At 52.0% G+C, this 60948-nt stretch overlaps 4 protein-coding genes across 6 annotated transcripts; 2 read left to right on the top strand and 2 right to left on the bottom strand.

The window, feature by feature from the left end:
* Positions 1-263: 263 nt before the first annotated feature.
* Mov10 (Mov10 RISC complex RNA helicase) lies at positions 264-22430 on the top strand. Of its 2 annotated transcripts, none has more exons than XM_028889929.2 (21): positions 264-349; positions 451-677; positions 10953-11156; positions 11520-11755; positions 11863-12124; positions 13794-13928; positions 14135-14303; positions 15719-15873; positions 16136-16312; positions 16427-16574; positions 16860-17018; positions 17235-17338; positions 17505-17602; positions 17691-17907; positions 19727-19844; positions 19959-20150; positions 20277-20351; positions 21334-21459; positions 21537-21625; positions 21825-21946; positions 22033-22430. In XM_028889929.2, exons 2-21 carry the CDS (start codon positions 541-543, stop codon positions 22122-22124), a joined length of 3015 nt encoding a protein of 1004 aa, XP_028745762.1. In that variant the 5' UTR covers positions 264-349; positions 451-540; the 3' UTR covers positions 22125-22430. The 2 variants fall into 2 exon arrangements, with proteins under 2 accessions (XP_028745762.1, XP_037062856.1); XM_037206961.1 differs by having other exon boundaries at positions 308-349; positions 521-677; positions 22033-22269.
* A 375-nt stretch (positions 22431-22805) lies between these two features.
* Positions 22806-29081, bottom strand: Rhoc (ras homolog family member C). Of its 2 annotated transcripts, none has more exons than XM_028889935.2 (5): positions 29001-29081; positions 25365-25528; positions 24737-24857; positions 24363-24493; positions 22806-23425 (listed from the first exon to the last, which is right to left on the bottom strand). In XM_028889935.2, the coding sequence occupies exons 2-5, from the start codon at positions 25518-25520 to the stop codon at positions 23252-23254; spliced, it is 582 nt and encodes a 193-aa protein (XP_028745768.1). In that variant the 5' UTR covers positions 25521-25528; positions 29001-29081; the 3' UTR covers positions 22806-23251. The 2 variants fall into 2 exon arrangements, with proteins under 2 accessions (XP_028745768.1, XP_028745767.1); XM_028889934.2 differs by lacking the exon at positions 29001-29081 and adding an exon at positions 28680-28779.
* A 2855-nt stretch (positions 29082-31936) lies between these two features.
* Ppm1j (protein phosphatase, Mg2+/Mn2+ dependent 1J) lies at positions 31937-37218 on the bottom strand. The gene is made up of 10 exons (XM_028889940.2): positions 36593-37218; positions 35252-35366; positions 34591-34878; positions 34266-34378; positions 33912-33996; positions 33289-33407; positions 33013-33076; positions 32694-32801; positions 32410-32561; positions 31937-32259 (listed from the first exon to the last, which is right to left on the bottom strand). Exons 1-10 carry the CDS (start codon positions 36913-36915, stop codon positions 32112-32114), a joined length of 1515 nt encoding a protein of 504 aa, XP_028745773.1. The 5' UTR covers positions 36916-37218; the 3' UTR covers positions 31937-32111.
* A 6176-nt stretch (positions 37219-43394) lies between these two features.
* Tafa3 (TAFA chemokine like family member 3) lies at positions 43395-48521 on the top strand. Its single transcript, XM_028889971.2, has 5 exons — positions 43395-43485; positions 43601-43716; positions 44510-44659; positions 45493-45617; positions 47445-48521. Exons 1-5 carry the CDS (start codon positions 43403-43405, stop codon positions 47454-47456), a joined length of 486 nt encoding a protein of 161 aa, XP_028745804.2. The 5' UTR covers positions 43395-43402; the 3' UTR covers positions 47457-48521.
* The last annotated feature ends 12427 nt before the right edge of the window (positions 48522-60948 follow it).

The raw sequence follows: 60948 nt of genomic DNA, 5'->3' as shown, positions 1-60948 counted from the left end.
GCTTCCTCACTGGTTTATGTCCCCGGCAGTCTGGGGGAGGTGCTGGACGCGCGGCCCCAGTCCAGCTGCAGCCGACCCATGTCCGGGGCCCTGCCCTTTGCTCTGCAGCTTTTCACTAAGTCCCGAGGCTCTGGAGAGTGGGCGTGGGAGTAGCCCTAGCTGAGGCTCCAAGGTCCTCCCGGCTGTTTAGGGGGCCCCAGGCGATAGCCACGTTCGGATCCTGGCTAGCAGCCAGGGGAGGGAGCTTGGGGTAAGGGGAGGGCCCTGAGGGAGGGGTCAGACTCCTTAGGAAAGAGTTAATGCGAAGAGGGGGAGGGGATAGGACGAAGAGACCGAAAGGAAGGCTCAGGTAGGAGGAGGACGGAGGAGGGGAGGCTGGCGGGGAGAAGGTGGCTGGCAGGAGCAGACGTCAGAGGTAGGGGGCTTCTCCCCTTTGCACCCTCACCCCAGAGCAGCCAACTCTAAACCGCAGCGGCGACTTTCATTTTCATTTCCACGGACCCTCCTGCCTGGGCCGCAGCCGCCGCCGCCGCCGCCGCGATGCCCAGCAAGTTCAGCTGCCGAAAGCTCCGGGAGGCTGGCCAGAGGTTCGAGAGTTTCCTGGCCGAACGGGGACTGGACCTGGAGACAGATCGCGAGCGGCTGCGGGCGGTTTACAACCGCGACTTCAAGCCCAGGTACGGGCCGGCCCACCACGGGCCCCAAAGGCTCGGGGGGCCAGCGCCGGGGCGGTGGGGGCCACCTTCCCGCCGCGGACGCACAGGGATGCAGAGCCCCGGGCCGATCGGGCCGGGCCGGTCCTGGCAGACCTCCTCCCGCGCCTGCCCACGCCCAGCCAGCGCCACCCCGAGCCCGCCCGCTCTGCACAGCCCGGCCGGGCGGGGAGGGGTCGGTGCCCACGCGCGGCCAGCAGCAGCCGGGGCTCAGTGGTTGGTGGGGGAGGGGAGCCCCACAGGGAAGGCGCTGCAGGCGCGGGCTAAGCGGGGATCCCCGCCCCCTCGTGGAGGGGCGGCTGCCCCCAGGGTCCACGCTCCGGGAGAGCTGAAGAGGCCCAGGGTAGGAGGGAGAGTCTCAAAAAAAAAAAGAGCACAAACTGCGTAGGCAGTCAAACCTCCATTAGCACCTGTGGCTTCTCCATGGAGACCCGGGGCCAGGGACAGCCTCCTGGAGGCCCCTTTTCCCCATGGCTGAAGATACTTGGTTTCCTTTTCCTGTTACCACCCAAGTGAAAAATCAAAGAGACTTCTGTCAAACCATAGACGTGTGCTTCGAAACAACCTCTATCAACAGGCTGCTGCCTTGGATGGAAGACGAAGAAGCAGTTTAATTGGGATGGGTATAAAGAGTTGCACTAATAAATAATAGGGAAATGGGATTGGGGCTTAACAGATTTTTGAGAGACTTTGAGTTGCAACTGGCCAAAATGCCTGTATGGGTGAGATGTGGCTGCTGTGATTTGGGGCAAATCTTAGAAGGATTTAGTAATGGCAGCGTGGCCTGGGGTTGGGGGAGAACGTAGAGGGTGTTCATACTGACCAGAATATTAGTTATTAATGAATTAGTTTTTAATGAACATATGTCTTGAAAAGAACATTAAGGGGTTGAGCAGCTTCTGGAAAAGAGGCCAAGACGATGCTGACCTGTTTTGTGCGCCACGTTGTGCCGGGCACTGTGGGAAGGTGAAAACTGAGCCCTGAACAACAAAGGCTGTGATCCATCCGCATACAGCATATAGTCAGTAGTGCACTCCACAACAGGGGGGCGTGATGATGCGAGAGATAGCAAGGAAAATGGTGAAGGAAAGTGAAAGCCTTTGTCAACACTTCCCCACCCACGCCCTCGCCTGTGTCCGTAAAGCGCAGGGCAGTGCGGCTCTGAACCCAAGTCCAGTACTTCGGCAGTGGGGGAGAGAGCGCTTAACTTCAGATACACCGGATTGCTAGGGATTCACAGGAGATGGAGACGTCAGTGCGTGGTTTGCTGAATGGAAACATCACACACCAAGAGCGGTTCTTGCTCTAGGCAGACCAGAGAGTTCGTATCAAAGGTGGAAGGTGGGAACGTTGATCAGATCGTAGGGTAGGCTTCTTTTTAAACCTGAGATGGGCAGGCCTAAAGCTAAGGGTGTAGGGAGCCAAGCTCAGGGCCTAGTCAAGAAGAGTGCTCAGGGGACCGACTCAAGTTTAACTTAGGAGTTTGTCAGCGCCAAAGCTGGTAAACTGTTTCAGTGCAGGGCAGAAGGCACCTATGGTGGGTTGCATACTATGTGTGATAGAGGGATTGATTTGTTTATTTTAGCTGTTTTTTTTTTTTTTTTAACTGCCTAGGCTAGCCTTAAACTTCTGAACTCCTGCCTCAGGCTCCCAAATCCTGGAATAGCAGAGTTGACATAAACCACCACCATTCCTGGCTGCTATAACATGTGTTGGATTTTATCTTTCTTTTTTGTTGTTGTTGGGGTGTGGTGGTCTAAGATTTATTTTATTTATGTGTGCATGTGCACACTCTATGTATGGAGGTGCCCACAAGAGCCTAAAGAGGTCATCCGATTCCCTCCCTGGAGCTGGGGTGACCGGCAGTTGTAAGCTGCTCAACACGGGTGCTTGAGAATCTCACTCCAGCCACTGAACCACTCCAGTTCCGTTTGCCTTTTGAGACAGGATGTCACGTACCCCGGGCTAGACTCGAAATTACTACGTAGCCAAGGCTGACCTTGAATTTCTGATTTCTCCTTTCTCCACCTCTTGTGTACCAGAATTACAGGCACACCCCACCACAGCTGGGGTTTGCTCCTATTTTTTTTTTTTTTTTTCCAATTTAGTTTGCAGTGCTGGAGATTGAACCCAGGGCCTTGCATTTGCTAGGCAAGCAAACACTCCACTACTGAACGGCATCTGTAGCCCTCAGGTAATTTTTACTGTATGCACTTGTATTTTACCCAAATAAAACTGGGAGACTGGCCTTGGCCTTGAAGGAAAGATAAAGTTTTAGTGCAACAGAGGAGGAGGAAAGCCTGAGTGTGAGTTTATATCCTATCATGAGACCTACTCAGCAAAACCGAGGAATATTTGACTTGGGTGTCTTAGAGACCGTCATGGTGCGTAGAATGTTCCCCAAGTCACTCGAAAAAGCAGAAGTAGTAGTGGGTTTTATCAAGTGCCCCTCTCTCCCAGCTGGCGGAGATTTCTGCTTGGGTGGAGACTAAGTTTTCTGTGTATCCTCACCCCTTTTTAATAGTTTTTTGTATCCCAAACTGACCTTGATGACCGTGAGCTTTTACTTCTCCTATACTGGGAGTCTACCCCTGAGGGCTTTGCGGGTGCTAGGCAAACACTACTGCAAACTGAATTCCATCCCCGGCCCCTCCTGTGCAGTGAGTGAGTGAGTGTGTGTGTGTGTGTGTGTGTGTGTGTGTGTGTGTGTGTGTGGATTGAACCTGTGTCCTCAGGTTTGCTGACACAATGCCATTCTCCCTTCAGCACCTCGTCAGCCCGACGATGTGTTCTTCAAAGCCAGACCATGGTCAACTGCTTCTTCCTCCAAATTCTCATAGCTTACTCTTTCCACACTGGGGATAGCCTGTTTACAACTCAATCACACTGTGCTTCTCATTCGACCGCCGCCTTTCTCGGCACACCTTCCAGGCCCCTCCCTGCCTTTAGTCCTGTGTGTCTCAGCACTCAGTCCTCAACGTAGACTGCGTGTAGTAGATGCCCAGTACATGCTTGCAGAATCCAGTTGAATTCCAGTTGACCGAGAGAATGGGCTAGAGTGAACATAGCTAGTCACCCTTCTCAGTAGTTCTCGGACCGTCCTACTAGGAAGAATAGCTACTTTCCAGGTGGGTGACTTTGTATGACGTGAACAAGAGGCAGGAGCTGGAGCCAGCAGGAGGCCATGGAAGGAGTTGGTTTTGTTATTTTTTTTTTGTACATGGGCATGAAACCCAGGACCTTGCACAGGCGAGTGCTCTCCAGTTGAGCTCCTTACTCCAGCTCTTCTGTTGTCAACCTTTTTTTTTTTGGGTGGGGGAGGGCAGTGAAGCAGGGTCCTGCTAGGCTGGCCCGAAACTCATTGTGTAGCCCAGATTAACTTCAACTTTGAGACAATTCTTTTATCTCAGCCTTCGGACAATCCTGCCTCAACTGCCTGAGTGCTGCTGGGATGATAGCTGAAAACCTCCCTTTCAAAAGAAAAGAACTGGCAGCCTGCCTAGTGGCCCATGCCTGTAATACCATCATTTGAGAGGTATTACATTGAGAGGGGACAGGATGAGCAGGAATGTAATGGTTCGAAGCCTGCCTGGGCTATATGAGACCAGGTCTCAAAAAAACCAAAAGCACCTCGTGCCCAAAGTCCAGGGAACATCATAGAAGAGGGGTCAGAAAAAGTTAAGAGCAGGAAGCCAGGAGGGGCGCTGTGAAGGGCCGTCTTCTGGATGTGACAGGACCTTGAACTCCGAGTGGCTCGGTTACCTCCACAGCATTTCAGCAGTGGTGTGGAAGGAGGTCACGAGCGCCCCCCCCTCCAGCTGAGGACTTCAGTGGAAGGTAGTGGCTGCTGGAGAAGGAGGGTCGATTTTCTCTCAGGAACAATGACAACTGGTAGGCTGCCCATGCTCCAGAGGTGGCACCACATTCATGTTGATGTGGGATTCAGTGGGGAATATTTTGAAGGCGGGGAGCAGTCTGAGGAGGTGGCTCAGCTGGAAGGTACTTCTTGCCTAGCTTGACAACTGAGTTTGAGCCCAGGACCTATTCACACACACACACACACACACACACACACACACACACACACACACTAAAGAAAGGTGAATGTTTAAAAAAAAATTTAAATAAAGGGACATGAAATTGAGAGGAAGATGTGTGGATAGAAAATTCAGGGAGTTGGAGGTGGAGTGGGGGCATGGATATGACCAAAATATATGAAATTCTCAAAGAGTAAATAAACCGTTCATCAAAAGTAGAGGCTGGAGAGATGGCTTGGGGATTGAGAGCACTGGATGCTCTCACAGAAGACCAGGGTTCAATTCCCGGAGCTCAGAGCTCACGGCTGTCTGTAACTCCAGTTCCAGGACATTGTGACACCCTCTTCTGGCCTCTGCAGCCACCAAGCACATCACAAGTGCTGCACAGACATACGTGTAGCAGAACACCTATTCACGTGAAATAAAAACAGATCTATTTTTAAAACACAGTCAAAAGCAGATCAACAAGATAAAATAGACTGATAGAGTCAAGGTTTTATAAATATAAATTCTTGGCTTTTGTATGGAGGATGGTTTGTATCTTCCCCAATCTCCCCCGTGAAACCTGCACTATACTTGGTGGCCAAGTAGTACACACAATTCCTAAAACTGTCTGCCTGAAACAACAGTAGCCATACATTCTGTCCTGTTTTTGACTCCGTGTGTGTGTGTGTGTGTGTGTGTGTGTGTGTGTGTGTTAGAGAGAGACAGACAGACAGACTGACTGACTGACTGACTACTAGGTCTATGTAACCTAGGTAGGTTCAAACTGGCAACAGTCCTGCCTCAGCTTCCTAAGTACTGGGATGGAGGCATGCTGGCTCATGTCTGTAAATGCAGTGGTTGAGAGGTAGAGGCAGAAAGAGCACACAGGTTTAAGGCTAGCCTAGGCTACATAACTAGGCTTTGTCTCAGAAATCCTGAAAAATAAGTTCAGAGCTGATATTGACCCACTAATGAGAACTGCGCCCTGAATTTGTAAAACTAGATGTCTCTTTAGGGTCACTTCCAAGTCCATACTAGACTTGGGGGGGGTGGGGGGCGTTAGCTGCCATTTGAGCAACAAATAAAAGAGACCAGATGACAGGCAGTGGAGTCTAAGGGTGTCGGCAAAGACAAGAAAGCCTGCTGAGGATCAGTGACGCCGGTGGCTGGGAATGGCCACCGTGCCTGATGGATAAGTGGCTGGAGTCAGCATGGGGGCCGATCATGGCTACTGTTGAAAAGAGTTGTGGGAAAGAGATGAAGCCATGCATTTGGGTACTTAGCACACTACCCGGTAAGTACTCAGAAAAGTGTTCTGCTGGTAGAGATGCTGCTGCGCGCGCGCTGTCGTGGTAACCGGGCTAAGTGTGCCATACCGAAGGGTTAGCTGGGTTTGTGCCCTGTGGAGTTGCTAGTGGGCATGCGGTTGGCTCTGTGGTGATCCTGCTGCCTGTGTACAGGGTAGAGCAGGCGTGGGAGGAGAGATGCAAAGCCAGAAGTAGGGTCAGCAGTTAACAGAGCCTAGAAAAAAATGACCACAGATATGACGAGGCCCGTTGCAGAGGCAGTACACAAAAGATGTGCTAGGCAAGGCTCATGTAAGATGTAATCTTGTCGTGTGGGAGGAAGCAGCAGGAGAATCTATGCAAGTTCAAGGGGAGTCAGAGCTACATAGTAAGGCCCTGTCAGCTGTGTGACTGACCAAGGAAGTAAGAATTTAAATAAGATACTTTTAAAAAATTTCAACAGATGGCAGCAAAAATCAGCCAAGCATGTGTCATATACCTGGTGGAGGCAGGAGGATCAGGTGTTTGAGACCAGCCTGAGCTACAAGAGACCTTGTCTCAAAATAATTTTTAAAAAAGACTGTAAAAAATGTAAATAGCCGGGCAGTGGTGGCGCACGCCTTTAATCCCAGCACTCGGGAGGCAGAGGCAGGAGGATCTTTGTGAGTTCAAGGCCAGCCTGGTCTACAGAGCGAGATCCAGGAAAGGCACAAAGCTACACAGAGAAACCCTGTCTCGAAAAACAAAAAACAAAAACAAAAACAAATGTAAATAATTAGCCAGGTGGTTGTGGCCCACACCTTTGATCCAGCACTCGGGAGGCAGAGCCAGGCGGATCTCTGTGAGTTCGAGGCCAGCCTGATCTACAGAGTGAGATCCAGGACAGGCACCAAAACTACTCAGAGAAACCCTGTCTGGAAAACAAAACAAAAAACAACAAAAAAAGTAAACAGTTGAAAATTTCTGATGCTAGGGGCTAGAAAGGGGGTATTCTGAAGCTCTTACTAATGAGAACATAAATCCAGACAGCTGGTTTCGGAGGCAATTTTGCAGAAGTTCCCAGTTGTGCTGGATGTGGTTGCAGAAGCCTATAAACCCAGTATTTGAAAGGACCGACAGTAGATCGTGAGTTTGAGGCCAGCGTCTATCTCCAAAAGAAAATGACCTTTTTACTAAAGTTGTAAAAGTTCATTCATTCTCTTTGGCCCACCCAGAAATTCTGGTTCCAAGAGCGTGTCTCCCTGGACTTGTGAAAGTACAAGGTTTTGTGTATGTGTGTGTATGATGATGATAACATCAAAAACTGTGGGCAGCCTGCCTTGGTCATTGGAGAATTGACTACCCCATTTAAATTAAAGCCGTGGTACTTTCTGCAACTCTTCAGAGGCGGGAGATGGCACCATAAAGCATTGTCACAGAACAGTGTCTGTTCCTGTGTGTCTAGTTAAGGAGCGTTTATCAAGTAACAGTTGGGTGTACATCCCACCTCAACAAGAGTTTGGAGTGAAGGCCTTTCATACTGCATGTGCAATGCTGTCTTGCTTAAATATCTTAACACTTTGGTTGAATACCTTTTTCATTTTTCCTTACGCATGCATACTTAAACCTAGGTAAGTTTACCTACATAGGGCCATTATCATCTGTCCTTTTCTCTTCCTTTATTTATTTATTTATTTATTTATTTATTTTTCAAGACAGAGTTTCTCTGTGTCGCCCTGGCTGTCCTGGAACTCGCTCTGTAGACCAGGCTGGCTTTGAACTCAGAGGTCCCCCTGCCTCTGCCTCCCGAGTGCTGGGATTAAAAAACGTGTGCTACTACACACAGCCACCCCCTTTTCTATCATTCTCTTCACAGGATATAGATGACTCCTCCACATCAACATCCCATTTTTGCTCCTTTTTAAATTATGTTTATCTAGGGTGTCCTTGTGTAGAGGTCAGAGGACAACTTATGGGCGTCCGCTCTTTCCTTTCCCACATGTGTGTAGCTCTCGAGGCTGAACTCAGGTTCTCAGGACAGGCGCCAAGCACCTTTACCCATTTAGCCGTCTCACCAACCTTCTGTTTCTTTGGGGTTTTTGGTTTTTGAGACAGAGTCTTGATGTGTAGCTTTAGCTGGCATGGAACTCAGTGTGTAGCCCAGGCTGGCCTCGCACTCATAGAGATCCACCTGCCTCCGCCTCCCACGTGCTGGAATCGAAGGTGTGGGCTACCACTCTCAGCCCGTTTGTTTGTTTTTGAGACAGTATCTTTCTGTGTATCCCTGGATAGTCTGCACCCTGGTGTGTAGACTAGGCTAACGTCAGATCTGAGGTGCTCTTCAGCCTCTGCCTCCCGAGTGCTGGGATTATGGGTGTGAGCCACCATGCCTGGTCCTCTTCAGATTTTTCTCTCTCTCTCGAGGTTTCTTCTGTTTTCTCTTCCTCCCTGGCCTGTGTTGGTCTTGGCTATTCTCAGACTACAATTCCCCGGGGAGGTCCCAAGCACGAGTCCTTGGTTGTTAACTACCACCAGGGGACTCCCTAATATTATGAGATTCTGACCTTGACTTTGGTGAGAGCTCTCAGCCCTGCCTCACATAACTAGGGTTGCCTTTGGACCACGGGCATCTCAAACCCAGCATGTCTGATGCAAATGTGATGGTCCTTTTGGCTACCTACCTTTTCCCTCCTCAGGGACAATCCCAGAGCCAAAGTCCTTGATTTGGATATTCCAGATGCTTCTCTTTCCACTCTCTTATTCTCCTTCCTGTCGGTCACCAAATTCTGCTAATTGCATTCAAAATATGATCAGATCTGACCCCTCCTCTCTTTCTCCCACTGCCTCATTCAGGCCTTTGGTATCTTTTAACCAGACAACTGCAGTGGCCTTCTTCTAACGGGTCTCCCTGCCTACAATCTTGCCTCCAGCATATCCATCCTCCAATCCTGATGCCAGAGTGATCTGAAATGCAAATATGATCTTGCCACTCCCCTGCTTAAAACCCACCAACTGCAGTGGTTCTGTAACTACAGGGTAGCCTCTGACGAGGGCTGAAAGTAAGTTGTTACTACTACTCCTCTTGCTGTGATTAGACCTCTCCCTACTAATACAAATACTAACGATAGCAACTAACGTCCACCGAGCATTTCTCATCGTGCTTCAAATGACTTACCACCCTTTTAAAAGAAACCATAGCCTCTTCAATGTTGTCTGAATCATACTGCTTCGTTTCTTGGGATGAAGGAGAGAGGCAGAGTTACAGGTGTGGGACACAAGGAGATGTCCCGAGCCACAAAGGACCTTACTGTGTGCTCTTATAAGCAACCATGCTGATTGATCGCCAGTGATGGGTTACTGAGAATCACCACACAGTTGCTAGGATATGCTGTAATAACCCAGCGTTACCAACAAGCGTTGAGTGAGGTTATCACTCCTCCTCCAGATCCTCACTAAGTCCTTCAAATATGCCATGCGTCTGGGAGCATCCTCAGGCTCCTAGGTACCAGAAAAGGGGAGTGAAGGACTGCTGAAAGCCAGGGTCAAGTCCAGGCTCCCAGCCTGCCATGTAAAACCGTCTGGATCTCCCCATCTCTGCCACCTCCTGTCATCCCTTTCTTGGAACCTTTCACTGTAGTACAAACCAACTGTATGTGACACTAACCATCACTCTCCCTCACCGAGGTCTGCTTTGTGCCAAGCACTGGGCTAACGGTTCCCTGCAATGTCAGTATCTCAAGGGAGCCTCATGGTGGCCCTCTAAGGCAGGTCTTCGATCCCTACTTTATTTATTTATTTATTTATTTTGTTTTTTGCATATTTTGGCAGGGGGGAGGGGTTGGGAGAGGGGGTTGGGTTTTGGTTTGGTTTTGGTTTTGTCTTTTGGTGCTAGGGGTTGGACCTCAGGCCTCACAAACGCTAGGTAGCGTTCCTAACCTCTGAGCTCCTATAGGCCCCAGTAGTTCAAAAGACAAAGAAAGCAAGGTGCTGGTGGGTAGCCAGCTGAAGCGGCTGGGAGGCCCAGCCCCGTCACCCATCCCCATCGGTTTGCTCGTCGTGTCCGGGGAATGCCCACTCCTTCCTCAGAGACGCCCCCCCCGCCCCCCCCAGACAGTCCTCCGCGCCCCAGCCTGGCCCCCTGAGCCCTTGTGTGCTGTCGCAGCCTCTGTGCCCCATCATCACGCTGGAACGCATGGGTTCTCTCTGAGTGGTCCTCGAGGCTGGATCGAGGTCTGGCAGCTTGGAACCAGCCTCACGCGCAGTGCCTGGCACCTAACATGCCTCCTCCTCCCTCAGTGTGTGGAGCGGACTGCGCCGCCGCACACCAGGTGCCGAGCCCGCGGTCACCCCGCTGACCACTTTTCCTGTCTTCCACCTCTCTAGGCGCAAAGCCAGGCTATTTGATCTCGGGAGAAGGATCCTTTCCCTTCCTGCTTGGGTTCCACCTGCACCCTTTGACTTCCGGGGGAAACCGCTGTCTGATCCGCCACCTTGCCCACACTCTGGACATCTCTGCTCTCTATGACCCCCTTTCTCAGCCCTCCCTACAGCCTGGGACCTGTTCACTCCTATGAGCCACCTTTTCCAACGTCCCCGTAGCCTTAGCTCTTCCCACTGCACTCTTTTTTTTAATGTCCCAAAATAGTCCCCCTTTAAAAAAAAAAAAAATCCATTTCTCTCTCTGTCTTCCCAGCCAACAGCCCAATATTGGACTTTGCTTCACAGTGCTGTTTAAGGCAGTTATTTTGTGTTGGAAAGCCCCCATGCCTTGCTTTAAGTTGTTAAAAATTCCTGCCATCCCGAGCCGGAGTCTCTGCCTCTGAGCTCCATCCTGCCTTGAAGCAGGCCTGGTGTGTCCCTGCAAAGAGCAAGTCGCTCTTGGGCCTTGCCCAGCCCCCTCTGCACAGCCACCCTGCCTTCCCTCACTTCCCAGTGTCCTCTGCTTCTGGCAGCTATGGGACCCCTGCCCCTGGCTTCTCCTCCATGCTGTATGGAATGAGGATTGCAAATCTGGCCTTCGTCACCAAGACTCGGGTCAGGTTCTTCAAACTAGACCGCTGGGCCGATGTGCAGTTTCCAGAAAAGAGGCGAATAAAGCCAGGCTCGAATATCAGCAAACAACAGAGATCACTGTTGGCCAGGATCTTTCATGACAGGTGTGTGAGTGCCTGCCCTGTGAGTGGGCAGGGGAGGGCAAGGGGGAAGGATGTCTGGCTTTCCTTGGGCCGTGGTAAGCTCCCCAACCTCCCCCACCACCACACACACACACACACACACACACACACACACACACACACACACACACACACATGGAAGGAAGGAAGGAAGGAAGGAAGGAAGGAAGGAAGGAAGGAAGGAAGGAAGGAAGAGAGGCAGGGAATTAATACAGGGTAGAGATGAGTTTCCCAAGCACATCTGACACTTTACCAAGTTCCTAAGCCCGAAACCTTCCCCAGGGTAATTCCCAGCCCATGGTCCTCTCTCTCACCCCAGACCCCCTTGACTCCCACTCTCCCCAGGGCTGAGTATCTTCATGGGAAGCATGGGGTGGACGTGGAGGTCCAGGGGCCCCATGAAGCCCGAGACGGGCAGCTCCTTATCCGCCTGGATTTGAACCGCAAAGAGGTGCTGACCCTAAGGCTTCGAAACGGAGGACCCAAGCCTGTTACCCTCACTCATCTCTTCCCGCTCTGCTGGACGCCCCAGTTTGCCTTCTACCATGGTGAACAGGACCTGCCCTGCCCACTGGGCCCAGGTGAGTGCTCATCTAAGGTGAAGTAGCTCTCTGTGCTGTGGGCTCCCGCCTCGGGGTGGGGATACCGTGGGTAGGGTCTCTGCCTCACTCCGCTTACCTTCGTGCAGGTGAAAGCTATGAGCTCCATGTCTACTGTAAGACCAGCCTCGTGGGCTACTTCCCAGCCACCGTCCTCTGGGAGCTGCTGGGACCGGGGGACTCGGGGGCGGAAGGAGCAGAGACTTTCTACATTGCCCGCTTCTTAGCTGCCGTCGCCCACAGCCCCCTGGCTGCACAACTGAAGCCCACGACTCCCTTCAAGCGCACCCCTCGGCTCCCTAGAAACCCTGTATTGACCAACCGGGTAGAGGAAGGACAGAGGCCTGACCGGTAACTGGATAATGGCAGCATGGGCACTCGGGCAGACCCCCTGTGCTAGGAGACAGAGCCCCCTTCCTGAACAGTAGTTTATTCCCTCCTCTGGGTCTCAGATCCCTTTCATGTCAGAGAAGCAAGCTGCAGGAGCGTAGCAGACCTGAGGGCAGTGTGGAAATGACAGACAGCCGTAAGCCACCCAGCCTGCCCTGGAGCGTCCTGGAACGCACAGAGATCCACCTCCCTCTGCCTTCCAAGTGCTGGAACTAAAGGCATGCGCCACCACGGCCCCGCCACGCCTGGCACCTGCGATTAGATGTCTATGTTTCTGAGGGGGGTGGTAGCTGAAAGGCTTCTCGGAAGTGTTCTAAAACTGACAGTAATGGTGGTTGTGAATACACTAAACAAATCACAAAACTGTGTGTGAGTTTTTCCAGCAAAACTGATAAAAACCAGGTATGGCTCATGCCTTTCATCCCAGCACTCAGGAGGCAGAGGTCTCTATAAGTTCAAGACCAGTGTGATCTACATATCATTCCAGACCATCCAGGGCTTCATAGTGAAACCTTGTCTAATATTTAAACAAACAAACAATTAAATCTGAGAGCAAGATGTGGTAGCTGAAAGCACTGTAATCCTAACCCCTTGGAGGCTGAGGCTGAGGCAGAATTACTGTGAGTTACAGTTCAGCCTGTGCTCAAGGAGTTTTAGGCTAGCCTGGACTTCAGAGAAAGACTGTCTAAAAACAAAATGAAGGGGCTGGAGGGGTGACTCTGTTTAAGAGCACCTACCTGCTGCTCTTGCAGCAGACCTGAGTTCAGTTCCCACCACCCACGTGAGTGGCTTTACAACTGTTTGTAACTCCAGCTCCAGGGGATGTGGTGCCCTTTTCACACACACAAATCCATAGAAAGACAAACATTTTAAAATAATGAGTAATAAATGCAAACCATGTAATAAGATCTTTATAGTTATAACATGTTCCTCATTAACAATATATGTGTAGCCAGTCAGTGATGGCACACGCCTTTAATCCCAGTTCTGGAGAGGCAGAGGCAGATGGATGTCTATGAGTTGGAAGCCAGCCTGGTCTACAGAGTGAGTTCAGGGCAGCCAGAGAAACCCTGTCTTGAAAGACTCCCCCAAAAAAGAAAGAAGAAAATAATATGAAGATTGTTCCTGAAAGATAAGAATGTTACTTAGTTATTATTTAAATCATATTGCTTTGTTGTTGTTGTTTCTTCAAAAGAGCATATATTGTTTATATTTGTTGTTTATTTTTGAGAGAGTTGGGCTGTGTAGCCCAGGCTGGCCTATAACTCATAAACCTTTTGCACTCATTTCCAGTGCTAAGTGCTGGGATTATAGGCCTGTGCCACCACACCTAGCTCACAAAATATGTCTTTTTAAATATTTTAAGTATTAGACTTTACAGAAAACGAGAATGATCCAGCCTTGGACCAAGCAACTACATGAACTAGGGAGCACTGAACCCCTGGATGGCTGCTGACCACACCACAGAAGTCACTGTGGAAAAGTCTTCTGTGTGCTCGGTTCAGCAGCATGTACCAGAAAAGGGGAACAGTACAGAGGAGTGTTTCCGCAAGGCTCCATGGGGACATTTCCAGAGTCTTTGAAGATGAGGGGTTTCTGTGTTTCTGACAGGTTTTCTTCCCTCCCACAGCGCCAAGGGCTATGAACTGGAGCTAAGTTTGGCCCTGGGGACCTACTACCCACCCATCCGCCTCAGGCAACTGCTCCCTATCCTTCTTCAGGGACCAAGTATCTTCACCTCCCCAAAGGAGGTTGCCGAGATCAAGTGAGTACTGGTACTTCGTACCACATGCTCCCTCGTCTTTCTGCTGGCCTCTCCGTCCGTCCTCTCTTCACTGGTTCACCTTGAAGAGTGCGTGCTGCCCACAGCATGTTCACTGTGGGGATGGATGGATGGAGAGGGTAGAGCCCCAGAGCAAGGGAGTTGTCTGACCCACCCTGTTCCTGCCCCAACTCAACCATCCCTCCCAGGGCCCAGCTGGAGACAACCCTGAGATCCCAGAACTATGAAGTGAAGCTCCGCCTGCTGCTGCACCTGGAGGAGCTGCAGATGGAACATGACATCCGGCACTATGACCTGGACGCGGTACCCATGACCTGGGACCCTGTGGACCAGAATCCCAGGCTGCTCACACTGGAGGTTAGGGTCGGATCTGCTGTGGGGAGGGAGAGTGCATGCTGGTCAACCTGAAGGAGGTAACAGGCCATGATCTCTGACAGCAGGGCATACATACGAAAGGGATGAAAGAGTTCCTGTTTCAGAGGGTATGGACAAAGAACAGGGTGAGCTCCCTGTCCCCCAAAATGTGCCAGGACAGCACAATGGTTTTGTTTCTACTTTATTTATTTCAGGCAGCAGCCCATCTAGCTCAGGCTAACTTCAGACTTACTGTGTAGCTAAGGGTTGATCTTGAACTTCTCATCTTCCTGTGTCTACTGCCCCAGTTATAGACACGGCCTAACACACCCAGTTGATATAGGTAGTGGAATTTTAATTTAGATTTTGCCGCCAACTGGGTGATATTGGTGAGTCCCTTGTTTTCTCAGCTTTATGGATAATTCTGCGACCCTTTCAAATGTTTACATTTTGGTTTTTAAAATTATATAGATACGTGTGTCTATATGTATATACACATATATAATATATATATTATTTTGTGTGTATGCAAGATGAATAGCACACATGTGGAGGTCAGAGGACAATTTGCAGGAGTCGGTTTTCTCTTTCCACCATGTAGGTCCCAGGGATTAAATTCCGGTTGTCGGGCTGGAGATGTGGCTCAGAAGTTAAGAGCACTGATTGCTCTTCCAAAGGTCCTGAGTTCAGTTCCCAGCAACCACATGGTGGCTCACAACCATCTGTAATGGTGCCCTCTTCTGGCCTGCAGAGACACGTGCAGACAGAACACTGTATACATACTAAATAAATACATCTAAAAATAAATAAATAAATAAATTCCGGTTGTCAGGCTTGGCAGCAGGGCCCCCTTACCCACTGAGCCCTCTCTTCAGCCCTCACATTTTAAGTACATACACACAGACTCATAAGCTTGTGCTTGCTCATAAGAACAGATTAGTGCGCAAGAGTGCATGCAGGTGGGAAGGGAGAGACCTAAGATGATCAGGGAAAGGGAGTTCCACTAAAGGCAAAGCTGGAGCTGAGCTGGCCAAGAAGGCAGCTAGCTGGACTGGGGCCACTGGCCACTACATCTTACCGGAAGGTCCTTGGGTTCCCAGGCTAGGCACCTCTAGCAGCCTGTGGTCCCCACCTCCCACCCAGTTCGTGCTTTGCCTTGTAGGAGAGGAAAGCTGGGATGAGTTGAGGCGATGAGGCCAGAGCCAGGGACTAAGGCCCTCCAGTGAACACATGTGGGATAGAAAAGCTTTCTTAAGCCAGCGGTGGTAGTGGTGGCACACATGTTTAATCCTATCCCATGGACAGCAGAGGCCAACCTGATCTACAGAGTTCCAGGACAGCCAGTGCTACAAAAAAAAAAAAAAAAAAAAGGAAGGAAGAAGAAGAAGAGAAAAGTTTGCTTATGTTTATATGCGTAGGTTCCTGGTGTGACCGAGAGCCGTCCCTCAGTGCTACGGGGTGACCACCTGTTTGCCCTTTTGTCCTCTGAGACCCACCAGGAGGACCCTATTACCTACAAGGGTTTTGTACACAAGGTGGAACTGGACCGCGTCAAGCTGAGTTTTTCCACAAGGTGAGCGTTGGGAGAGCCAAATAACCAAAAGCAACCTTCAGGCTTCTAAGGCCTGGGGTTAGGAGGTCTCGCTCCCGGAGATGACTAGGACCCTGGACACAGGGCAGAGAGACCCCGAGCTGTGTGAACTACGTCATCTCCCAGAGAACTTTGTAAGGACCTCCTGGGAAGAGAGCGGAATGGTGGGAGGTGGAGAGGGTCCTGGCTCTTCACTGCCCCCTCTACCTAACTGGAACTCTCTCACTTAACTCTTTGCCCAAAGCCTCCTGAGCCAATTTGTGGATGGGCTGACCTTCAAGGTGAACTTCACCTTCAACCGCCAGCCCCTTCGGGTCCAGCACCGGGCCTTGGAGTTGACAGGGCGATGGCTGCTGTGGCCCATGCTTTTTCCTGTGGCCTCCCGTGGGGCCTCCCTACTGCCCTCAGATGTGAAGTTCAAGTGAGACTGTGGGCAGGGGCCCCGGGTTTACGTGGGGTATGGATATCGGGAATGGAGGCCCCGGGGGCTGTCGGATGACTTCAGGCTCATATTCCTGGACCCCTCCTCTGCCAGGCTGTATGATCGGAGTCTGGAGTCGAACCCTGAGCAGCTGCAGGCCATGAAGCATATTGTGAGGGGCACCACTCGGCCTGCTCCCTACATCATCTTTGGGCCTCCAGGGACCGGCAAGACAGTCACGTTAGTGGAGGCCATCAAGCAGGTGAGGCTGAAGAGTAATCCCGGGCCTGTATTCATCCCCCAGCATTTGTCCGCAGTTTTGATCCCCTCCAGTCACATGAGTGGCCCTGCACCTGAACGGTCACCCAAAGAGGAGGTAGGGAGTGAGGGTCATTATGACTGCTGATATGTAAACCCGCAGACGTGACTTTACCAATATCCAATACCAAAGTGTCATCTAGACTAGCAGGCATCAGGGAGACCAATGCAGCCTGAGCCTGCTGTCAATAAGAACCTTCTGCCCATACTGTCCTTTTCTTTGTCTCAGGTAGTGAAGCTCCTGCCCAAAGCCCACATCCTGGCCTGCACTCCATCCAACTCAGGGGCTGACCTCCTCTGTCAGCGGCTCCGGGTCCACCTGCCCAGCTCCATCTACCGTCTCCTGGCCCCGAGCAGAGACATCCGAATGGTACCTGAGGACATTAAGGTATGTAGGAAGTACAGAGAGATGCTTGGGAGGTTCTCAGAGCACCTGAAGACTCGCTGTGTGACTTCGGGTGGGTCAGGACCCCTCTGGGGATTTTGGTTTTCTTATCTGCAAAGGGGGGGGGGAGGCAGGTAATAAGTGTTGGAGGTCCAGAGCCAGGAGGAGAGTGAGAAAGGAAAGAGCCAAGCTGATTTCACATCCTCTCATAACCCACAGACCTGCTGTAACTGGGATGCTAAGAAAGGAGAGTATGTATACCCTGCCAAGAAGCATCTCCAGCAATATCGGGTCTTAATTACCACCCTCATCACTGCCAGCAGGTAAGGGATGTGTGGGATTTGTTCCTCAGCTGCTAGTATAAAGTAAAGGGGTATAGGGCTAGGGAAAGAGGAAGGCTTCCTGAGAGCAGAGTGAAATGAAGGGCCAGAGTTCAGGTTTGGTAGTTGGGTGCCTGGGAATGACCCCTGCTTGGCCTGACACTCCCAGGTTGGTGTCAGCCCAGTTTCCCATCGATCACTTCACACACATCTTCATCGATGAGGCTGGCCACTGCATGGAGCCCGAGAGTCTGGTGGCCATAGCAGGTGAGGGGCTCAGGATGGGCTCTAGGTACACCACCCCACGCCAGTTGGGTAAAGTCCCACCCTTTAACCTTTCCCCCGTGCCTCTCAGGACTGCTGGATGTCAAGGAAACTGGCAATCCAGGAGGGCAGCTGGTGCTGGCTGGAGACCCTCGGCAGCTGGGCCCTGTGCTCCGTTCGCCCCTGGCGCAGAAGTATGGGCTTAGCTACTCTCTGCTAGAGCGCCTGCTCACCTACAACTCCTTGTACAAGAAGGGCCCCAATGGCTACGACCCCCAGTTCATCACCAAACTGCTCCGCAACTACAGGTATCACTGCCCCCACCTCTGCTGCTTATCAGGTTGAAGGGGTGGGGGGTGGGGGGTGGGTGTCTCCTTGGTTAGCCCCCTTACAGCTACTTGTCTTGTGACTTAGCAGGTAGCTGCTTCTTGGACCACTGGTTTATCTGCATATCAGAGGTCCTCAGACCCGAATGTATCTGGATAGGTCTAAGTTTCTAGGCAATCCAACAAGAAAATAGGAAGGGCAGGGAACATGAATTTTTCCTTAAAACCATTGTTAGTTGAATTACACGTACAACTGAGGCCTATAGACTTGTAGTTTTTATTTTTTGTGGGGTGCTGGGACTTGAGCCCAGGACCTTGCATATTGCATTCAAGTGTTCTACCACTAATTAATGTACATGCCCTGCTCTCCTCTCCCCTTTGAGACAAGGTCTGCCTGTGTTGCCTAGGCTGCTCTGAACTCTTGGCTGGAGCAATCCTGCCTCAGCTTCCTGAGTAGCTAGGATTGTAGGCGCATACCACCCTCACCATCTTCTTCTAGTAAGTTTAACATCAGTACTTAGGTCAATGAGAATTTGGTAAATCTGGGACTGCACAAATGCCTCAGCAGTTAAAAGTGTTGCAGAGGGGATGGAGAGATGGCTCAGAGGTTAAGAGCACTGGCTGCTCTTCCAGAGGTCCTGAGTTCAATTCCCAGCAACCACATGGTGACTCACAACCATCTATGAGATCTGGTGCCCTCTTCTGGCGGGCAGGGATACATACAGACAGAACACTGTGTACATAATCATAAACCTTTTTTTTTAAAAAAAAAAAAAAAAAAAAGTGTTGCCGGGTGGTGGTGGTGCACGCCTTTAATTCCAGGACTCGAGAGGCAGAGGCAGGCGGATCTTTGTGAGTTCAAGGCCAGGCTGGTCTACAGAGTGAGATCCGGGAAAAGGTGCAAAGCTACACAGAGAAACCCTGTCTCAAAAAAAAAAAAAAGTGTTGCAAAGAGCCTGTGCTCAGCATCCATGTCAGGTGGGGATCTGACACCTATGGCCTCCGGTCACCTGCACACACACACACACACACACACACACACACACACACACACACACACACACACACCACATTCTCACATACACATAATTAAAAATAATAAAAATCTTTTAAGCATTGAGTAAATGTAAGCTGGGCCGTGGTTGTCTACCATTTGGAGGTTGAGTGAGATAGGATTCAAGAGTTTAAAGGCTAGCCTGGGCTACTTAGTCAGACACCATCTCGAAATGGCAGGGCTGGGCTGGATTGATGGGTAAAAGTACTTGCTGTACACATACCTAGCAACCCAGGTTGCATTGCCCAACCCGTGAACCTGCTTATAGGTAGAAAGAGAACTGGCTCCACAAGGTGTCCTCTGACCTCCACACACACACACACACACACACACACACACACACACACACACACACACACACGGCATAGCATGACTGCCCACACCACAGTGATCACTGTAAAAGTCCTGTAAATGCTTTTGTGTTGATACTTACATTTGGGGGGTTTAACCTAAATTCAAGAGCAGTGATAATAGATGATCATTTGTTTTTGGACTGTCCATCTTGGGTAAACTAAAACCTGAGCGTGGGTCCTAACTTCTTGGTTTTTAAAAGGAATTTGGCTGGTCAGTGAGAGCCCCAGCCTGGCTGCTTATTAGAACCACATTTGGCTCAGCTTTCTGTCTTTTTACAGCACCAGGCAGCAGACCCGGTCATGGCCTGAGGGCCAGAGGCTGGGGGTGGGGAGCACGTGGAGCAGGGCTCCCCCGAGGGGCCTCGACCTTGTTCTTTCTCCTCCTGCCTCTTAGGTCTCACCCCACCATCCTGGACATCCCTAACCGGCTGTACTATGATGGAGAGCTGCAGGCCTGTGCAGACGTGGTAGATAGAGAACGGTTCTGTCGCTGGGAGGGGCTGCCTCGGCAGGTGAGGCCGAGCAGGGCAGGGCTCCAACCCTGGAGCCCTGATTCCCTGGCTGGGTGGGAGGGTAGGGAGGCCGGGAGATCAGCCTGAGGGTCGCTCTCGCTCCACTGTGTCCAGGGCTTCCCCATCATCTTCCACGGCGTGATGGGCAAAGATGAGCGAGAGGGCAATAGCCCATCCTTCTTCAACCCTGAAGAGGCTGCCACCGTGACGTCATACCTGAAACAGCTCCTGGCCCCTTCCTCCAAGAAGGGTAAAGCCCGCCTGAGCCCCCGGAGTGTGGGCGTCATCTCCCCATACCGGAAGCAGGTCAGGCCCTCGGTCCAAGACTAGGACTTCCCTCTTTGCCCACCAGCACCCTGGCCAGCTGTCTGCCTCTGCCTCCCTCTGTGAGGGTGATGGCATGAGAGAAATTCACCTATCCCCTCCCTCCAGGTAGAAAAAATCCGTTACTGCATCACCAGACTCGACCGGGAACTTCGAGGGCTGGATGACATCAAGGATTTGAAGGTGACATGCACCCTGTGTTCTCTCCCAGCCTTCCGTGTGCCTCTGACCTCAGTCTGTGTTGTGCCCTGTTTCCTCAAAACGAAACTGGGGTTTCCCCCAGGTAGTTCTGAGATGGAACCTGGAGGCCTGCCTATTTAACAAGTGCCGTGTCTTTCTTATCAGTCAGGTGTGTGGCCTCTGCCCCCAAGGATGAAGTCCAAACTCTCTAGACCAACCCTGCCTGTCATGTGATCTTATCTCCTTGCTCCCTCTGTAGCTTAACTCTCCGTCTGAAGGGCTGGCTCAACACTGATTCAGATAAAAATCACTTGGAGAACTTTAATAGTATCACTGCTTTGGTCCCACCCAGCCAATTACCATAGCTGTCTGGAGGAAAAGCCAGGGTGGGTTTTTGTTACTCTTTTGTTTACTATTTATTAATTTATTTTTGGTTTTCAAGACAGGGTTTCTCGGTGTGGGTAGCCCTGGATGTCCTGGAACTCACTCACTCTGTAGACCAGGCTGGCTTCAAACTCAAGAGAGTGTCTGCCTCCCGAGGACTGGGATTCTAAGTGCCATCACCACCCAGCTTTGTTTTGTTTTGTTTTTTGTTTTGTTTTGTTTTGTTTTGTAAAGCTCCAGGGGTGATTCTGATGTGTGGAGCCAGGGTTGAAAACCACTGCTTTATGATTTACAGGCCTCTCCCTCAGATATTCTGACCAGATTAGTGACTGTCTCCAGGGAGAGCACCGGGCAGTGCCTGCCATTTGATTCGCTTTGAACCCTGTCCAGCCCCCACCCTGGAACTGGCTCTGTTCTTAGGCAGGCCTCCCCAGCAGGCAGGCCTCCCAGCCCCTTCCTGGCCCTGCACTCCTCACTGATCTACAAGTAACCAGTGACTTGTCTGTACCTTCCTGGCCGGCCGCTTTGCCTCCTAGGGCGGGTCTGTCCCCATGGCTCCTCTTGAGCCTGCCCGGTCTCGAGACCTGCCTCTGCACTCTAGGTGGGCTCTGTGGAAGAATTCCAAGGGCAAGAACGAAGCGTCATCCTCATCTCCACCGTCCGGAGCAGCCAGAGCTTTGTGCAGCTGGATCTGGACTTTAACCTCGGTTTCCTCAAGAACCCCAAGGTTAGAAGGCTTGTGGGTGGCATGAATTCTTCCTCAGGGCCTGTCCCTTCCATGACATCACCACTTCTTCCCCCCAGAGGTTCAACGTGGCTGTGACCCGGGCCAAGGCTTTGCTCATCGTAGTGGGCAACCCCCTCCTCCTAGGCCATGACCCGGACTGGAAAACGTAAGCATTCCCACCCCATAATTGCTCTTGGTGACCACGAGCCCTGAAGCACCCGCTTATACTCAGTCCTCAGATCTGTTGCTGTTGACAATGCCCACCCTGAATTCTTACATGAAGCTGGGCCACTCTGCCTTCTTTCTGCCTCTGCTCCGCAGCCAAGCCTGCACAGCTACCCTGCCAATGTCCCTGTACCCCACAGATTCCTGGAGTTCTGTAAAGAAAATGGGGGCTATACTGGATGCCCCTTTCCTGCTAAACTGGACCTGCAGCAGGGACAAGACTTGCTCCAAGGTCTAAGCAAACTCAGCCCCTCTACCTCAGGTACGGACGGGCCATGGTGGGCCAGGCAGGGGGCGCTGTGGGAAGAAGAGGCAAAGCAAAGCAAGTATGTCTCCTTTTCTTCCTAGGGCCCCGCCGTCACCACAGTCTCCCCCAGGAGCGGGATGGCGAAGGGGGCCTGCCCTTACAAGTGGAGCCAGAGTGGAGAAATGAGCTCTGAAGACACAGCTGCCGCCTTCTCACACCAGCCAAGCCTTATTGCTGCCCATCCCTGACCCAGAACCCAGCTCACCTGTCCACCGAGAGACAGGCAGGCTGGGGAGTTTACAGCCCGGACCGTCCCGCCCCTTCCTCTGCTAGGGACAATAACCCAAGCTGCTAAAACTTGGAGGAAGGGGATGAGGAAAGCTTTTTTTCCCCCTCTCCTTTGCCGTGCTGGGGATGGAACCCAGAGCCTCGAATATGCTAGGCAAGCAGTCCACTGCTGAGCTGCTTTAAGAAAAACAAAATGCCGTTCTATGCAAAAGCCTCTTGCTTCCGTCTCATCAGCCTGGCCTCGCTTCCTGTGCCCCGGAGCTGACCCTCCAGGAGGGGATCTGTCCAGAGCCACACCCCTTCAGAACTACGTGGAGGACAAGGAACCCAGTGGACAGGGAAGCCACCCACAGGCTTCTATGTTTAGCCAATGGTACAGACCACTCCCCTCACCCACCCAGGCAGTCAGCCAAACATGACCTCATCCCTTACTCTATAGACTCCACCCTGTCCCTTGCTGCCTCCGCCCCCCAGCCCTGCCTCTGCAGACAGAGGCCCAGCCTAGCCAGCAACTTGGAAATGAAGAGCAAAAGATGGGACTCCAGGCTCACAGCCAAGGGAGGCCAGGAAAGACAGGAAGCTGCCACACATGGCGGAACCTTTGACCTTTATTCATGTCCTGCCCTCCCACCAAGTAAAGTCAGAGCAAGGCTACTACCCAAAGCAGAAACCCCGGTCCCTACCCCAGACTCCTGTGAGCCAGAAATATATAAAGTGCTGGTGTGTGATATGGGGAAGGCCAAAGGGACTAAGAGCCCTATCCCTGGACCAATGCAGCGGGAGGAGGGGCCCTGCTCAGGAAGGGCAGGGCTGACCAGCCTGGTTCCCAGAGGCAGGGAGGAAGGGCCGACCAGCCCCCACTCGGGGCTGGGAAAACTCATGCAGTCCTGGGCAGGAAAGAACCAGAAAGGAAACTGGCAGTGTGGAGTCCTACGAGGGTGGGATGGGGCGGGTGGGTGGGTGGGTGGGTGGGTGGTGTGTGATGTGTACCCCTGGGGGAAGGGGTGGAGAATTGGAGAGACCTTGGGAAACTCAGAGAATGGGACAGCCCCTCCGGCGCTTATTCTTGCGGACCTGCAGGCCAGCCCGAGTGGCCATCTCAAATACCTCCCGCACCCCTTCCTTGGTCTTGGCTGAGCACTCAAGGTAGCCAAAGGCACTGATCCTGTTTGCCATGTCCCGGCCTTCCTCAGACCGAACGGGCTCCTGCGAAGACAAGACGGGGTCAAAAGAAGGGGCAAATCAACATCCTCCATACACCCTGCAGAACACCCAGGTCCCAGCTACCACAGGCGGTTTCCAGGCTGGGGCCCTAAGACCCAAGTTGCCATTTCCGAATCCTGTCTATTTTCCCCTCTCACCCAGCCTTACCCCTACACACTCATTCCTCCTCCGAACAAGTGCCCACTGCCCAGCTGACCTCCGTTCTCATCTTCCTCTAGCCCACTGTCCTCAACTTTCACATCGGTCCTCAGGTTGTGGTGGCCCCAACCACAAAGTTACGCGGTTGCCGCTTCATAACTAATGTTGTTATGAATCATGATGTAAATGGCTGAGACGCAACCACCAAAGGGGTCATGACCCACAGGCTGAGAACCACTGCTCCAGTCCCTCCTACATAGCTACCAGAATATTTTTACTAACAGACAGACTGGACATCTGTCCCCAATTAAAACCTTAATTATCCTCCCGAGATAGCCTACCTTCCTTACCGTCCTCTAAATAAATCAGGCCCCAGCCTGGAGTCATTTAGCAGGGCTCTGAGTGCGCACACTCTGAACCTTTCCCTTACGATGCCCTCCCTCCCAGGGCACTCTACCGGCACGGCTCCCACACCCCCCCTTGACAGGGCTGCCCCTGAGGGTGAGGATGGCTCTTCATTCATCTTAGTAGCCCCAACTCCAAAGACAGACCAGACCATCCGCTGGAACAAGTTGTGAAAACAGTGCCCTTGGACAGGTCACTTCTCTGACAGTTTGGGTACTCTGCGGACCCTCTAGTTCCCCCAACATGTAGACCATAGACAGCAGGAGGCGAACCCAGAGCCTCGATAAGGCAAAGGCTGGCTATCTATCGGCTGCTTTCCATCCTAGTTTTCTGACCCTCGAGGACCTTTCCTCACCACAAGAGCTGCCCCACCCACCTGTTTCATCTTGGCCAGCTCTCTTCTGGTATGCTCATCTTGCCTCAGATCCTTTTTATTCCCCACTAGGATGATGGGCACATTGGGACAAAAGTGCTTCACTTCCGGGGTCCACTTCTCAGGAATGTTTTCTGCGGAGATATCCCAAAAGGTGTAGGTGTACCCGCGGAGCACCAGAAGCCCCCCGGTCTTCCACAGCGTCACAGAGACTATTTAAGGGGCAGCACCCTACACAGCTCAAAGCCCTTTGGAGTGGACACCCTCCACCCCAAGGGCTCCTGTCTCCATAGCAAAGGAGACCTGCAGGGCCTACACTCCCAACCCTCCCTCCCCACGGCCTCTGCAGGCTCTCAGTCCCTCCTCCAAAGCCTTACCAAGGCTGTCAGGACTGTCAATGGAGAAACACATGAGGATGACGTCAGTGTCCGGGTAGGACAGAGGCCGCAGACGATCGTAGTCTTCTTGCCCTGCTGTGTCCCACAGAGCCAGCTCCACCTGACACATACATAGGGCTGCTGAGTAGCTAGCCCAAGGATCCCCAACCTAACACCCCGAGACCCCCTGAAATCACTGGTCCTATAAACTTACGGAACGTCTTTTCAGCACTAGGTGCTGAGCTGTACTGACCAGTCACAAAACCAACAATACACTTCTAAAAATCTAAGGTGGATTTGATCTTTGTGGTGGATGAGCTGCCGTGGTAAGCACCATTTAATTCTTACAGCAACCCTTGGGGGTAGGTCTCACCCTCATTCACATTTTGCAGCAGGGAGAGGTTAAGCCCAGAGGCAAAGGGACTTGGCTCAGATTCCAGCGCCAGTATGTGGCCAAACCAGATAAGTACATCCAGGTTTTCTGGGGCTACAGTTTCACTTCCTAAGTTCTGCTGGTTCCAGCAGGGAAATGAAACGAAGACGTATATCTGGGTGCTAAGAAAGGGCATCCTAGGGCCCTACGTGGCTGGGGGCAGGGTTCCCAGGCAAGCAAGTCTCGGCCCTTCACCTGTTTGCCATCCACTTCAATGTCTGCGATGTAGTTCTCAAAGACCGTGGGGACATAGACCTCTGGGAACTGATCCTTGCTGAAGACAATGAGAAGGCAGGTCTTCCCACAGGCACCGTCACCCACAATCACCAGCTTCTTTCGGATTGCAGCCATGGCTGAAACTGGCAGTCCAGAGGCAGTGGGGATTTGGGAGAGAAAAAAATCCAGTCAGTCCAACAGCAGGCTTCTTTAGGGGCCCCAAACTTCCGTGAAAACCACAACATCCGGCAAAGGAAAGGAAGGGGCTTGCCAAGGCATGTTCTTGCCAAGAACCCATCCTGCAGGCGGAAAGACCTGGAAATGCTGGCCAGAACAGGTCTTCCGGGATGAGTTAGAATTGATCAGGAGGAAGGCAAATGACATGTTGAAGCCAGCTGGCTGAAATCTTACCCATTCACGTGCAAAACCCTGGGCACCTGAGAAGTGCTCAGGTGTACTCCAAAAGACCTAGATTTATCTGCCTTGCCTATCAGCTTCATGTTACCAAGATTTTGACTCGTCAAAAATCACTAAAATGCAAGCTAGAATGGATTGTCCCTCAGTAGAAGTCACGCATGCCTGGTCACAAAGAAGCCAGCTACAGGAGGTGGGGTGAAGCAAGGAGCATTGGTAGCGCAGCTAGGTGCTCGTCTCTCCCTGGACGCAACGTGCTTTGTTGGGCATTTTGAGAAGAACCTTCAGCTCTCCAGCTGCCCGTTAGGTGGATGTGGAAGTCAGGGGACAGCTTGTACTCAGTTATCTCCCTCTACCTTCCAGTGGGTTCCTGGGCTCGAACTCAGTCATCGCCCTTGCTTGGCAAGCACCTTTGCCTGCTGAGCCATCTCACTGACCCCAGGCCACCCTATTCTGACAAAAGCAGGACACCGAGGCTCAGTGAGGTTTAGACACGTATTCAGAGTCTGACGCATCAGTTGAAGGGCTGCCTCTCAAAGTAGAGCAACTGGACATGGTGTGGATCCAGACTGGACGCCACAGGTGAGATCAGAAGCAAAGAAAGTAAGCCAGAGGGCAGTGGGAGCAGCCGGCTGGCGTCCCTGGCCCACCCCATCCCTTCCCCAAAGTCACACAAAGAAGGCTCAGTCCTGGCAGCTCACGGTCAGGCAGCCCGCCCCCCCACTCCTCCTGGGCCTGGCAGCAACATTGGGTCACTCAGCCCCTGACAGGGGACAATGACCACACTGTGGGGAGCCACACATCTACCACAGCACTGCTGTGATGGAGCTAATCCACTTGGGAATCACCTCCACCCACTCTCTGGAACAGCCCCTTCCTCCCAGAGGCCAGCTGACCCTGAGGCCCCCGGAGACACCTCCCTGTGACTCAAGGCAAGGAGTCCGGCTTCTCAGGGTTTGCGTGTGTCCCGCACCCAGCACACATGAACAAGCAGGTCACAGCTTCGAAGCTTCTCTGCCTTCCCAGCTCCCCCTCCCAGGGAAGGGGAGCAGACCAGGCTACCGAGGTCCCCAGGCCTACACAGACCTGGAGGGGAGGGAGAGTACCAGCCAGCTTAGGAGTAGAGATGGAGTCAAGGCTGTTGGGGAGGTGGAGGGAACTAGAGCCTCGGCTGGGAGGAGCCCCAAAAGAAAAGACTAATGAGGATCAGTCTAAGCTCTGACCAGGCAGGGAGCAGTTAAAAAGGGGACAGTAACCCGATCTCAGCCCCAAACGTGGCTTTTCCTTTCAATCCCCATATCCTGTCTGGCTCAGCTGGACTCCTTTACTCCCTACATACCACCACCTCAGACCCTGGCCTGTGCCGCCTGCCTGCCTTTTAGGAAGCAGAACACTCCAGCCTCGTGCTGATTCTTTTCAGCATCAGGCTCCTGGGTGGTTCCTCCTCCCCTACACACACACACACACACACACACACACACACACACACACACACACACAGGGATGTGAGGGAAGAGGACATGAGTCACAGAGAATTTATAGTTGAGTATGCACAGCCACACTTACCACCCCCCACCACAAGGGGTTCTCCCTGATACCCCAAAAGACGGAGAAGAAAGCATTCACTCTGCTGCTTTTAAGATCTCCTTTAAAGGGGAGATCTGAGAAGTATATCCAGGTAACCCACGGGATTTCTTCCAACTCCCCCACCTACTCCCATTAATTCAACTAGTCCAGCTGTATACAGACTGGATGAGACAGCCCCAACCCAGGGTGGGCAGTGTTGACGACGGAGGTGATGACTACGGACACCAACAGCTAGTCACTTCCGCACGCATGTGCCACTTGCTGTCCCACAGCAAACATGGTTGGCACCAGAAGGCAGGAGGCAGAGGCCGGAACTTCAGGGCAGGGTTTGAGCCCCCACCTCAGAAAATTTTGCATTTAGCCTCTTCTTGGCCCAGAAGAATTGGAGACCCAGGCCAAGCCAGGGCATTAGGCCCAAGGCCAAAATGGCAAGGCTCACACTCCCTGTGAAACGCAGTCCCAGAGGAACTGCCCCACTGATCCTAAGAGAGACAAGGAAACCTCAGGCAGGGCCTGGAGAGGGGTCTGGAACTTGTGGGGCCTTCCCCGGGACAAAACACTAGCTCTCCTTATTCTCTCGGTTCCCCAGGTGATCCAACAGGCCTTTGTACTCTGCTCCCCTGAGATCTAGGCAAGGAATCACTCTTCAGGCAACACCTATTCCTTAACTTTAAAGCCAGAAGTAAAGGAAGAAATGGGCCCCAGCTTTCGGCCCAACCCCCTAACACTCCCCAACCTCCCAACAGGGTAGGAGGCAGAGTCTGGGATTTTGGTGTTCTGTTATTTTCCTCACTCGAGACGCACATACACGACACGGGAGCGGGATCTTTCCTAGTCGTCTCAACCTCTTAGCTCAGACTTAGCTCCAAAAGCCGTCTAGGGCGGCGTCCAGACCCGCCAGGCAGTGGCAGCCCCTAATAGTAACACCCGCCCCTATTCCCGCCATTCCTCTTCCCAGGCCAGAACTCCCCTAGCCGGCCTAAGGCCCTGTTCCTTACGCCCCGCCCGGAACTGGAGCGTCTGGGTAGGGTCGCTCACAGAGATCCAAGCGGATCGCTGGCCCGGCTAGGGAGGTTCGGAAAGGCAGGGGCTCAGAAAGGGAAGAGGCTCTGGTTCGAGAGCGCTCTAACCCAGGAGGCTGAGCGCCCGCCCCGCAGTTCGGGGCGCTCTCCCGTGCCCGGCCCGGAGCCCCCTGCGGGGCCGTTCCCCCAGCGATCAGAAAACCGGGAAAGTGCCTTCCTGGGAGCCCAGTTCCCAGGACGCCTCGCCACCCCCCAGCTCGGGCCCAGGTACCTTCCGCTCCGCCGCCTCCAGCTGCGCGGCCGGTGCCGGAGGCTGAGACTGACCCGAACCCCGCCCCACTCTCCAGCACCGCTCCGGGGCGGGCCAGTCGGGGGAGGGAAGGGGTCGACGGGGGGCGGCCCTTGGCTCGGCCCGCCTCTGCTCCCGGCCCCGGGCGGCCGCAGGTCACCCCGGCTGCGGGCCGGGCATGGGGCGTGGGGCTGGAGCTGGAAGGACCGTGCCGGGGAGATTTCTGGAGTGTTGGGCGGTGAGCGGGCGGGTGGGGACCCCAGAGGACTCGGCCTCGGCCCCTTCACTTCCCAACCCTCCTACCGTGGGGGGCGGACCCGAGTCGGGAAAGTTGAGCGGCTCCCAGGGTGGGGTCAGCGAGGGCCGCTGCTGCCCTCGCGTGGCCAAGCAGCCCTCGAGGTTCTGCCCCTCCTACGCCCTCGCCGTGACCGAGGGGACTGGTTATGTAGAAGCTGCCCACTCTCGGCACCAGGAATCACTGCGTTAAGTGTAACACGACGCAATCCCGAGCCTTAGAAGCCTTTTGCGATTTGCAGCCCCCAGTCACCGTCGCCTTACAAGGCCCTTCCTTCCTTGGCCGGGAATTTCCCTATGTCCTGTTAAGAGCACACTCCTGGAAGTCCTTCCCGTCGCCAACTGGGAACTGAGCTCATACTCCTATTGTATTGTGCTGTTGAGACCAGTCTGATGTGTTGTTTACCTGATCCTGTTTCTCCTCCCTTATAAAGAGCCCAGGAGGTGGGTGTTGGAGGAAGTCGACCAATATTTTATTTGCTAGTGCTGGGTACTTTAAACACGAGTTCTCTGGAATAAGTTCACTCATTCCTTTTTGCCTGTAAAGAAACTGAAGCCCAGGGAAGTGGTTTGGCAAACGATTTGTGACAGCAAGAATTTATAGTGAAATGGGCCATGATGATACACAGGGAGCAGAGGCAGGTGGATCTCTGAGTTAGTTCCAGACCAACCTTGCTACATGAGATCCTGTCTCGAAAATCAATCAGCCTCAGAGGTTAAGAGCACTGGCTGCTTGCTCTTCCAGAGGTCCTAAGTTCAATTCTCAGCAACCACATGGTGGTTCACAACCATCTAGAATGAGATCTGGCGCCCTCTTCTGGCCTGTGGGCATGCACGCAGACAGAACACTTTTTTAAAAAACCAATCAAGCCAGGCGGCAGTGGCAGCTTATGCCTTTCATCCTAGCACTCAGGAGGCAGAGGCAGGCGGATCTCTGTGAGTTTGAGGCCAGGCTGGTCTACAGAGCGAGTCCAGGACAGGCACCAAAACTACATGGAGAAACCCTGTCTCGAAAAAACAAAAAAAAAAAAAAAAAAAAAATTAAATTTCCAGTCAGGCCTGTAATTTACAGGGATCCTAGGAAGGTGCTGGCTCCCTGCTCCCATGCTCCTCCTCCAACCTGCCCTCTGAACCATCTAACCAGCTTTCAACAAAGACTTGCCAAGTAAACGCATATTAGAAGTCATGTGGAGTCTACTGTAAGTACAGCTGGGCTTGAGGCTCATGCCTGCAATCCCAGCACTCGTGAGGGAGCAAGGCTGTCTCAAGCACAGGCGAACACATACACAGTGTAGTGGGTAGCTATTCCAGCTTGGATCTGGAAGTTCCAACCCCCATTGAGACTCTGGCAACTGTCACGCCTACGAGGCGGGGCCAAGGGAGGCGTCTGGAGACCGAGACCTGGATGGGCGAGCGCTCTCTCTGTTCCTGGACCCTAGACGGTGAAGGTTGACTGAGCAGAGCTCCAGAGAACACCGCTGGACTGCGATACACCTTCCCCAGACCCCCACAATCTACCTATCCCTTCATTTGTAAGTCACCCACTAAATAAATCTTCCTTTTAACTACGTGGAGTGGCCTTTATAATTTCACCAATACACAGACACTTGCTCAGGATCTGAAGCCCAAACCACACATTTGGTAAATCAGGCAACTGAGGTGTTGAACGGCAGTTTGGCCCCCAGGCCTCTGAATTCACTCAGTAAGTGTTGGTTGACTGTGAACTGAATGCTATATATATGGACCATGTGTTTCTGCCTTCAAATAACTAATGGTCTAAATGAAGAACACAGACAACCTAACAGAGCTAACACTTCTGAAGCTTTATTACATGAATCTTGCTCACCCTGCCCACTCTAACTTTCTAGTTCTATGAGGCAGTAGTTATCTACATTTTACTGAGACATGGAGGATCACAGAAGTTACAGTAGTGTTGGCTCAAAACAGTCGGACTTAAGAGTCCCTGCCTTCACAGCTACGCCCCAATTGGTTCCTCCTTTGAGTGGGCAGTTATAATCCTGGAGGTAACTGCCTTAGCAGCATACAGGGGCTGTGGGGTCTCAGTCCTGGAGGACAGGTGAATCGTCAAGAAATGGTAATGTGAGATTTAAAATAAGTTGGAGCTCTGACAAGCCCACAGAGTTTGGAGGAAGATAGTGAGGCTGGAGAAAGAAAGGGTCCTTACATGCTCAGGACTTAGTTCTGTCCTAGGCACAGTGAGGAGCCACTGAGATTAGGAAGTCGGTGTAGTAAGGAGCTAATGTGACGAGGGAGGCAAAGAAAAAGGCAAATAGGAAAAAAAATCTTAAAGTAGTCAACAGCAGAGTCGTATATATGTATTAGAGATGCTAAGAGAATGTGCTGCTAGGGAATTTCTTTATTGTGTGAATAGCATTAAGTGGACTTACACAAACAGACGCTACAGCCTAGGACACAGCTGGGCTACACTGCATATACCACCATCATCTAGGCAGCTGATTTCCTGAAACATTCACATGGCCTGAATGATTAAAGTAGTTGAGAACTGTAATGAAGATACGTAAGCCAGGTGGGACCAACTGCTGGATTACTAACCAGAGCAGCCATGATGGTGCCCACTAAAAGGGTGAAGCAGGAGAAGAATTATTTATGGGGAAATTGTGAATTCAGTTCCAGGTGTATTGATCAGAAGCACCAGAGTACTATGGAGGAAATGGTTGGGAGATGACTGGGATGCATGGGTCTCAAAGCTCAGCAAAGGTTTGGGCTAGACACAGACTCAGAGCTATCAGCAGATGGAAGAAGCCACAGATGGATGAGGCAGATGGGGCCACTCATGGTAAGTACATGGAGTGGGCAAAGGGGGCAGCAGAAGAATCGGGGGAAGCCACATTTTTAGGAATGTTCTGATGTTCTTTCCATTGCCCACCTTTCGGGTTCCGTTCGAGGCAAATAATGACACATACCTTTCTTTCTCCATCTGTTTTATTTGTCAGTTGCTCCAATTCTGGATCTAGTGGACATCCCTTTGTCAATTAAATGGCCACTCAAGAGTCAGGGACACAACTTCAGTATTGGGACCGGGAGAAGGGTAAGTATGGAGAGGCTTAGATGGCGGTGAGAGGGATGGGACTGGGCCCATCAGGAGTAACTGCCTGGCCCTCCCAGGGGGATGACGAAGACCGAGATGTCATCCCCGGAACCCAGCTTGTTGTTGGGGAGACGCCAGCCACGGTCCCGGGGGATGCCCCGGGCCCCTAGGACCAGAGCTTGGGCCAGAGCTGTATACCTGCCAGGAGCACATGTGCACATTCATGTACGGACACACATAGGAGAAGATGGACATACAGGCCCATATGTGGGTCTCCAGGCTTTCTTCCCCTTGGCCCCTTCCTTCACCAGTGCTTTCCCCCCAACACCTCGCCAGGCAGCCCCCTACCTGCTGGGATCATTGGGCTCATGGGCTGACAGCACCTTGTCCACAGTGGCGGCTACCTCACAGTCGCTGGTCACATCCCACAAGCCATCTGTTCCCAGGACTAGCACATCATCCGGACAGTGCTCATACTGCGTCAGGTCATACACTCGTACCTGGGAGGGAGAGAGAGGAGAGAGGGGGACTGAGGTGTGAGGGTTGCTAGACAGGGAGGTTGGAGATAAAAAAAAAAAGGGGGGGGGGGGCCTGGGTAGAAGCCAGCCTGAAGGAGAGCTGTGCTCACTCACCTCGGGGAAGCAGGAGAGGAAAGGCTTGATGGGCAGAGTGGAACTACAGACCTTAAGGTTGTGGTCTCCCAAGCCTCGGGTCACCCCAATAGTGGCCATTACCCGGGCCTGAGGGAAATGAGAAGGAAAGCTATTTAAATAGTTCCTCTCTCAGACTCACTGAGACCATAGAACCCCCACACCTCTCCGGTGAACCCATAGAACCCCCCACACCTACTCTCCGGTGACCCATAGAACCCCACACACCTACTCTCCGGTGACACCCCCACCTCCCTGGACAAACTGTGGTAGGTCTTCCTGCCTCTCCCATGGGGTTTACCTTTTTCCCCTCCCCACAGACCAGAGGAAACCTGAGATCCTCCAGCTCAATCTTTTTGTAGGCCCTGGGGAGGGAGGAGTAGAGGAGGCATCATCACTCAAAGCCCCTGTCCCCTCCGTACAGCACACCGCCACACCACCTCCACACAAGGCCTTCCAGGGAATGGCCACAGCCCCCAACTCCCAGCCTGACCCACCCTGCAGCTTCCACCTGGCTGCTGGTGAAGGACTGGTTGCATTGCCATGGGAACGGCCCCAGCTCTGAGGGAAGTGTTACCAGCCAGTCATATTCTGGTCCCTGTACAGCATCCTCTGCCCCAGCTCCTTGGGCTGAACTCGTCGGGGGAACTCAAGGTGGGTGAACTCACTGCCCAGCAGTTCCGGTTTCAGGAAGCCCTGAGGTTGGGAGGGGCCAGACAGGAGAGAGAGCAGACACATCACACCCAGATACAACAGAGAGCTGTTAAATTCGAGTAGATCTTTAAATAAAGTTTACTGCAGACTACACACTCCCCTCATATTAACATGGATTGACTCATTCGCCCCCTCACAAAGGCCTGTGAGGCATGAACCATTGACTAAGGGACTTGTCAGAGGTCACACAGTTAGCAAAGTACACAAAGCAGGGTTCAGCCCCAGGCAATCCGGATAGAGAGCAAACATGAGGATGCTAAGATAATGCCCTTGCTGGGGCTTTGTTGTTCTCATTCCCCACCTCTGAGTGACTCTACTCCCTTCCTCTACAGGGACTACAATGGCAGGCCGGCTGCCCTGCCTCTCCAGCTCAACCAGCACTCCACAGGCCACTCAGCATCTTCCCCGGAAGTTCTCAGTAGGAAGCTTTCGGGAGGGCGAGGTGTAAGAGTCAAGACTAGGGTAGCGAGTTTGGCCCCGACTTACAAGCAGCTGAAGACGCTGGCGTTCGGTCTCTGGTGTGAACTCCCGGGACATTGGAATGATTTCACCATTCCGGATAATGATGGCCCTGCCCGGAGACAGACAAGGCTTGGATCTGGCTTCCTCAGGCCCCTTCATGGAGAATTCCAGAAGGAACAGGCCCTCCCCATAATGGACCTGATGATCCTCCCTCAGGTCCTATCTTTCCTTCCTTGTAGCTGTCCCTGCCCCCGACCCCCCATCCCATCCCTCCAGTCTTTGGTACTTGACCCAAGACCACCTCATCTCCTCTTTCCCATCATCCTGGAGAGTGTGGCTCCTTACATGGCCGCTTTCAAAGCCCCACCCCCCACTCACCTGCTGTCACCCGCATTGGCCACATACATCTTGCCTAGCAGGTACATCACAACCAGTGCACAGCAGCCCCCCTCCACTTGGTGGCCACGCCGCTCCCGAGCCATCTGCTCATCCTGCCAGGTGAGGAAGGGTCAAAGGGAACAGAAAAACTTCCGGTTCACAGTCACCTGCCCTACGACAGGCCCGAGTGGACGAGGGGAGGACCACAGAGGTAACAGGACCAAGTCCTCTCAGAGGTGGTGTGGATTCTGGGGGACATCCATCCTCTGACTCCCACCACACAGTGTTGACTAGAGCACACTGCTGGCACAGGCCACCCACTCACCATGAGCTGGAAGGCATTCTCGATGGCCCCTACTACCAGACTCTCGTGGGTTACTTCCTTCTGTGGAGACCAGCAAGACTGAGGGCTGACCAGGTGTGAGGGATCAGAGAAACCTGGGGTGCCTGGGGTGGACGGGAGGCAGAGAGGAGGAGGCAGGGGGTCCTGAAGTATTTCCGCTAGATCCTTCAGCTGCTCCCGGATGTGGCGATGCAGGAGGCGCGAAGCCATCTCAGCTGCCCCGCCGCCGGCATGCCCATCAAAGAGGCCCCAGTAGTAGAAGCAGAGTCCCTGATGAAGGGGAAGTTGGAAGTCAGTCGGGGAAGAGGGGACGGGCATCCACGGAAACATCGCACAGGAGATCTGAGTGTGATAGCAAGGCAAATTCGATTTATCCACTTATTCATGCACAGCCTACTGTGTCAAGAGAAAGAAGAGCCAAATTCGAACTGTGAAGGATCCAAAGAGCAGCACCGATGATTAGTTAAATCATCCATAAAAACATGAGCAGTTATATCTTAAATGGAATAGTGAACATCCGCAGTGGAACTGGTCTAATTGAAGCCATTAGGGCTTCTGTGGTAGAGGCAGAACATCCACACTTCTGAAATCCCTGGGGAGGGGTGTCACCCTCTGGAGGCTAGGAAAGGGGATGAAGTATTACCTGCTTCTGGGTAGGCTCCCTGGAGGTCCCTGTACCACTCCTTCGGCTTTCCACATACACGACTTCACAGCAAGCCTGGTCCTCATTATGCCTGCTCTTGCCAGCATTGATGACCCTGCCAGGCCAGAGTGTCCCACATCAGGTTAGACACCAGACTAGGTCCTGGAATAACCCCACCTTAGACACACACACATCATCTCCTGCCTGCTGGCCAAGCTGAAAAAGGTCACAGCTGCCTGGGCTTCGAGCCAGAGGGAAGAAGAGAAGGCAGGGCCAGCAAGAAGTCCTGTCTGGGTGGCAGAATGCACCGCCTCATAGAAAGGACGGCAATAGTAACCCCCTGCCTCAGTTCCTTCATCCTTGGGCCAAGGCAAGGTGGTGCTGGGGGTGTGGCCAGGCAGCAGCAGTAAGTTTTACTTCCCTACCAGTCAAAATGTTACATTCCCACCTCCAGTCTCAACCACCGCTGCCAGTGATTCACGGGTACATCCACCCTCACCGTAAAACCACCCAGTGAAAGTTCCGATCACTCTTGCAGTGAGGAAGTGCTCCAGCCCAAGTTGGGTAAGAGGAAAGGTAGGCTCACCTGGACTGGGCCAGAGTCTCTTAGCTATAAACTCCTCCCATGTGGGAAGCTAAGTGAGGCGATGAGGGTGAGGGGCCACCCACCACCTCCCTCCACAACTTCAGTGCCCCCAGGTCCCTGGTGGCTTGGCTCGGTTTTCCCCAAGATGCATTAAAAATATCAAGGTTCTGGGAGCACGCTGCCGCTCGGGCCGTGTGAACCAAGGGGTCTATTTCCTTGCCCCTACCAGCACCTGTCTGTCTGCAGACCCGCGCCCAAAGGGAACCATCGCGCGCCGCCGGCGGACCCCTCCCCCGCCCCAGGAAGCCCGCGGCCTTCTGTTGTCGCGGGCTATTTCTGGGTGTGGAGGGGGAGGGGACCGGTAAGAAGGACAGGGAACTGGGGCGCTGGGGCCAGGAAGCGGGTGAGCGAGACTTTCCACCGGTGATCTCCCTGGGAAAAGGAACTGCTCCTTTCCGAACCTCCCTTCCCTTAGCCTGTGAACCGTGGGCAGCGACTGAACTGGCCAACTCATCCTTGGTGCGCCGTGCGCTCTCCTTAGGAGGGGACTGTCCTGAGCCAGCGAGGGGAAGGGTGGGCAAGGTCCTGAAGAAGGGTATTGAGGCTGCACCCCGTCCGAGAGAGGGCTGGAAGGGTGCAGTCTCCTGGGAAGGTCCCCGGAACCTCGTGCAGGGGGGATGCATCCCAGCGGCCGGGATGCGTCTCCTGGGAGGGTGGGAGTCCCATCCTCAGCTGGGAGCCCCGGGGGTGCTCACTCGGCATAGCCTGTGCTCCAGGGCAGGCGGCGACCGGTGTCCGGGGGGCTTTGCACGGCCCTGCCTGCGTGGTCGTCGGCGCGTCGCAGCCCCCCGGGGCTCAGCTGAAGAAAGGTGGGTCTGGAGAAGCTCGCCCGAGTCTCCGCGGTCTTCTGGGGCAACCCGACCACGCTCCCAGGCCTCGCCGGGGGGCTCTTAGGCGTTTCTGAGGCGGCAGGAGGCGTCGAGGACGCGTTGGGCAGGTCGGGGGACTTAGGGCGCTGGGACGGAGGGCCACCCGAGCTCACCAGGTGCGCCACAGCAGAGCGCACCCGGTTTAGCATGCTGCCGCCCTGCCCCGCCCTCGGCCGTGGCCCCGCCCCCGGAGAGGCCCCGCCCCTAGGGCTTCAAGTGGGCGGTGCCCTCTCTTGATCCAGGCCAAACTTCCCCAGGCTCTAAGCCTTGCGGGAACTGCCTGCCCCACCAGCTCCCCGCCTCTTATCGGCATCCCGACATCGTTCCGCCAGAGTGTCACAGGGGACGGGTCTGCTGTGGGGAGGAAGCGGAGAGAAGGAAACATGTCAGTCGTTCTGTAGGTTAGACATCCGCTAGACTTAATCCGTTAGAATTCACCCATTGTGACGGGGGTGGGCGAGGCAGCCTATTGCGTTCCGTTCGGGGTGGCCAGCACAGCAGAGGGAGTTATGGAGCTGATGACTTCAGAGCGAAACATCCACTTGGGTGTGAAGCACTTGGTGTGACAACACCTCAGGCTGGAGCTGCTGAATCGAGAGAAGAGAGAGAGAGGGGAGGGGAGGGAGGGAGAGAGAGATAGAGACAGAAAGGGGAGAGGAGAGAGAGCGCTGGCGCGGGCTGCTGTGCTAATCAAGCCCGGCAGCTGACCTCCCCAGATCGGGGTCCTGGGGCAAAATCTTGGGCTCCTGAAGGCACTAGTCTGTCTAAAGGTCACCTTCACATTCTAGAGAACGGTTGTCACTCCCACCCCACTTTCTCAGAACCGTTCCTCCATATTTAGACTTCTGCTGGCCAGTCAGTAAGGCTAACGGCATAATAAATAACTACGATTATTGAGGACTTGCTGCACACTAGGCCCTCTACGAAAGCACCGTTCTGTTCATTAGGTCACTACACCGATACCGCAAGGTGGGCTACACCCATTTTACAGATGAGGCCGGAGTGGACAGTCTCCTGTTAGTTTACTAGACCTGCTCAAGAGTCACGCAGCCACTTCCAGAGCCGTATGCCTGGCAGAACCTGTTTCTGACGCTGGTTTCTCTGGATTAAGAAGGGACTCATAAAGGAGTGGGAATCCTAAATTCCCACCCTCGGATGCTTCAAGCAGAACGGGGATGCTGAGCAAGTTCTCTGGCTACCGCCAGGGGGAGGCAAAGGCCACTCTTAAAGCTTGTCTGGGCTTCAGGAAAGCCCACTGTTAGAAACGGGCTGGACCCGGCACAGGTGGGCTGTTTTTCTGCCTTCGATAGGAGAGGATTACTGTCCTGACTCGGAAAGAGTCTTGTCCTTATACTTGGGATTAGAGTAGTTCCCACCATACAGTTAATTCCCCAAGTCCAACAGAAGTCAAGGCCCTTGAGGAAACCACAGACTCCCCGTTCCTAGCTGGAATTCTACATGTAGGCACCCAGTTGGTGCTTCCTGATCATACCCTGGGATAGCCTGTGCCTCCCCGAAGGGGTGGCTTTCTTGACCACGTCTAAATAAAAAAATTCCACAGTGGTCATTCAAACAAAGTGCCCAGACTTGCTGTAATTATGCCTGAGCTTTGGGGGGGGGGAGAAGAGGGCAGAGAAAAATGAAGTCACCAGGATGGAGTTGGGGTGGACTGGTAAAAATTCAGACTCAAAAACAGCAGCAAAGGCATCCAGGGACAAAGAGCATACTGCCACTATGGGCATTTTCTTCCTGTTCGAGAAAAACTGAAGCCAACTGTCTGATAAATGGCATAGTGTCAGCGGGGAAGCCAAAGACTGGAGAGAAAAAAAAGAGTAACTTGGGTTTTATTATTCAGTGTTTCTGGGGCAGTTTGTCACTTCTCAGTGTCACCCAGCTTCCTTGCTCCTCGCAGATACACGTCGTGGCTGGAAAAGTGGGCCACACATCTAGGGCTTTAGACCCCTGGACTCCAATACCAGGCAATGGTCAGGGGGGTCGTTTGCTCCCCTGGACTCTGGAACCATTCTGGCTCCCATCCATAACCAAATTTGAGGGCTCTCATACCTCTGCCCCCCCACACACACATATTCCTGGACCTCTTCCATCCTGACTCACCCACACCTGCTTAGAGGTTCTCTCCCTGAGGCAGTAGAGGGTGAGGGTGGGGGAAAACTGAGAAAGAACATTTATGAGATGTGTTCTCTCCTGGGAGCCAAAAGACATTCCTCAGTGACAGAGGAGAACCAGGCCTGAGCCAGGGAAGGAACAGAGCATCCTCAAAACAGGCCTCCTTAGTCAGGCATGGTAGCACACTCTGTAATACCAGGAGGCAGAGGCAGAGATGAGAGGATCAGAAGTTAGCAGCTAGCCTGGGCCACATAGCAAGTTCAAGGCCAGCCAAGGCTGTATAATGAGTCTTTGTCTTTGGTGGGGGGCATGGCTTAGCAGATAAAGGTGCCAATCAATCAATCCCCAGCACCTACAAAGTGGAAAGAAAGAGAGTGAAAGAAAGCGGAGACTCCATCCCTTGTCCCAGGCTGTGTGCTCAGGACCCAGAGCCAAGTTTATTCTTTGCTCTCCCCATACTTTACCACCTCCCCAGCTCTTCCTGGCTGTAACAGGCGCAGACCTCCCTCCCATAGAGACAGGTTCACAAACACCTCTGCCCTCGAGTGCCTAATGCATCCAAAATACGAACCTGTTAACATTTTGTAATTGGGATTATTTACCATTCTTCTGAGGAAGACACTGGGAACCTCAGATATGGTTCCCAAGATGAGAGTCACACTCGTTATCCACAGGGCCATTCACCAGCCTCCTGAAGCCCTCCAGGCTGGTTCTCCACCCCTAGTCCTCCCGGGTAGGAGGGCAACGCGTCTGTGCTGGAAGTATTTGCTATTTCTTTCTGGGGATCAGCGGGGAAAGCCTGTGGTAAAGAACGTTGTGCAACATAGGAATCTTCCAATACAGTGGTCCTAGCTCCCAGTGCCTGGAAAGCATCTCAGATAACACTTGAGTGAACTAACCAAGGACTGGGTTTTCTCCCCTTCTCTCTCTCCTTCATTTTGAGATATGGTCTGACTGGAACCCTGTGTAAACCATGTGGACCAAGCTGTCCTCAAACTTGCAATCAACCTCCTGTCTCCCCTGTCCCCGTCTCTTTGTTTGTTTTTGTTTTTTTGATAGGGTCTCACGCTATAGCCCAGGCTGCACCAGAATTCGTGACAGTTCTCCTGCCTCAGTCTCCCGCGTTCTGGGATTACAGGTGTGAGCCGCTTATACATGGTCTGAAAAACTGCATTTTAAGACTTAACGAGCTCAGATTTAAATACCAGTCTACTGCTGGTGTAGGTGAAGACTACGCCCAGCCCCAACGCCTACCCGGACCCCAGAACACCACCTACCTCCCTTGCGCCACAGGAACTAGGGGCCACATTCCTGGAGGTTTTAGGGACCTGTTCTAATTGTCACGTGCTGCCCCCAGAAGCATTGTCCGTGAAAACAGAGCCCGTGGGCTTCTGTCCCTGGTCTCGCCCTGGGCCACCAGAGGCCGCTGCGAGTCCGCTGTGCTCACCCTCCCCGCAGAGCGCCCCACACATCTCGAAGGAGGCAGAGGTCCCCGCAAGGGCTGAAGCAGCGGGGACAACTCCCAGCCAAGCGGCTGCGCGCTCCGCAGCCTGAGGGCGGGAAGCTTGGGTGGACCCGGCTGAGCCCCACAGGGCTGGTGGGTCCAGGCCCAGAGCATCCTCGTGCTCAGAACCGGGCTCTCTAAGACGCCGGATTAGCCATTGCCCTGCACTCCTCGGGGCACAGCAACTTGATAGCTCGGGACCAGACAACACCCAAGCTGGCCACTCCCGGGAGAAACCCGCCTTTGGGAGTCTAGATCCCAAGCTCAGAGGCATCGAGGACCTCAGGCCAGAGGCTTGAACCGGGGCCACTGCTGTGGAGCAGGTGGGTACCAGGAGCAAGAATGGGCGCTGGAAGGGGACAGGAGCAAGCAGAGCAAGGTGGAAGGTTCTTATTGATCCCTTGTTGGTATGCAGGCTGCTCCCTCAGCATCACCTTAGCCTGAACTGGGGACTGGGAAAATAGCCCTAGAAAACTGAGGTAGACGCTGAAGAACAAATCCCGGAAGCCTCCTTCTCCAGCACCGTTTGAGGGGGAAATAGAATGCCAGAGATCCCGAGTCCCCATCTCCCCTAAGTTCTCTGAGCATTGGAGTACCCAGGAGAAATGCATGAGTTGGATGGGATTTGGGGAGAGCTCAGCCGGAAACAGGATATCGTCAAGAGAAGAACAGGTGGCTTTTGCGATGCTCAAAATGAGGGGCCCCCGACACGGGCTGGAAGAGCAGACCCACTTAGAAAACAGGCACACGCAGAAGGGCAAGAACACCCCCATCCCCAGCGGATGGGCGCCACCACATCCCATCCCCATTCCCCTCTGGGCCTTTCCAGAGCTCAGCAGCCCGGTGTGTCTGTTTCAGTTTTACTTCTCTCGGGAGACTGAGCGGGGACAGGACCTTGGGGGAGAATGGAGGCGCCCTTGTGGGCTGTGCGCGGAAGCCGAGACCTGTTGCACCGCTAGGCTAGCGCTCTGTAAGGACTGTAGCAGAATTAAGCCAGCTCTAGAAGAGTCCAGGAAGTGAGGCTCGTGACGGTTTGGAGGTGGGGGCGAAGGGAATTTGGAGACCTCGGGATTCTCCCCCAGGGGTCTCTTCCAGGACAAAGCTGGCAGATTCTGCACGCTTCTCTGACCTTAGCTCTGTCCCAAGACCAGAGAGATGGCAGCACTGAATCTTATCCCCTCACCCCTGCTTCGCTCCTAGGAAAAGGAAAACCCAGCCACTCTTCTCAGGGAGGGGTCACCTCCCCCTCAGGTTTCCATAGTCTGGGGGAGGAGGGCAGGGGAGCAGGGACAGATTCCTAGAGCAGAAATGACCGCCCTTGCCACCGGAACAGCCTAAGCTGGACTTCCTTTAGTGCCCAGCCTGTTCCCTTATTCTCTTCCAAGCTTTCTCTTGGCCCCTGCAGGGGTCTGGTCTCTCTCTGTTCTGAACTACCTCCAAATGGCTCCCTGCTTATCCAGGTGGAATGAGTCTGAGACCAGCAGATGAACAGACAGAAGCCTGGAGACTCCAGGGACCCTAAGGGAGACCTCTGGAGATGGGAACGGAGGAGTGAGCGTCCCCTCCAGGGCAGCCCTATAGCCTTTGCTTTGGCATCTGCTCAAGCAGGTTTTAGGGACCTGTTCTGGGGTCCTAGTCAGAGCTGGCACTGGCTGGGGCCAGTGAGCTAGGCCAACCCTTGACCTCCTGGGGCTCTTCCTGTCCCCTTCTGTGGCTAGTGTCTCCCAGTTTCTCGGCGTTTCTGCGTCCCTGGTTTCCTTCTGGTTCTTGCCCTCCCTCTGGTGTAGACGTTTGAGGCCCTGTTCGGTTCACAGGAGAAAGGAGCAGGAGAGTGCTGGGCCTAGGGTAGGCTTCTGGGTCCTGTCACAGGCCAGCCAACCTCTGGCAAGACATTTAACTTCTAGCCTAGGTTTGTTTCGTCCCTCCTTCCTTTATTTCTTTTAGTGTGTATGCATGTGTGCACCATGTGAAGGCCAGGGGAAGCCTCCTGACAGAGGCCTCCTGCTCTACCGCTCTCCACCACACTCCCTTCAGACAGGGTCTTTCACTGAATGCCGCACTAGGCTGTCCAGCAATCCACTGATCTTTTTACACTGGCCAGCTTTTCACACCTGTGTTGGTATTCCCATGCTTGCTCAGTGAGTCCTCTTTCTGACTGAGCCACCCCCTCAGCCCCGTGTTTTTGTTTTTGTTTGTTTGTTTGTTTTTGATTGTTTGAGATAGGATCTTCCCATGCAGCTTGGAACTCACTATGGAAACCAGGCTGGCCTCAAACTCCCAATGGTCTTTCTGCTGCTTTCTCCGAAGTGCTAGGGTTACGAGCATCTGCCTTTCTTCCTTCCTTCCTTTCGTTCTTTTCTTTCAAAAATTGAAATTGTGTTCAGATTGAATTGCACTGCTACTACAGTCCCATGGTTTGAAACTCAAACACATAAAAGAAACTGGTGGGGGAAAAAAACCATTCTTTGTCCCAATTCTCTTCTAGAAAAGCAACAGATTTCCCTTCTTAATGGCAAACAAGCTACGCTCTCCAGACCTGGTGTGTACATATTAGGTAACACACACACACACACACACACACACACACACACACACACACACACACACACCCTGCCTTGTACGCACGGTGTATACATCTCCTGCTTGTTGCTTTTCCCCCTCCTGTAAGACTGGGTTCTCACTAGAGTCTACCACACACATCATTACCAAGTTCCCGGATGATTTTGGGTTTTGTTGTGTTCTGTTCTGTGTTCCCAGTGATCTGGAGAGAACTGCATTTTCAGGTTCTCCACAGTGTACTCAGCTCCTCTACTGATGGCTGTTAGGGTTAGATCCAAACTTTTGGAGCTTTATTTGCAAAATGGGTAATAGCGATCCTTTGTGCAGTGGGACATAATCAAGAGCACACAAGTGAAGTGTCTGGGTCAAGAGCTCAAAAAGTGGGAGTCAGCATCATTATCTAACCCATGGCACAGCCCTTTGATCCACTCTGCAAGATCTCTTGAATGTCTCCTCCACAGGCTCTACCTTCCTGTTCCCTGGTCCTTCTGTATCACTCATCACTGGCTGCAAGCTGCCTGGAGATGAGGTATGCATCCTGCTTAACCTGGGGCTTCTAGAGCATGACACAGAGAACGGACTGAGTCTGAGTGCAGAGGGAGCATCTGCCCCGAGCTAAACAGGGTCTGTACTTCTCTCCACAGAATGAGTGAGAGGACCGCGAGCAACTGGAGCCCAGGCAGCTGGGTGCTAGCACTGTGCTTGGCCTGGCTGTGGACACGTCTGGCCTCTGCTTCTTTGCAGCCTCCAACAGCCGCAGGTTTGGGGAAGGCGGTGAGACTAGAGAGGGGGTTTCTAGGACATCTGGAGAGCTCGAAGGCCCTCCAACCCATCCCACAAAGCCCGCAAATCTCTGGGGCAGAGTAATATTTGCGGAGGTGACTCCTCTGGTCGTCACCCAGGAAACTGTCCTCTTCTGCTGCTGCCCTCCAGAGAAGGCCCGGGTAGACACCCTGGTACTATCTTTTCCAGGGGGAAGGTGTTCTGCATTGAGAGGCCCCTCCGGTGGAGGCTTAAGTCTAGTCTCCTGGCCTAATTCTGGGGTTTTCCTTCTGGGATGGCTAAAGCCTCTGTAAGCGGATGATCCTCCCCCACGCATTGTAAGCTCTGGGGCCCTTGCCCTCACCCTGAGAAAGCAGAAGGTGGGGGCTGGTGCGCAACTCCAGCTTTCAAAGAGTCGAGAGCATGGCCTCAGCAGGGTGGGGTGGAGAGGTAACATGAAGGTGTCATCCGCTCTTCTCTCCCTTACCATCAGATAACACGCATTCTCTCTCTCTGTCTCTTTCTCCCTCGTTTTGCACGCATGCGCGTGCGTGCGTGCGTGCGTGCGTGCGTGCGTGTGTGTGTGTGTGTGTGTGCGTGTGCGTGTGCGTGTGCGTGTGTGTGTGTGTGTGTGTGTGTGTGTTTTGAGTTGCAGGCCCCAGCACTGGATATCTCTTACATGTCCTTTCCATGACCAAGGAGGAGGGACTTGAGGGCCTGCAGCAGGGTGGGAGGGAGGAGGGCACGAGTGGAGGCCAGGGTCACCTGATCCTATACTGCTGGCCAATCAGTCCTAGTAAAGCAAGGCACCTGTGAGGTGATCGCCGCACATCGCTGCTGCAACCGGAATCGCATCGAGGAGCGCTCCCAGACCGTCAAATGCTCCTGCCTTTCTGGCCAGGTGGCTGGCACCACAAGGGCAAAGCCCTCCTGCGTGGATGGTGAGTGAATGGCCAGGTCCTGGGCAGCCAGGTGGGTAAGGAGGCCCAGAGCAGAGATAAGAAAGTCTGTCTAGCCTTACCATCTGCTGGCATCTGGTTTCATAGCCATCTCAAGACTTACCTTATCAGTCTCAAGTGATGGAGACTCATCTTGGAGGAGAGGGCAGACATGACCTGCCCTGTGTCATAAAGGAAGACAGCTCTTGTTACAGGTCACACACACACCTGCCACCTGGTCCATGCACACAGGGATGCATTCCCTCACACTAATTCCTCTGCCCACGCACTCCTCCAGAGAGGTCCTTTTCTACAAGTCCACTCTTTTCTCAGCCTACCTTTGCCTTCTCCTGTGGACACATGTGATCCCTCCCATCGCACATCCACTTTCCCTCCTTTCTGCCCACACTTGTGTTCTCACGCTCTGGTGGCATCCATATCACCATGCTCAGGCTCACTAGCTTGCACGCCAGCTTGTGCACTCCTGGATGTGGTGTGGATATCAGTTCATATCCACTAAGGAAGGAGAGCACTGAAGGCGGTACCTCTGTGCTAAGGACGGCTGCCTCCTTCACCTGCCTCCTTCACCTGCCTCCTAGCTTGACATCCTCTTCCCCTTTTGGTGTGATGCAGTAATGAAGTTGATTGGGATAGCCCCCAGTCTCAGTCTAAGTACGGTGTTGCCTCCTTGGACAGCCCAGGGTAGGGGGAAGAGAAGGGAGAGGTAGCGAGCAAAGCCCTGGGCATGTGGGAAGGAGGTACACCTCATTCACAGACCAGCGAGGTCAGCACTGTGCTCCCAGTGCTTAGAGCCACCCCTGCCTCCTGCCCCACAGCCTCCATCGTCCTGCAGAAGTGGTGGTGTCAGATGGAGCCCTGCCTGCTGGGGGAGGAGTGTAAGGTGCTCCCGGACCTGTCGGGGTGGAGCTGCAGCAGTGGACACAAGGTCAAAACCACCAAGGTATTGAGGTGGATGCTTCATCCTCCCCTCCTGTTCCCCTTCACCCGGAGTAGCACAGGGGCCAAGTCCTGGAGGGCCAGGATGGCAGTACTGTAAGGTGGGCATGTGAAACGTGAGAATGCATTCCAGGCAGTCCTCCTGCGGCTGCCTCCACTCTAGGCACGGCTGCTGAGGATGTGGTTTGCCCTGGTAGGCAAAACTGATGTTCTGCATGCCTTGGTTTTCTCCTCTTTGCTTAGCATGGGTTTACCACTAAAAAATATCAGGCCTTTCAAAACAAAGTGGAGCAGGGCATAGTGGCACACATCTGTGATCCTAGTACTCAACAGGAAGATCAAGAGTTCAAGGCTAGCCTGGACTGCATGATACCTGTCTCCAAAACAAACAAACAAACAAACAAACAAACAAACCAAAACAACAACAACAACAAAAGCCTAAGGGAGAAAAAAGGTGGAGAACTAGGAAATTACCTAGGTCATCCAGGGAGGAATTTCTCCTAATATCTGAATTCCAGAAACAGTAACCACTCTGCCTACCACCCTCTGCCACACTGTGCCAGTCCCTTACACCACAGCCATTAACTCCCTGCCGTTTCTACCTGCCCTCCTGTAGTGAGATTGATCTCTCCTCAGTGACAGCACCAAGAAGATTATTATCGTGGCTTGCTGCCTGCCCCCACAAAACAAGGGGTAATTAAAATTTTATCAGACTCTTTAGCAGTTCCGTGTGTGCCTTGGCTAATTAGTTGCATGTCATTGTCGTCATCATCTGTGCAAATGAGTGACAAGCCAAGGCAGTGTCTCCGCCCCCAGCCCCCACATGCACAGTGAGAAGGCTAACAAACAGTTTCTCGGGCTCTAAGAAAAGTGGGGGTTTTCACAGAACACACAACACTGGTAGCTAGCTACAGCAAGAAACTGTTTGGGGGCTGGAGAGATGGCTCAGTGGTTAGGAACGCTTCTTGCTTTTGTAGAGGACACAGGTTCAATTCCCCACACCCACATACGGCAGTTCACAACTGTCTATAACTCAGTCCTAAAGGATCCAGTACCCTTTTGTGGCCTCCTAAGGCACCGGGAACACATGTAGTGCACAGACATTTGTGCAGATACAACACTCATACACACAAAACAAAAAAAGGAAGGGGGGCTGGAGAGATGACTCAGTGGGTAAGAGCACTGGCTGCTCTTCCCAGAGTTCAATTCCCAGCAACTACATAGTGGTTCACAACCATCAGTGAAGTTGGATATGATGCCCTCTTCTGGCATAAAGTCGTACATGCAGCTAGAGCACTCAAACGTAAAAAAAGATTTTTTTAACTGATTAAAAGAAAAGAAAGAAAGGAAGGAAGGAGGAGGGAGGAGGAGGGAGGGAGGGAGGGAGGGAGGAGGGAGGAGGAAGGAGGGAGGAGGAAGGAAGGAAGAAGGAAGGAAGGAAGGACGGAAGGAAGGAAGGAAGGAAGGAAGGAAGGAAGGAAGGCTGGGCAGCCTGTCTGTAGGCAGCAAAGCAAGACAACCATTCTGAGAATGTTTATCAAGACTTGCAAAGTGAGACCCATCACAGAGCTTGGGACATTCACCATACTGTTACAGGGTAAGGTTTGTGGCCTAAAAGGTAGATTAGGGCCTTTGCAATTTGTGTAGTGACTCAGAAGCAAACAGTGGCGAGGCTTGTCTGACTGATGCCAGCACCAGGCCACCATGTCCAGCTCCGACGGCTGTGGGAGACTAGCAGCAGTGACCTCTAATTGACTTGCATGACCGGGGCTCTCTGGCATGCTACAATGGCTTTTTCTAACCTTCTTCTACCCGACCACTTGCTTTCTAGGTCACACGATAACTCTCAGGGCCATGGCTTAGGCAGAAAGAACAGCCTTGACTGAGCTCTGGACTGAAGAATGGCTTCTGGTCACCAGCCAGCAGATTTGAGGACTCACTCACCCGGACATGGAGTTCCATGTCAAATGCCACATCAGACTTGCCAGGGCCCTGTTAGCCATGCTGCTTAGCAGAAATGCTTGGATCTTCGGCCACGTACTTAGAGACCCGTGCTCTCCTACGAACAAAAGTCAACACATATAATCCTGTCCTTACGGAATATCTTGTCAAGCTAGGGAGTAGATGGCAGATGATTTAAGCAGTTTAAAGTGTGTGGTACCATGGCCTCCAAGCTACCTGCTGTGGGTGTGGTGGGGACGGGGTAGATGAGAGTCTCATAGATCTTCAGCTATCCTCTGATCGTGATTGCAGGACGCAAGGTCATGACGTCCTATCAGTACCTTCCCATCAGTCCTGCATCCCCAGAAAGATGCTAAGATGTTAAAGGAGACACTGTCCCCTGATGCCAAGCCAGTGGGATCTCTTTTGGACAGTGTGGGAAAGCAGAGATGAAGGCCAGCAGCTCTTCAGCACAGCCCTCAGGGGCAGGGTGTGTGGCTCACACCCTTTGCAGTCTATGGGATGGACAGGTCCTCAGGATCACCCCCACCCCAACTTCAGGTTTTGTTTTTGCTTTTTTTTTTTTTCTTCTTGTTTTAATGGATGAGAAAACTGAGTCACAGAGAGATGAGATGGTTTGCCCAAGATCTCACAGCTTGGGCTTCCAAACCATAGCTGCTGAGATTCCAGGGTAGGTCTTACCTGGTAATTTTATCTAGAGAGCAGGACCCTGCAAACACTTTCTGGAGAGCAGCGACATGTTTCTTGGGAGGTGAGATTTTGATCACTGGGACTTTGATTGATGCCACTGATCTCCTATCCAAAATAATCCAGAATCCCCACCAACTGCAGAGTGGAGCCACTTCTCAGTCCCCCAAGTCCAAGCAGTCCCCATGGTAGCCCAGAGGTCACTTGGCCTAGTTGCAGCTGGAGCACTGGAGCTGGCACCCCACTGGAGCTGGCACCCCACTGGAGCTGGCCCTGCACTGGAGGTGGCACCCCACTGGGGCTGGCACCCCACTGGAGCTGGCATCTCACTGGAGCTGGCACCCCACTGGGGCTGGCACCTCACTGGAGCAGGCAACCCACTGGAGCTGGCATCTCATTGGAGCTGGCATCTCACTGGAGCTGGCATCTCACTGGAGCTGGCACCCCACTGGGGCTGGCACCTCACTGGAGCAGGCACCCCACTGGAGCTGGCATCTCATTGGAGCTGGCAACCCACTGGAGCTGGCACCCCACTGGAGCTGGCATCCCACCGGTACTGGCACCGCACTGGAGCAGGCATCCCGTTTGTTGCTCCTCTGGCCCTTCTGAGAGCTTCGGCCGTCTCCCTACATAGGTACCCAGAAGGCAGAGAGTCAGGCCAGAGTACAGCCCAAAGTTGAAGTTCTTTACAATCAGGCTGGCCTCCTAGATGGCGTGGGAGTAGCATGCTGGCTTCCTCTCCTCACCAAGGCCTTAGTTAGGGAGTGGGGTGTGTTAGAGGCCAGCCTGGATGACGCCCGATCCTGAGAAGGCAGATCAGTGATAGCTGAGGATGGAGCCTCGGCTTCCCCTGTCTCCCTAAGCCTTTGACTAGGACTCTGATATCGCCCCACCTCGGGGCACGTTCTTGTTTTCACTATATGAGATGAGCAGTAATGTTAACTTCAGAAGGGAGGCCTCTAACAGTCTCTGCATACGGCAGGCCCACAGGCCAGGGACCCATGGAGAGGTCAAAGGCTGTCATGGCCTCTTTCCACACTGAAGAGTGGAGGATAGATGCAGGGGGTCGGCAAATATTTTCTGGAAAGAGCAAGAAAGTGAATATTCTATGTTCTGCAGACCATATTAAGTCTCTGTGACATAGTCTTTGTTTCATTTTGTTTTGAAAACATTTCAGAACTGCCAGTGCCATCTTTAGCTCTAGGGTGGAAGAAACACATTGTGACCCATTTCAGGTGTCTGTCACGGCTCCCAGGGGACAGTTGAAGGCCTGGGATGGCCTCCCAGCCTCCTGGCTTGCCCTCTGTGCCATGGAAACCTGAGCACAGGGCTAGGGCTGGCTTTGTTTTTCTCCTAATGCTCAGAGAGAGAGAGAGAGAGAGAGATGGGTGAGTGAATTATTTAGGTTACAAATGAGACAGCTTTAGCAGAGCCAGACCATAAAAGCCCGCTTTCCTGGAGGCCAGGATATAGGTTCTGCAGGCTGATGTGGAGCTCAGTGACAGAACGCTAGACACTGTCACAGTCTTGCTTCAGCCCCCCGCCCCCCCGCCCCCCCGCCCCCCCCCCACACACACACCAGCTGTGCCATCCACATGAGCTGGGGCTGGAGGGGAAAACATGGACATGATGCCGCACAAACTGGAGAGCTGCCAGCCTCCACCAGCCCCCACCTGCCTCAGTGTCCCTTTCCTGCACCTCCCCTGGCCCCCAACTGAAGTCCTCCCAGCCTCCCTCCCTCCTGACCTGGCCATGGGTTTATTGGGTGAACTCTGAGGGGGTGTCTGTACACGGCCAGGAGGGCACCACATAAGAAGGTCTGGCAAAGAAGAGAAAGTGACCAGCCCCCCCCAACTCCAGCTCCCCTAGATTCTGTATCCAACCGAGTCCAAACCTGCCTGTGTCTTGTAGCTATCCGAACGACAGTCTGGAAATAAATGGATTTCCTCGGAGCATGGGGTTCCTGGAGTCATTTGTTTCCCTCCTTGGTGGCGGCATCTGAGATCCTCTGAAGTTTGCGGGACCCTCCATCCCCTCAACTATGCAGGCCTTAGGAAAGTTGACAACTATAAATCACGTGACTGCTTTCTGCTGGCCCTCTGGCAGTTTCTTTAGAGTCTGGGAGTGACGTCCTGATTAGTGACCCCAGACAGCTCCACAGCTTTGAGACTGCAGCTCCCTAAAACCACAGAATTATAGTTGCTAGGGATTTTAGAAGCCAGTCAGCCAACACTTTCATTTGCCAGCCGAGGAGAGAGTGGTTCAGAAAGGTTAAGTAATTTGCCCACGGTCACACAGCAAGCGGATGGCATGTCCTGCTCAGTGATGCAGCATGCGGCACAGATTTCTTTCCACTATTGTAGATGCCATTTTGTACCCCAGAACAAATGAGAACTTGGAAGGAAGACAGGGTGAGGACGGTGAGAGTCTCGTTCTAGAATCACCCGATGCTGTGAGGGCAAGGAACAGGGAAGAGGAACGGGAAACACGTGGAGGAAACACACAGAGGGAAGAAAGGGGGCGGGGTGAACATCGCCACTTCAGAACTTCAAACCACAGAACAAAATTGGACAAGACTGATGCCCCATGGAGAAGATCTGACCTTCGTCCTTTCTGGAGGAGGCCGCATGGAGCCCTGTCAGTCCTTGGCAAACTGGGCATGGTGGGACATACCCACAGCCCCAGCACTTAGGAAGCTGAAGCAGGAGGATGACGAGATAGAGGCCAGTCTGGACTACACAGAGACCCTGTCAGAAGAAAAACAACAACAGAAAAAGAATGGAAAACCTTGCACGACCGTGAAGCCATCTTGGCAATCCCAGGTTCTTTATGTCCTGTGCAAAGTAAATCACATGGGCTACATTTTTTTTTTTTTTTTTTTTTTTTTTTGCAAATAAAATTTTATTGAAACATATGCTATGCTTATTTGCTTATTATTGGCTATGACTATCTTTGTGCTATGACAGCATATTTGAGTCATTGTGTGGAGACCACACGACTCTCACAATAAAAATAAAGTCTGTGGGAACTCTTTGCCAGTCTCTACAATGTAGTTTACTGTAGCCTTCTGAATATGTACACTCGCAATCTAGAAACTGACGCCTGCGTTTGATTCCTGTATTTGCGGAGCTTTGTTTTTTTCCCTTTGACCCCGTGTCCCCTTAAATCCTCTCCAGTGCCTCTTGTGATGTCTCACAGCAACAAAACCACAGACATAAAGTCTAAGACAGTCTAAGAGAAAGATTCAGGGCAGGTGGACACTTCTCGGATACATCACAGCCCACATCAGTTCCGTTGCTCTTTTCCAAGTTCATGCAACTACTATTTTTGAACTTCAGGAAGAGAACTGCACATGCATCCTTGTGTAAAGATGGGACTGTGCATGCATGTGTGTGTGGCTGGCATTTCTGTGTCTGTGGATTTTAGCATCTTCATGCCCTCAAGCAAGGATGATACTCAGAACGCATAGAAACTAGCTCAGCCTCAACACTGACCAATGAGGCAGATGGCTGGACCAGGGAACACTGGCTGTACACAGCCCAGTACACAGTGTACGTCCCCACTCCACCGGTGTGGCTGAGATGGGGAAGGTTCCTTTCCATTTTCTCCCGGTGTGAGTAGCTAAACTGGCTCTTGAAGTCAGTTCTTAGGCTGTGATTTGTCACCAAGTGTGAGTGTGGGGTGGGCAACAGGCCCAGCAGCTACTGGACTCATGTGGCTGTAAATAGATTTGGAGTAGATGTGTGGGCTGAGCATGCAGAGGACCAGAGAACTCCTTTTCAAACCGCTCTGGAAGGCACAGATTCCTTTCGTCCTCCTGAACACCATCAAAGCCATTACCATCAACATTGCTCTTGCTGTTTGACGATCATACAATGCCCCCAGCCAAGCATCCCAGTCCTTCCCGAGCACAGGCAGATGGTACGATTCTGGTTTGTTTGTTTGTTTTGCTGTTGTTGTTTTCCAAGACAGTCTTTCTCTGTGTAGCCCTGGCTGTCCTGGAACTCGCTCTGTAAACCAGGCTGGCCTCAAACTCAGAGATCCGCCTGCCTCTGCCTCCTCGCTCTGTAAACCAGGCTGGCCTCAAACTCAGAGATCCACCTGCCTCTGTCTCCCGAGAGCTGGGATTAAAGGCGTGCACCACCACTGACCTGCTTATTCTGTTTATTTTTTTTTTAAAGACAGGATCTTACTATGTAGCCCAGGCTGGCCTTAAACTCATGGCAATCCTCCTGCCTCTGAAACCTCAGGTCAATGATATTTAGTCCTGAAACCCTAAAGATGGGCATTCCCAGCAGTTCCTTCTCATCAGATACATGAGGTCCACACACACAGTAGAGCTTGCTAAGCTCCTGAGAGCAAAAGAGAACTCTTGGAGAGAATGCCCCAGATTTCTACGTCTCCTATTCCTGCTCCGTTTCCCCTGCTTTTCCCCAATAGCTACAATATTCACCAGGATTCTACAACCAGCTGATTGGGAACTAAAAGGATTCTGACCTAAGCTGAGTGTTCACAACTACAATCCCAACAGTGGGGGTGGGTGCAGGGACAGGGTGGGGCAAGATGATTTCTATGAATTACAGACTAGCCTTGGCTGGCTAGGTACTGAGTTTCAATCCAGCCTGTCTCAAAGACCAAAGCAAGGGGGCTGAAGAGGTGGCTCAGCAGTTAAGAGTTCTAGTGACTCTTCCGAGGTCCAGTCCTCAGCACCTACATGGAGTCACAACCATCTATAACTCCAGTTCCTGGGGATCTGATGCCCTCTTCCGACCTCCACAAGCCCAGGTACGCACGTGGTGCACATACATACACTGAAGCAAGCACTCACACACATAAAGAAAAGAAGTAAAGTCTGAAAAGTAAAAAATAAAATAATAATCCCCATCTAGTTTCTGGTTGGTTCTGTACAGTTTGATCCCTAAAGGATAATAGTAAAGGAAAACCTCAGGTATATCAAAGTTTAGATAAGACATTTCATTGCTAATTTTGCCAGGAAGGAGAGGCTGGAGGTACCTACATATGCTTTATTTGTTTTTGTTTTTGTTTTTTTTTGGGGGGGTGGGTTCGAGACAGGGTTTCTCCGTGTAGTTTTAGTTCCTGTCCTGGAACTCGCTCTGTAGACCAGGCTGGCCTTGAACTCACAGAGATCCTCCTGTCTCTGCCTCCTGAGTGCTGGGATTAAAGGCATGTGCCACCACCACCCAGCCATATGCTTTATTTGGCTGCTTTTCTTTGTTTGTAGCTGAAGTTTTCTCCAGTCCTGCCTGGCCCATGGTCAGGACAAATCTCTCTCACCCGCCAGTCCCGCAGCTGCTCAGACCCAACCAAGTAAACACACAGAGGCTTATATTACTTATAAACTGCATGGCCGTGGCAGGCTTCTTGCTAACTATTCTTATACCTTAAATTAACCCATTTCTGTAAATCTATACCTTGCCACATGGCTCATGGCTTACCAGTATCTTACATGTTGGTACTCATGGCAGTGGCTGGCAGCATCTTCTGACTCAGCCTTCCTGTTCCCAGAATTCTCTTCTCTGCTTGTCCCACCTATACTTCCTGCCTGGCTACTGGCCAATCAGCATTTTATTTATACAGAATGATATCCACAGCATTTGTTTATTGATTTGTGTGTGGAATGTGTGCATATGCAGGCCACAGGTCCACAACAAGTACCTTCCTCAGCAGATCTCCACCTGCTTTGTTTGTTTGAGGCAGGGTCTCTGAACCCAGGGCTTACAAACTGTCTAGACTGTCTGGCCAGTGAGTCTCTAGGATCCTCCTGTCTCTATCCTCCAGTGATGGGATTACAAGGGTGCCACTATGCCCCCCCTTTTTTTTTAACCCATGTAGGTGCCAGGGATATGAACTCAGGCCTTCCTGTTTGCACAGCAAGATTTTACCATGGACACTGTCCCAGCTCCCCTTAAGTATCAATATGTATGTTTGTAAAAATATTTTATTGTTTTCTTTTTGTGTGTGTGTGTGTGTGTGTGTAAGGAGGCCAGAAACATCAGATCCCCAGGAGCTGGAGTTACAGGCAATTGTGAGCCACCCAGTATGGGTACCAGAAACCAAACTCTTGGCCTTTGGAAGAGCTGCACCAGTACAAAGTCTGCTGCTGAGCCATCCTGACCACCTGTGCATACACTTTTAAACACACACACCCACACACAGTTTTCTTTTTCTTCCTCTCTTCCACTCATGAAAGCAACCAGGGCATTTTCTTACTTGAAAACAACAACAATAAAAAGTTATGCAGAAGCATCAGGAGATTTCATCCAGAGCCACAAAAATCAGCAACAGCCAGGCTTGAAGCAGAGGTGTGCTGAGAACAGCAGGGCTGCCTCGAGTCCTGATAAGTCGCTCTAACTCTGTGGGCGGGTCACACATACCTTGGTCATTTTGCTCCCATGGGAACCTGTGAAACCAGTGGTATTAACATCCTCTTATGGTACTTCTGCTTAGAAAGGGAAAAAGGGGCCGGGGCCTTCAATGGCTGCCATCCTGCTGGGGCATCTACAACACAGAAAACGCTTGTCAAAAGAGAACAGAGGGGTTGGACAAGTTTTCCATGCGAGAGCTAAACCACAAGTTTTGACCTGAGTCGGATGTGAAGCACATGCCCGTGATCTAACACTTGGGAGGATGCTGTGTTGGGGCCCTGGTTTAAAAAGGAGGAGGGGGACAAAGAGAATGGGAAGGGAGAAGAGGCGAAGGGAGAGGGGGAAGAGGAGAAGAGAGAGAAGGAGGAAAAACTGTCAATAATCCAGGTAAGACACAAGCTCTCCAACCTAAGAGGGGGTCTTGATTGCCTGGGGTGTGGCGAGGTTGGGAAGAGGAAAGCGACAGGATTTTCCAGTTTCCGGCTTCCTTTTCCTTCCTAGACAATGCAGCCCTTACTCTCTCCCCCATACACTAGATCTGTGTGCTGTCTGAGCAACACTGGAGGTCCTGCCCCAGATCCTGCAGCCTTTCCACTAAAGCCCCCTGGACAGCTCTATTCACACAAAAGAAAACACCGAGTAGGCAGATGCTTTGGTTAGTGTCTTTTGCAGAAGCCACAGTTCAAATCTTAGGCCAAGAGAGGAGTGTATTGCTGGACTATCAATTCTAGAGGCTTCCATGACCTGGAATATCTGAGGCAGGAAGGAAGACATACTGCTGAGGGGCACTGGGTTGCTGTAGTGGACAGAGGGCCCTTGGCTGTAATTTCTGTCCTTTGATTTCCAGAAACCCGGGGATCATTTTCCCTCTGGTGCAGTATCAAGTGTCTCTCTCTCTCTCTCTCTCTCTCTCTCTCTCTCTCTCTCTCTCTCTCTCTCTCTCGGTTTTTCAAGACAGGGTTTCTCTGTGTAGCTTTGCGCCTTTTCTGGAACTCACTCTGTAGCCCAGGCTGACCTTGAACTCACAGAGATCTGTCTGCCTCTGCCTCCCGAGTGCTAGGATTAAAAGCGTGTGCCATCACTGCCTGTCAAGCTTTCTCTTTAACTTCTACTATGCCCATGGATTCCCAAGCCATGTCACTCCAGTCAAAGGCAGCCTAGCTGGAGACTGTGTTTCACAGAGCATCTGTTCTGGGGTCCCCACAAGAACTGAGAGACAGATGTCCAAAAGGTGGCCCACTTAGGTGTGCGGGACCTATCCCAGACTCTCAGGGATACTGGGGCTGACCGGCTTCCTAAGTCCCACCACACAGAGTTCCAGAGGGCTGACCAAGGTTGCCCCGATCATCAGTTGCCAAGAAGATGAGCATATTGAGGGGTTTTATTATTGTTGTTTTGAGGTGAGGAGCCGGGGGTGTGTGGGGGTTATGCTTTTGTACATATTCCTGTGTGCACATACAGTGGAGGCCAGAAGTCAGTGTGGACCCAGAGCTCAGGGACACCTCAAAATTACATGGCCCGTGAGCTCCAGGGATCCTCCTCTCTCTTCCTCTCCATCAGGATTACAGGGGCAGTCTGGTTTGTTTGTTTTTTAATGTGGGTGCTAGAGATTCAAATTTAGGTTCTTGTGCTTATGCGGTGAGCAAGTTAGCCACTGAATCATTTCCCCAGCCTGTGAACTGAGTTTTAATCGCTGGAGTGACCCGGGACGGTCTTCAAGGCTAGAGGGCTGAGGTTTTACTCCGTTGATCCTAGGGGCGGGGCCAGGGGTGGGGTGGGGTGGGGGGAATGGTGGTGATGGTGGGGAGTATCCTTACCTCCTCCCCTAAAGAACACTGCCGGCTGGTTAGCCATCGACTTGACTGTAGATCTGCTTTAGTTGTGATTGTTAAAGAATAAGCTGCTGGTAAGCTGATTGCCCATCAATAATCTTTCCAGAGAGAGAGAGAGAGAGAGAGAGAGAGAGAGAGAGAGAGAGAGAGAGAGAGAGAGAGAGAGAATTTAATTAAGTTTAAACAGAAACATTTGGTTGCAATTGTAGACTTTAGTGAATTAAAGATGTCAAAGAAGTAGGGCCTAGGGCGGGATGGATAGAGAAGCAGGACGGGAGGTTGAGAGATGTGTGCAAGATTTGGAGAGGGAAATTAGTCTCTGGTTAAGAAAGGGGCACAGCTGTCCCAAGACGCGTTCTGTGAAGACTACTGTGCCCTCCTTCTCCCTAGCCTGTGGGGGTAGACATTCACTCCCAGGTATTCCTCTTGCGTTGCTTTCCCGCAACCTCCGGCGAATGTAGAATCCCTGTGAGCGCACGTGCTTCCTGCGGTCCTGGGCAGAGCTCGCGACCCCGGGCATCTGGGCACTCAGCGCCCCCTGGCGGTGAGACAGACCCGGTACTGCAATCGCACTCAAACCGTAACCTCTCCGCTGCTCTGCGTGGGAAGAGGTTACCTTGGTCTCCTCTCAACGCTGGACCCTGTGGCTGAAGAGAAAGTCTTCAGGCAGGAAGGCCCAGGCCCCCAAGGCCCAGGCCCCCCTGTGGGTAAAATGGAGAGACACAAGGGTACGGATAATGTCTGCTGATGCACAGAAAAGATTCACCTCCTTGGTTTTGTTTTTGTTCTATCTTGCATGCGATAAAGCACCCTTATTTGAAGAGGATATTTAGTTGAGTTTTCAAAAACATGCTTGTGCAGTACTTCCATGATGGGAATTTCATGTCGGAGCTGAGGACGTCACTCTGATGGTAGAGTGAGTGTTTGCGTAGCAGTTTTATCTCCACAGCAGAAGCCTAGCTGGTATGATGGTGGTGTTTGCAAACCCAGCACTCAGGAGGCAGAGATTTGAAGATCAGACGTTTAGGGTCATCCTCTGCTAAGTTGTGACCCTGTCAAAAAGAAAAAAATTAAAAGAAATCCCCCCCCCCATCTCTTCAAGAGTTACCAACCTTGCCTACCTGGTTGCCAGGCAACCACTAGAATGATGTTCTCACTTCAAGGAAGGCAATCAAGATAACTGCCCACAGGCAAGCCGAGAGACCATCCCATAGATGATTCTCATTATGTGAAGTCGACATTAACACTACCACAAACGTCCATCTTTGTTTTGGATAATGCTGGCCTCAGAAAAAGAAAAGTTTTCACTCCATTTCCACACTCAGGAAGGGATGGGTAAAGTGTGTACTATTTCCTTTTGGCAGTTGTTGGTAGAATTCACTTTGGAAGGCTTTCATGTCTTTAAATTTTTTTGAAATATTTTTATTGGTGTGTGTGTGTGTGTGTGTGTGTGTGTGTGTGTGTATGTAAATATACCACATGCATAGATGGTACCCTTGTAGGGCAAAAGAGTGTCTGGAGTCAGATGATTGTGAGCCTCCATGTGGGTGCTGTGAGTCAGACAGGGGTCCTCTAGGAGAGCAGTAAATAGCACTGGGCTATCTCGTCAGCCCCATTTCTTTCTTTTAAAATTTTTATTATTTTCCATGTGTAGGGTTAGGGTTTTTTTTGTTGTTGTTGTTGTTGTTGTTGTTTTGTTTTTGTTTTTGTTTTTGTTTTTTGCCTGCTTGTGTGTCTGTGTACCACATGCATGCCTGGTGCCTTCAGAAGCCAGGAGAAGGCATCCGATTTCCCTGGAACTGGAGTTACAGATGGTGTGAGTCACTCCCGAGGGTGCTGAGAACCACTGTGTCCTCCAGAAGAGCACCAGAGCTCTTAACCACTGAGCCTCTCCAGCCTCTAGACTAATCTTTGTTATAAACTTGAGCTGCTCCAACTCGTTCACTGAAGCATTTGACTTGTACTAAAGCTTTACATTTATATTAAAATTTCAAACACATATTGTTATTTATTAAGCGGTGCGATATTATTCATTAAGCGGCACTGTTTACCATGGGAGAAAAGCCACTAGGTACAACAAAACCCACTATAAGAATTTATTAAGAATAGGCAACAGAAGGGGGTGCTTAGACCTATGGAAAGATTGTGCAGGAAGAAAAGGGGCAGAGGAATGAGTGGGACCCGCTTTTATAGATCCTCCCCCCCCCACTACCTCCTGCACATGCACACATGGGCTTACACCACACATGCGCATAGATTGCGTGATCACGCTGTGTGCAAATTACGCAATGCACAGATTACATAGGACCAGGACATAAGGCCCTGGGATGACTAAGCCCTTGCTTGGCTACTGGACAGTGCATGTGTGGTCATGTAGCTGTGGGAGTGGCTAGGAATTCTAACACAGGAGGATAGAAAAACAGCAATACCTGATTTCTATCACTAATTTTCCACTTGTAATTATACAGTTGGAGACACGGAGATGCCTCAGTAAGTAAGGGTGCTTGTCGGCAGGCTTGACAACCTGAGTCCCCAGAACCCCCATGGTGGAAGGACAGAGCTGATTCCTGCAAGTGTTCTCAAGCCTCCCCATGCTGCTGTGTTACAGGATTGCGACCCCAACCCCAACTCCGAGACACACACACACACACACACACACACACACACACACACACACACACCAAAACACGTTAAATAAATATTGAGTGAAAAAAAGAAATAAAAAAGGAAAGGACATGACTTCTCCTAGGTATGATGGAGAAGGTGTTGTTGGTTTTTTTTTTGGCTCTTTTGGCGTCTGCCCCTCAGCTCCCAGATAAATCACACACAGAGGCTTAGTCTTAATTATGAATGCCTGGCCATAGCTTGGCTTATTTCTTGCAAGATTTCCTTAACTTAAATTATCCTGTCTACCTTTTGCCTTACATTAAAAGGCAAATTCTCTTACTTCTGTAAATCTTATTCTTACTCCATGGTTTGCTGAGTAGCTGGGTGGCTGGTCCCTGATGTCCTCCTCCTTCCTCTCTCATTCCTAGATCCCTCCTCTCAATTTTTCTCCTCTGTATATATCCTCTCTGCCTGTAAGTCCTGCCTATCCTTGCTATTGGCCAGTTCTTTATTAGACCATCAGGTGTTTTAGACAAGCACAGCAGCACAGCTTCACAGAGTTAAACAAATGCAACATAAGCAAAAGTAACATCTTAAAATAATATTCCCCAAGAAGAAGGGTTATTGTAGGTAAAGGGGAGAGCATGGTCACAGACAGTGACATCTGGGAGAGTCCAGAGTGGTCATGACCCTGAGCCTGGCCATGTGAGGAGAGGGGAGAGAGGGGAGAGAGGGGAGAAGCAGAGGACCTGTAGACCAAGAGGCCAGGAAGCCCAAAAAAGGAGGGGTAACCGAAATGGCTGGATTATATAGGGAAGAGCATCTGGAGGAAGGGCAGCCAGGCCCTGGCTGGAGAAGTTTAGGGTGTGGTGGGGGCAGAGTATGCCAGCCAGAAGGACCCTGTAATAGGTAGGGGCTGAGGGATGCTGGGAGGACCTAGGGGCCAGGTATATTAAATAAGGCACCTCAGCCATTTGGCCTGGGTTTGAGACCTAACAAATATTATTAATTGTATTATATACTTAGGCGCCTTTTAACCCATGGGGGGTCAATATCTAACACTCAGAACAACTGGTCACTGGGAAAACAGGGGAGATTTTGTTTTGAGAATAAAATGTGGAGGCTGGAGAGATGGCTCAGTGGTTAAGAGAATAAAACGTTTCCATCAGCAGATTATTTATTTATTTACTTTTGGTTTTTTTGAGACAGAGTTTTTCTGTGTAACAGCCCTGGTTGTCCTGGAATTCACTTTGTAGACCAGGCTGACCTTGAATTCACAGAGATTCACCTGCTTCTGCCTCCTGAGTGCTGGGATTAAAGGTGATATCATAGAAGATTATCAGGCATGTTCTCTATGTATGCTGCATGCTAGGGGTGTATTTATAGTGTAATTGTCACATGTTTAGTATCAATAGTACACAGGTTGGTATCTTCAATATCAATCAAATAGGCCTCACTATATGGGATCTAGATTAATATATGTGCACGCGCGCACGCACGCACGCACGCACGCGCACACACACACACACACATATATGACATGAACGTGGAAAGAGAATTATTTGGGAAGGAGGAAGAGGAATTAAGGAAGAGAGAAGTAGGGGGCAAGGATAGTTGGGGGGAGACAAATATCACATTTTTTTCTCATATGCAAATTCTAGATTAAATCTGCATATTTATGTGATATGAAATATATGTTCCTATATGTGACATGAAAACAGAAGGAAGACTATTTGGGGGGATCTTCGAGGTAGTGGGGGTGAATTAGAGCGAAGTGCAATGCTTTCCACATGTGAAAGAAACATGATGAAATCCATCCTTTCGTATGCTGACTGTAACACCAGTAGTCAGGAAGGGATGG

Source organism: Peromyscus leucopus, chromosome 6 (genome assembly GCF_004664715.2).
Source record: "Peromyscus leucopus breed LL Stock chromosome 6, UCI_PerLeu_2.1, whole genome shotgun sequence".
NCBI classification, from domain to species: domain Eukaryota; kingdom Metazoa; phylum Chordata; class Mammalia; order Rodentia; family Cricetidae; genus Peromyscus; species Peromyscus leucopus.
Note: the sequence above shows the minus strand (reverse complement) of the source record. Positions and strands in the feature narration are given on the sequence as shown.

Bases quoted from the DNA above. Each gene is read 5' to 3' on its own strand.
- Mov10 (XM_028889929.2), top strand. From the start codon at position 541: ATGCCCAGCAAGTTCAGCTGCCGAAAGCTCCGGGAGGCTGGCCAGAGG. The intron at 19,845-19,958 runs GTGAGGCCGAGC...CACTGTGTCCAG, and splicing joins GGGAGGGGCTGCCTCGGCAG to GGCTTCCCCATCATCTTCCA. The intron at 21,626-21,824 runs GTAAGCATTCCC...TGTACCCCACAG, and splicing joins CATGACCCGGACTGGAAAAC to ATTCCTGGAGTTCTGTAAAG.
- Tafa3 (XM_028889971.2), top strand. From the start codon at position 43,403: ATGTCTCCTCCACAGGCTCTACCTTCCTGTTCCCTGGTCCTTCTGTAT. The intron at 43,486-43,600 runs GTATGCATCCTG...TTCTCTCCACAG, and splicing joins GCAAGCTGCCTGGAGATGAG to AATGAGTGAGAGGACCGCGA. The intron at 43,717-44,509 runs GTTTGGGGAAGG...CTGGCCAATCAG, and splicing joins GCAGCCTCCAACAGCCGCAG to TCCTAGTAAAGCAAGGCACC.
- Rhoc (XM_028889935.2), bottom strand. From the start codon at position 25,520: ATGGCTGCAATCCGAAAGAAGCTGGTGATTGTGGGTGACGGTGCCTGT. The intron at 24,858-25,364 runs GTGAAGGGCCGA...TGTATGTGTCAG, and splicing joins TTGAAGTGGATGGCAAACAG to GTGGAGCTGGCTCTGTGGGA. The intron at 24,494-24,736 runs GTAAGGCTTTGG...ATATCTCCGCAG, and splicing joins TGACAGTCCTGACAGCCTTG to AAAACATTCCTGAGAAGTGG.
- Ppm1j (XM_028889940.2), bottom strand. From the start codon at position 36,915: ATGCTAAACCGGGTGCGCTCTGCTGTGGCGCACCTGGTGAGCTCGGGT. The intron at 35,367-36,592 runs GTGAGCACCCCC...CTGGCCTGGCAG, and splicing joins TGGAGCACAGGCTATGCCGA to GGTCATCAATGCTGGCAAGA. The intron at 33,408-33,911 runs GTAAGTCGGGGC...TCCCAACCTCAG, and splicing joins GCCAGCGTCTTCAGCTGCTT to GGCTTCCTGAAACCGGAACT.